This window comes from Solanum dulcamara, chromosome 3 (assembly GCF_947179165.1).
Source record: "Solanum dulcamara chromosome 3, daSolDulc1.2, whole genome shotgun sequence".
Classification (NCBI taxonomy): domain Eukaryota; kingdom Viridiplantae; phylum Streptophyta; class Magnoliopsida; order Solanales; family Solanaceae; genus Solanum; species Solanum dulcamara.
The window spans coordinates 74,800,064-74,869,898 of record NC_077239.1 but is presented as its reverse complement, the minus strand read 5'-3'; the positions used below and the strand labels follow the sequence as shown (position 1 = coordinate 74,869,898).

Genomic DNA, 69,835 nt, shown 5'->3' with positions numbered 1-69,835 from the left:
AAGGCAGGTGAATTCTTAAACCTCAGTTTAAGCTTGTAGATGCTTGTATTTCTGTGTTATGTGTACTGGGGAGTACTGAGAATTGGACTGGGTTATTGACTGTATGATTGGCCTTAAAAATGGAGATGAGGGGTATAAAATGGTGATCTAATGACATGTATTGGTGGAACTGATATGTTGTGATTATGGGTTTATTTTGGACATGTGAAATGACTAGTTTGATGTGAGATAGGAAAAATTATTGTTATTGTCATGTTATTATCGTGAATTATATGAACATGAGTTAATTGCATTGGTTTTGACATATTGTGTTGAGATTGAAAATGATTATGAAATAAAAAGGGTCAGGCCACACGCTCTGTGATAGGTATTAAAGGCCCACTTAGGCGTTTCCAAAGACTTTCACGTCGACTTTCGCCTCTGCTTTCCAAAGCCAAAGGATCGGACCTCTCTTCTCTGCTCCATGATCTCTCCTCTCTTCTAGCAACTTGCTAAGAATCTACACATGGCTGATGGTGGCGCCGGCGAGGAACTGTTGAATGCCGACGACGGAGATCCGACGGTATTCGACCAACGAGACCAATGCCATCTTGTAGAGAATTTTATTACGAATACAACCATGCAAAAATCGCCAACATATACAAAGTCGAGCTCGTCGAATATCAATCCAAAGATTTCCGGCGGCGGGGCGATTTCTGGCACTGGCGGCTCCACCGCGTGTGGTGGCGAAAAGTCAAATTTTTCAATGGGTTTTGTGAGCGACTCATCAATAAGTACACCCATCCTTAAAGCCCCATCAGAATCATCTCCGAGCTCCTCCAATTTGACAATTAGGGTTACATCTCCGCCTGCCGGAGGTGGTGCAGTGGCGGAGCCCCAAATTCAAAATTCGCAATGCCAAGTTGATCAGCAAGATGAGAGGAGCCCAACCATGCAAAAAGCCCCATCAGGTATGGCCCCTAACAATTCGAATTTCAAAATTAGGACTTCCAATGTTACTAGTCCCGAAGACAGTGGTGGTGCCGGAGCTCTGACTGCCGGAAAAACTAATTTCCAATCAAATTGTACTCCCCAGCTTCCAACTAACCCTCAAGAACAAAATTTTCTAAAAAACGACCCCCCCATCATTTCAAATGTCAATTCTAGTGTTGGAATTCTCAAAAATGCCACCGGAATCACTATTCCGGTGAACGCCCAAAACAATTCTCCAACCCAGAACGACCCTCATACCCTTAGAAATAATAAAAACCAAAAATCTCAATTTTTAGGCACCTCAAACTCAAATTCCAAAATTTCAACTTCTACCAATAGACCCGAAAACAGTGATTTAATGTCCGGCGGTGTATTAGTTGAACATGCCACTGCTTCGGACAATCCTAATACCTCCACTGATCCCAAAGGTGCCAACCACCCCACAGTTTCAAAATTTCCTACCATTTCATCCAATTTTGAAAAATTCGACCCGAAAAACACTAAAAATCCGATAGTGTCCTTAACCCCTAGTGCACTACCTCCAAAGACTAAGTCCCCTAACAACCAACCCACAACTACAAACCACCCTCCACCCCCTATAGCAAAGCAATCCATGGCTACAAGACTAAGAGCTAATCAAGTCGAACCTACAACCAAAATCGACCTAACAACTCCAAAAAGGGTGACAAAACAAGGTTGTCCGGCTATCATGTTTAAGAGAGAAGACTACATGATTAAGATGGCTGAATCATGTAAGTATACTCTCATAGGCAAGTTCTATAGTCCAATGCCCAAGATGGAGGTTATAAGAAAGAAGTTCATTACTCAAACTGAACTTCGGGGCAAGGTCAAGATCACCCACTTTAATTCTAGACATATATATATTGATCTTGATAATGAACATGATAGAGCTACTATTTTAGACAGTAAGAGAATGTACATCGACGGTGTGTTCATGAGATTTCAAGTTTGGACCCCTACTTTTGATCCAAACTATGAAACCCCCATTCTCCCAGTTTGGGTCATACTACCGGAGCTCCCTTGGCATTGTTTCCATAAAGAATTTGTTACGCTCTTGCTTGCGGATGTGGGACAAGTGTTGTACTTGGACATGGCCTTCATGCAAAAGACAAGGGGGAGTGTAGCAAAAGCAAAAGTCCAAATGGACATCACTAAGCCTAGAATCCAAAGTGTATGGATTGGATTCGACGAAAACGATGATCCAAATGGAGAAGGAAGATGGCAGGACATCGAATATGAAGATGTGCCCCTTTACTGTACTTACTGCAAACACCAAGGTCATACTCCTCTTGCCTGCCCCGTCAGCAGAAGAGATACAGAACGAAACAAGGCCAAAGGCAAGGAAGAAGAGCCAAAGAAAGATGTGTCGCCAAAAAACACAGGTATGATCTCTACTCCTATTGTCTTAACTAATGCTGTAAGTTTCAGGCAACAGGTACCACTAGCAGAAACCACCACCTCAACTCAAGAAGGAAGCCGCAAGGCTAAAGAGCACTCAACCAATCAAAACAGGAATGAAGTTGCAAACGACCAATGGGAAACCCAAAAGCGAAGAAAATTCAAAGGTAAGACTCAAGCTGTACAAAACACCCAAAAGATACAAAGTAACACTCAACAGGTCTATAAACCCACTCAAGCCAAGACTACAGGTATTGACTCAGTACTCCCAGACCCCAGTCCCCATCTTAATTGTGATATTGTTAGTAAAATGCAAACAGGACAAAGCGGTCGACAACCAGGTATTGACTCAATGCTCCCAATCCCCCATGGCTCCCCGAACAATATTTTAACTGTATTGTCTGATTCTGAAGCTGATGGAGGTGAGGATGGTATTCAGGAGAAGCCAACTAACCTGCAGGATGGGGTGTCCAGAGGGGGGGTTTTGTCTCATGTTTTGCATGAGAATCTTTTGGTTGACCCTAGGAATGACTTTAGAGCCCCTGCTACCACTACAAATATGTTTCAGCATCCTTCTTCCCAGCAAAGTGACAAAATGGACCTTATTAATGCTCAAAGAATGGCTTCCAAACTGACCCCTACTGTGAGTGCAGATGTGGGAGCAAATCAGCCCCCAAATCAACCTCAACAGGTTGTTCAGGTGCATGATTTCAGACCTGCTGGTACTGCTATTGAATTTGGTCAAAATGCAGCTTCAGGTTTGGGAGGTTATTCAGCCCATATGCAGTCTCAAAAACTGCAGGTTTTGGGGCATGCCTCAACTGCAGATTTGGAGGAAAATTTGCAGGTTTTGGGTGCTAGTTCAGCCCCTAGTTTGAAAGAAAAAAATGTGCAAGCTATGGCTCCTACACTTGCATCATTTCAGCACCAAAGGCAAAGCTTTGGTCACATTGAGAGGGCTGAAAATGACCAAGCTACTGGCTGCAGTTTCAGCACAATCCTAAGTGACCAAGTGTCTAGTCCTTGCTCCCACCAAGTGCAAGATTCAAACTCCAAACAACAAGACACTTACAACATTAATGATATGAAATTCTCAGCTACCCCTAGCAACTCTAATCATCATGCTACCTCTAAAACTCTAAGGAGAAAGAGAGCTAGAAAGAAGAAACTAGAAAAGCAACCAGAAGTTGCAGCCTCCACCCCTACAACCACTGTTCATACAAGTGAAAAAGATAACAATGGTGAGGTGGTTTCAACATCTTGCTCACAGTATGTTCTCCTAGATCAGACCACTCCAATAAGAAGTCCAGATTTTGGTTGTGAAGATCCCCTTAATCTTACCCCTTTGAATATTCAGCCAGCTCCTTTTATGCAACCTGAAAATGCCACCAACATCCTATGCACTAACAATGAGGCTCAAACTTCAACTCCTGCTAGTGATGATGAATATGGTGTTATTCATTCGGAGGATGAATATGACCAAGACTTTCAAGGTGAGGTTGAATTTGAGGATGAAGGAGAGACTACTGAACAGTCCATTAAAACAGCTGCTCCATCCAAGACCACTACTATGGTCACGAATGACGAGATGAACCAACTAGCTAGTGAGCAAGGCTTATCACCTAGAGGCATTCATCACAATTCAAAATTTACAACTATTCGTGCTTCTATTAGCAGACCAAACACTAGGCTCCACAACCTTAGATCCCATCAATGATTAACACAATTGTATGGAATGCAAGAGGTATCAATACCAAAGGAGTCATAGATAGACTAAACTCTCTCAAACATATCCATCAAACGTCCATAATTTCCATCCTAGAACCTTTTTCTAACAATGCTCATCTACAAAGCTTTAGAATCAACCTTGGTATGGATGGGTCCGCTTGTAATCCTAATGGCAAGATTTGGATCTTCTGGACTCAAGATGTCGATTGTAAAGTTATTGATGTTGACGACCAACAGATCACTTGCGAGGTGAAACACGTAGAGCATCAAAATGCATTTCTTATGACATTTGTTTATGGAAAATGCAAAGATACTCTTAGAAGGCCGCTCTGGGATAGGCTCCTTCACCACGCTCCCACTAACCTTCCTTGGTGCACAGTTGGAGACTTCAATGTCATTACCTCCACTAATGAGAAACTAGGTGGAATCCCTTATAACATGCGAAAAAGCTTCGAGTTTATCAGCGTTATTGAAGCTTGCGGCCTTACAGATTTAGGGTATCATGGCTCAGACTACACTTGGTGTAATCAACGAGATATGCATAAAAGAATTTGGAAGCGACTCGATAGAGCTATGGTGTCCGATAATTGGTTAGCCGTTATGCCTCACACTTCAATTACCCATCTTCCCTCTACTGGTTCTGACCATAACCCTTTACTAATAGAGATAAATGCTAGGCAGGATTCCGCGATTAAATATTTTAAATTCTTGAATTGTTGGGTGGATAACCCTACTTTTCTCGAAACAGTAGAGTCCTGCTGGAGCAGACCCATGACAGGGAATCCAATGTTGTCCTTCCACCATAAAATGAAAAGACTTTCCTCCACCCTTAGCAAATGGTCGCGAGTGGAATTCGGCGACATTTTTGCCAAGGTTAAGGAATATGAAGAATTGGTGAAAAGTGCCGAAGAAAATCTGATAGTGTCCAATAATGAAGAGAACAGGATGCAATTGCATGCTCTCAACGCCGAATATATCAGATTTCTTAAAATTGAAGAGAACATTCTCAAACAAAAAAGTCAGCTACATTGGTTCAAGGATGGAGATGCTAACACCAAGTATTTCCATGCTCTAATCCGTGGTAGGAGAAGGAGACTGTTCATTCACAAGGTTACCAACAAAGAGGGGGAGTGGATTCAAGGCGACGAACACATTGCTAGAGCAGCATGCGATCATTTTCAGAAAATATTTACAAGCGATGAGTCTCCGATTCCGGAGAACATCTTGAATTACGTTCCTAGAATGATCACAGATGCTCAGAATGAAAACCTTCAAGCCACGCCTACCATAGAGGAGTTGAAACAGGTAGTCTTCTCCATGAATCCTAATTCTGCAGCTGGTCCAGATGGTATGAATGGAAAATTCTTCCAAGCTTGTTGGGAGATTATTTCGGAAGACCTACTAGCAGTGGTTACTTCTTTCTTTGGGGGGTATGCTATGCCTAAGTTCTTTTCTCATGCCTGTTTGATCCTGCTCCCAAAGGTATATCACCCCAACACACTCTCTGACTATAGACCCATTAGTCTCAGTAACTTCACCAATAAGATCATATCAAAACTCATTTGCCTCAGGCTTGCTCCGATTCTCCCCGGTCTTATTTCTCCTAATCAGTCCGGGTTTGTAAAAGGAAGAAGCATCTCCGAAAATATCATGCTAGCACAGGAGATTATCCACGATATCCGAAAGCCTGTTATTGGCGACAACGTGGTTATCAAGTTAGACATGGCCAAAGCATATGATAGAGTCTCCTGGTCCTATACTTGTCTGGTACTGAGAAGGATGGGCTTCGGGGAGACCTTTATTGATATGATTTGGCGAATCATGTCTAACAACTGGTACTCTGTTATCGTTAATGGGTCTAGACATGGTTTTTTCCACTCCACCAGAGGGCTCAAACAGGGTGATCCTCTTTCTCCCGCCTTATTTATTTTGGGAGCGGAGGTGCTGTCAAGAATGTTGAATAGTCTTCATTGTTACCACTTCTACCGTGGTTTTCATATGGAGAAAAGAGGCCCACAGATTAATCATTTGAGTTTTGCGGATGACATTATCATCTTTTCCTCCGGAAGGAGGGAAATTCTTCAAATTATCATGAAGACCTTGACTCTGTATGAAAAGACATCGGGGCAGCTTATAAACAAGAATAAGAGCCACTTCATGATGCATCCCAGTGCGCTCCAAGATAATGTGGAAACGGTGAAACAGGTTACGGGTTTCACTCAGAAGCATAGTCCCATTACCTACTTAGGATGCCCTCTGTACATTGGCAGGCAGAGAGTCATGTACTACACGGACATGGTCTCTAAGGTTGTCAACAGAATTAGAGGGTGGCACTCCAAAATCCTCAGCTACGGCGGTAGAGCTACACTCGTGAAATACGTACTTCAGTCGCTCCCCATTCACCTTCTTTCGGCCATTACTCCCCCCCGTACCACTCTCAAACAGATTGAGAGAGTCACCGCTAATTTTTTCTGGGGGTGGAAGGATAACAAAAAAAAATACCATTGGGCTTCATGGAAAAAACTTTGTTACCCTTATGACGAAGGAGGTATTGGGTTAAGGAGAACTATAGATGTGTGCAAATCTCTCCAGTTAAAGCAATGGTGGATCTTTAGAGCTAAACCAACGTTGTGGGGTGAGTTCCTTAGAGCCAAATACTGTCAGAGAGCCAACCCCATCATAAAAAAATTCCATTCTGGCCAGTCGCTTGTGTGGAAACACATGATGCACAACAAACACATTGCCGAACCTCACATTCAATGGAGGATTCACTCGGGTTCATGTTGTTTTTGGTGGGACGATTGGCTAGGTATCGGACCCTTAGCCAACTATAGGCAGGAGTTGGGAAGAGCAAGCAATGCTAGGGTGGCTGATTTTCTTATAGATGGACAATGGAACATCGATATGCTAAATCAATTGGCACCAGCGCAACTAGTTCCTCTTATCACTTCTTCCACACTTCAACTACAAGGAAACACACCGGACCAGGCCATTTGGAAGCTGAATACCAATGGGAACTTCACATGCTCCTCGGCATGGCAGCTTGTGAGGGAACATAGGACCAAGACACTTTCCGACCATTACACTTGGCACAAAAACATCCCCTTTAAATGCTCTTTTTTGCTGTGGAGGGCTTTTAGAGGCAAGCTGCCAACGGAGGAAAAGATCATTGCATTCGGTCAGGTTTCCACTCCATGCTATTGCTGCCACAGTCCAGGTCCAGACACCATAGAGCACATTTTCAGCACGGGCCACTTCGCTAGGAATATTTGGCGCTACTTCTCTGACTCCCTAGGGATAAAGCATGAAGCCACACCCCTCAAACCTCTTGTTATGAGTTGGTGGCTTCACAAGTACCACACAGAAGCTCACAAACTTATCTTTCACTCCACCCCAATATTTATATGTTGGAATTTGTGGAAGAATAGGTGCGCGAGCAAATACGGGGGAAAGATTTCTAGCCTGGCGAGAGTGAAATTTGCCGTTTTCAAAGACATCTCTAATCTACTTAGAATCGCGTACCCCTATATCCATTGGCCTTCGAACTGGATCCACACTATTTCCTACATAGATAAGTGTGCTCATGAAATGAAGATCACCCAAGTCTCATGGACTAAACCACAACTCGGTTTCGTTAAGCTGAACACTGACGGAAGCGCGTTGGGTAATCCGGGAGCAATTGGGGGGGGTGGCATCTTAAGAGATCATATGGGTAGATTCATCTTCGCCTACGCCATACCGTTAGGGGAGGGAACCAACAATCAAGCCGAACTAGAGGCGGCAGTTTATGGGCTTAAATGGTGCATTCAACAGGGCTTTCAGCACGTTATCCTAGAAGTCGACTCGGAGTTGATCACTAAATGGATCAATCATCAGACGAAACCTCCGTGGAGCCTTCACCGGATAACTCATGACCTTGTTGATATTTCCGAATTATTTGTTTTCTTTTCTTGCAAGCATGTATACAGGGAGGCAAACTTCACTGCGGATGCTCTCTCCAAGCACAGTCACACTCTTACCACTCCAGGCCACTACACCACCCTCCAGCAGCTACCTCGGGGTACACGAGGATACTACATGCTAGATAGAGCCGGCCTACCTAGCTTTAGACGGAGGAAGACCAAAAGGATTAAGAAGCCTCCATGATCTACTACTAGTGTTGCAGCATTGGATTGAGCGCCCAATTGCAATGTTTGTCTCCATGCTATATTTTTAGCCATGTTATTTGATGATCCTCGTTGACGCTAAAATGTATATAGCTTTTATGAGGATTCATCCCCAGTTTTATTTAGATTTTTCCTTTATTTTATGTAAAGGGCGAGTCTCCCTTATTTATGCTTTCCTAGTTTCTGTGTATCGAGAGGAGTCCTCTTCTTTAGGTGCATAGTTTCTAGGTTTCCTTTTCGTGTGTTTGTATCGGGGATGAGTTGGCTGACCTTAGTAGGATGACCGACTTATGAACCACCATAGGATTGGAGGTTAGGTTTATGTCCCCCTCCGTGTATTTTTCTGTTTTATGTATAATAAGGCTTGGGGGTGTGCGGCTCAACCCCTGGCTGTGCACGAGAGGTGGGAGCCTCGTGTAGGGTCTGTTCCCGTAAAAAAAAAAAAAAAAAAAAATGAAACAAAAGGGGTCGGACCACACGCTCCGTGGCAGGTATTATAAAACAAATGGGGTCGGGCCATACGCTCCGTGGCAGGATATGTATATTGAGGGGACGAGCCACACGCTCCGTGGTAGGTTACATGGCAGAAATGTCCCCCATAGGTTCTAGACTATAATTTAGCGGATATGTACCGATAGGATAGACATGCATCATCTCATTGCATTGCATCATATTTTGTTGATATTCGTGAATTCGTGGTTACCCCTTTATTGCTCTGTATATGCTGAACTTGACTTGATATTATTCATTGATGAGACTATTGATGAGTATTCGTGGACTGTATTATTGTTATTATTGTACACGTGTAGAGTTGAGCTGATTTTATGCAGGTTGTAGTTAAGGAGGTTCAGTTGGGAGGACAAAAGTACTTGTATCTATTGAGCTTTGCTTAGTTTTAGTTGTCCACTTGCTGAGTACCGTGTTGTTTGGTACTCACCTCTTGCTTCTACACTTATGTAGGTTGTGAGCCCGAACCTGCTTGATCTCTTAGTGTTTTCTACTACATTCGAGGCTATTATTCCTAGTGTTGAGGTAGTTGTTACATCCATCTAGAGGACACCTCTTACTCTTTTATTATGTTTTAGTCATATTCTAGAGACAAAGACATTGTGACTATATTTTCTTTTGTACTTTGGTAATGTTTTAGTGGCTTGTACACGTGATAATTAATTTTGGGGGAGTTTGAGGTTGTTTTAGATATTTTTGGTTAAGTTAAATTTTAATTTATATCTTTTTCTTCCGCATCTACTTTTCGGTGGGTATTAGGCTGACTTGTCTCGGTGGATAGAGATGAGTGCCATTACACCTATATTATGATCGTGACACCTACGACGATTCATCTGGAATAAAGTCAATAAGAGACAATGAACAATATGACATTGTTTGTTGATCACTTCGGCGTTGTGAGTTTGTCGTAAAAGACAATGAGCACATAAAGGGGTGGTGTATGATAATGGTGGTGTTTGCATTGATTTTTTTTAAAAAAAGAGTTCAGTGATTGCTTTGTGGGTGGGTGGACTGTGTGGCAGTTGTTTTTTAGTTGGTTGGAGCTACCAGTAGTCCGACGATGATCTGTGGTGGTGATTCACGAGAGTTAAATATAAATGATAATTGTAATACAATTCAATTTCATTATTATAAATTGTTAGGAATTCGATTATTGGTATTCCAACAAATATAATTAAAATTATCCTCAAAATTGATGCCCTTTAATTTTTATTCTTCAATACTTTAAGTAAAACTGAAAATATTCTTGCACCGAAATAATAAATAATTCTCATTCGGCATAAATTTATATTTTCTTATCTTAATGTAATACAAGTTATGCATTAATCGGCATAACAAGTTAAGGGGGTGTTTCGATAAGTTTTTTTTTTTAAATAGTTTATAAGATAAAAACTTAAAGCAATAAGTTGGTCATACTCTAATTTTGACATTTAACTCATTTTTATACTTTTTTGTCCTAAAAATGAGTGCTTAAATGTTATATCCCGCATTTTGATATTTTTGGATAATTCGAGAAAAAACGCGGAAAGTTTAATACAAGGCCATATTTTTTTCGTTTAGTACACAAGTTGCTTACGAAAATTATGAAGTGAAAATATCAAGAATGCCTAGGGGCCAAAAGGGAAATTAACAATATGACTCATGAAAATATGGAGGAAGACTAAGGGCAAATTTGGAAATTGGAAAATAAATTTTTTCATGAAGTGCAAAAAAAAAATGGACTTGATCACCACTTGGGCCTAGGTGGCCATCCATAGTGATGGCCAAAGCCCACATGGATTTAAAAAAAAAGAAGAGAAAAAGGCCCAAAAGATGACTTATTAGTCATCTTGTTTTTTTTTTATTTTCTAGAAGCTTCAAGAAAAAAAAAGAGAAAAAGAAGTAGAGAAGTCCAAAGATGACTTAGTAGTCATCTTATTTCCATTCCTAGAACTTTCAAGAAAGTTGGAGAAAGAAAGAAGGGAAAAATTAAGAGAGGAAAAATTGGCATAGCTAGGAATTTCATCCCTTGAAATCTTATTTCAAAAATCATTTCTTCTAGTATTCCAAGCAAGTTGAAGGCCCTAATCAACATAGAGTGATTGTTGGAGCAAGAAGACTATTCATTCTTGCAAGGCACAATTCTAGCCAAGTTGAAGAACTAAGTGGGAAAGGTAAGGTTTCAATCTTCTTTATATGTTATGAATGGTTGGTATATGTTGTAGAGTGAAGAAATGGATGAAAATTCATAAAAATATGCATGTAGTTGTGTGGCAAAATATGGGGGTGGTTTGACAATTTATGGTGAATTGATTCTATTTAGTGTTTTAGTTGTTGTTATTGATTCTATGTTGCCAATAAAAGCTTAAGGATCCTTATAAAGTTGTAGTAGTTGGAGACTTGTTTTAGAAGTTTGTAAATTTAATATAATGTTCTTGCATATATGGAAGCTAATATTGTTAGTATGATGTGGTTAGTGTGTAAATTATTGGGTTGTGGTAATTGAATTTGAAAGAAGGGATTAGATTGTTATTGTTCTTATTGGAATTGGAAGGTCTTGAAAAAGTAGTATATTGATTTGGTATGGTTGTTGGTAAATTGACCGAGTTGATATCTCGGATTGTTGTTGATAAAATTGGCCGAGTTAGATTCTCGGGGATGATGTATTTACAGGGGAAGTGTTGTCAAAATTTCGGTAGACAAAATGTTAGTTTAGAATGAGGTTCTTGGATACCTATAGCTAATGTTGGCATTCATTAATCTTGTTATAGATTTTGGGAAGGCCGAGAGTTAAGTGGGATTGACTAAGGAAGCGGACAAGGTATGTAAGACTTACCCTTTTCTTTCAAGGCATGATCCCGATGTTATGGTTTCATAAGTGCTTCCATATTTTCTTTGTTTTCAAAAGTTAGGTGTCAATGGTCCCAAGGGAATGACTACTTTTTCTATAACCCGTCAATGTTTTCCAAAATGTCTATAGCTTTCCAAGACAAAGGTTTGCAGTATTACAAGCTTTTATGATAGTAATGATAGATATGTTTTACAACGACATTGATGACGTCAGAATGAGAATATGTTATAATAGCTATAATAAGAACTGGTTCATGTCTAAAAGGTTCTTGATATTACTCTCGTCTTGATTTTTAAATAATAGTCTCATCTTATAACAATTGTTCCTTCAAGGTGAGACGAAGCGACCATGATTAATCCATAATATAATCGGAGGTTACCGACCTTCCGTCACTCCGATAAATATGCGACTTTCGTTGGGCTCTCGTGCATGCTGTCTATATGTATATGTATATGTATATGGGGGATATGGGGAGGTGTATATGTGGCGCTATAGACGCATTCCCACCTGATCAGTTGGAGTAATTTTTATCCCGGACGCGGGATGCCCGGATGCGGGACATATGTGGGCGATATGACATGTTCTATTTTCTATGTATATGAAAAAGAAATGTTTTTAAAGGAAAAGACAAGCATGCATGACATCCGGCCTAAAAGGCACTCATATGTACATGTTACTCTCTTATCTCACTTTATGTTCTATGATTCTTATGATATGGTTGTTCATACCTTATGCTCGTTATTATGCTGATTTTCATGCATTACATACTCGGTACATTACTCGTACTGACGTCCCTTCTCGTGGACGCTGCGTTTCATGCCACGCAGGTAGGCAGGCGGACGAGTTCGGTTCTTAGGAGCTTCACTAGCAGTACACCAAGAGCTCCAGTTGTTTCGGAGCTTCATTTTATCGGTACTACTTTTGTGTATATATTTGGGCACGGCAGAAACCGGCCCTCCTTGTGGTCATATGTATCTTGTTTAAAGGCTCGTATACAACTATGTACAGCTACATGTTTTGCAACTTTGTTCGTCGCTGTGTAATATGTTAGCAAAGTCTGTTGACGCATGGTTATAATTATGCTATTAACAATGGTATCTCTCATTCGGCCCACTCAGTAGTAAGAATAGGATACGTGTAGTAGGTGCTCGGAATAACACTTTTGGGTACCCATCGCGGCCCTAGTTGGGTCGTGACATTAAAAACACAAAGGAACATCTGCAAAAATAAAAAATAGTCTAAAAGCCAAAAACTACTTAAAATAAGCTAATCCAAATACCTCTAAGTCTTAAAAGGCTATTTTTGCAGATGTTCCTTCGTGTTTTTAAGCACTCATTTTTAGGACAAAAAAGTATAAGCTAATCCAAATACCTCTAAGTCTTAAAAGGCATAACATAAATCCTACAAAACTGTAAATAATTAGATACTACAATCCATGTCAAATAGCTTATTCTTACAAAATTTATGTTGGACTAGGTAAAAGTTTACTAAACCTTTGTCGAGCAAAATTAGGTCATAAATAAGAATATTTTAGCCTATAATTTTCAATACAAATTTATGAGGCAATTTATGTATTGTTTGCTCAAAAGAAGCGGTCAATATATATATACTAACACTAAGGAGCCATTTGGTGTGAGATATAAGATATTATAATTTTAAAATAAAATGTAGATTTATCTTATTTCACATTTGATTAGAGGTATTAGATAATCCTTAATTTAATTATCCATCATTTTTATTATAGTAATAATATAAGTTATTTCATATATATAATATAATAACTTATCGCAAAATAATTAATTATGAAATAACTTGTTCTCGATCAAACGAGCCTAAAAGATAGACAAAATTAAACCTACATAAAAAAAAAAAAAGAAGGGTATAGTTGGAAGACATTGGGAAGTGAGCTCACACGTTTGAACTACTACTTAAGGGTTCTGTATTTTGCTGTTGTGCGGCTACACTTTATTTTTAGGGTTTTTCAGTCTCTCTTTCTTTTACCTCTTCAAATCTGCGAAGAAAAAAATATTCAAATATGAGGTAAATCTATAACACTCCATCTTCCTATTACGATTCCAACTGACTTCAATTTAATTTTTTTGCTTTTAATTTATATATTTTTAGTAAGATCTCTGCTTATTATTGTCTTTTTTTTGGGATTTTTTGTTGTTGTTGTTGTTGTTGATGTGTTTATCCATTTATGTATAACGGTGATTTGTAATTCATGTAGTCAGTATTGCGCTTTTGGTATCAGTTATCCTCTGTTATTTACTAGGTTTAGGGTAATACGCCTTCTTGTTGATTTTACCTTTGAGCTCACTATTTATTCTTATCTCTAATGAATGGAAACTGCAGATATTTACTCTTATCATCAGTTTTTTGTTTAAAATGATTTTATTTATGGGTAAAAAAGGAGCTAACCCTCTCAACACCTTTTTTCCCAAAAGAAAAAAAAGAGAGATAGAAACGAATATATTATTGAATGGACTGTGAAGTGGTAATCTTATTCATTTGGATGTGCTTGCGATTTGAAGAAGATTCTTAGTTCTCAAGGCGGCAAGTAGTTGCACTATGTTTTTTTTTTTTACGATTTCTTGTAGTTGTACATTTTCAGGACTCATGAGCAATTTTATATGCATGCACACATGGTTTTTAGTGATTAATTCTCCTTTGCTTAGTAGCTAGTTGAAATAGTAACTTTGCTATCTCTATGATAGATAAAAACGAAAGTTGACATGGTAGTTGGATCTATTGAAGTCAAACTAGAAATGTTCTGGTTAGTTTCATGTGAAATATTCTTTCCTGAATGGAGAAGGTGAAAATTATCTTCTCTAGCCAAATATTAAAATGATAGAATGACTTCCTATTTTAGTTCGTAAATTAGCTTGGTGATGTCACATTGTTTATCTGCTTAGAGTATTTCTTTTGTCATCCTCTGTATGTGATTATATTGTGACTCATCTAATTTGTACAACATCTCCTGCATATATATTAAAATTTCCCTCTTTTAGCCAAATAACAACTTTTTCTTGGTTGGCAGTCTCCATCCTGAAGTCAAGTGGGCACAAAGGCCTGATGTGGTGTATGTCACGGTGATGTTACCAGATGCTAAAGATGCAAAAGTAAACTTGGATCCAGAAGGAGTTTTTAACTTTTCTGCTAATGCTGGAGCAGGAGACCGTCTCTATGAGTTGAAGCTTGAGCTTCAGGATAAAGTTAATGTTGAGGTAGGAAGAAGTTATTTGATTTGATTACATCATTGGATTGATTTGAATTTTCTCGTTATTCATTTCATGTTTGTCTGTATTATATTTCCAATTGGGGCAGGTTAGGTAGAACTAGCGTCATGCTGTAAATCATGCTTATAAAAGCCAAATCACAAGTGTAATTGAACCAATTTGAAAGTTAACTTCATAATTTAGTTACAATAAGATTTCACAAGTATGTGATTTAGCAATCATAAAATAATAACAAGGGGATGGTATTTTGTGTGATTTAGGCATAATATATTGGTGAAGAGAACTGGGTAAGATGAACATACAAATTCAAGCCAGCCTTTGATTTAATCACTACAATTGTCTATCCATGTTGTATAGAATTGCATTATAATTTGTAATATCATTCTGAAGGAGAGCAAAATAAGTACGGGCGTGAGAAGTATATTCTGCATTTTGCAAAAAGCAGAGCCGAAATGGTGGACAAAATTATTGCGTGGAGACGGTAAAGCACCACACTATGTGAAAGTAGATTGGGACAAGTGGGTGGATGAAGATGATGAACCTGAAGCTGGTATTATCTCTATCATGCTCTGTCAATCTCTTACGGTAGTTGTTATTGCACATGCAAAAACTAACTTTGTTACTGTTTCAAACATTTTTAGGTCCTGGGGATATGGATATGAATGGAATGGATTTCTCAGTAAGAATTTACTGCATTACTCTATCTTATATGTTGCCTTTTTGATTTGGAATATCTTTTGATCTTTCTCTTCACTGGTGTAATTTGTAGAAATTCGGTGATATGGGTGGAATGGGAGGTGATATGGCTTCAATGATGGGCGGAATGGGCGGAATGGGCGGAATGGGAGGAATGGGCGGAATGGGCGGAATGGGAGGAATGGGCGGAATGGGTGGGATGATGGGTGGAATGGGTGGCATGATGGGTGGAATGGGAGGTGATATGGCTGGAATGATGAGTGGAATGGGGGGTGGTATGGGGGATGACCTTGATGATAGCGATGATGAAGGTAATTTGACAGCTGTGAAGTATGTATAGATTGTTGCTTTTTGTTTATGTTGACGTGTTAGATTTGTATCCTCATGATTACAACTATTATGTATTTTACGCTTCTTTTGGGCTTTCGTTCTGCATAAAAAAGTTTTCCTTTTCTTTTCCTCTCCTCCGTAACGCACAGGGTGGGGAAGATTTTAATAGCAAACCTATTGAAGCATTCTGTGTTTAATCTTGTCTGGGATTTTACAGGATTCTTCGAAATTGATATGGTTGAAATGGATGAGCTTAGCTAAATCCATGTTGTACTAACTGTTTCTGATTGTATTCAATTAGGACTCCAAGTTCTGTTTTTGAAAAAAAATAAATCAGACCTCCAAGTATGTCTATAAATTATAAAATCCCGTTGCAAGATCAACTATCAGATTGACAAGTTTATTTATTGGAGTCTATTTTGGCATAACTGTCTTCAATTCCCCCCTCACTGGCTTTGGCGTGGGGTTTGCGGTGGGGAGAGCAGTTTTTATTGTAGAAAACAAATTTGGGTTAGGTGCAATTATACGACTCGAGTGTTGATCAATGAGAGTAGAATTTTAAGGAGATCACGTAGAATCAGCATTTGTAATAAACAAATGCTTCAAAGAAAAAAGAGAGCACAAATCTTAACTTCTTTTTGAAAGAATAGAGTAGTATACAAAGAGTAACAGTTATATTGTTTTAGTTGATAGGATTTAAGGTACTTGACTTGAGATGTGAAATCGTTGATTTGATGACATTTCACAGACCATTATGATGAGAAATCAAGAACTAGAAAGATTCTAGAACTTGAGAAGTAGATAATAGTGTACGTCTCTTTTGATGTGTTTCTGGATGAAGTTTGACTCCTAGTCTTGCTTCCTTCCAAAAGTTGATGGTAGAGGCAGATAAGTTTGAGATACATGTTGTAGATATGTCAATCAGGATATTTTCCCAAGGAAGTAACGACATACTTTACCATAGACAATTTGTGAAGAGGAGATGCATGTAAGCTCAGTGCGGAGGTTGGCTAGATGGGTTCAGGAGAGGTAGAGGTAGACCGAAGAAGTATTGAAGGGGTAATTAGATAAGATATGACACAGTTTCAGCCTAGTGAGGACATGACCTTAGATAGTAGGTTGTGGAAGACACCTATTAGGGTAGAAGGATAGTAGGTAATAGTGTGTTGTCTTGCTATTAGCTCATATTAGTAGTCGTAGTTTAACTACTGTAGTTTCTTGTCCTTTGATTTCTATTAGTATTTGTTGTTTCTTCTACCTCAATTATTGTATTATTTTGTTGTAGTTTTCGTTTTCTGCTATTTTGTTTTGTTTTTTATTCCTTATACTTTCGTTACTTCTTTTTCGGGATTGCTTTGTATTGTTTGTCTTGAGCCAAGAATTTATCGGAAACAACCTCTCTATTTCTGAGATAGGAGTAAGATCTGCTTACACTCTACCCTCTCTAGACTCCACTATGTATGTTGTTGTGCCATAGGCAATTTGCATTTAAAAGAGTTTCCAACGTGTGTTAATCGTTTGGTTGCTGTCCAAGGTTCATTAATGTTGTGAGATTTCCCCTCCTAGTGTACATTATATAAAAGCTCAATTTTTTTCTCTTCTGCAGAACAAGAAGTGACAAAGACTTCAGCTAAAGCTGCTGAGACGGTAGATGGGGAACCTAAAGAAGACACCAGCAAGGCAGGAGGTGAGGCTGCATAGGTAAGAAGTGTAAGCTCAGCCAGGCTCGAGTGCATAAGTAGATGTTGCTGCAGAGACCAGTTGGCTTGCTTTCAGCAATGCACTATAGTGGCATGGTTATAAGTCGTCCCTTTCAGTTCATGAAAGTAATATAGTTTATCGCGCATGGGAGTTTGTTATGAGGCACATTATTATCATTTTCATCCAAATGAGCTGGAAAACATACCTCTATGCTCAAAATTGTTGACTTTTGTACTAATGTTTTAGTTCAACTTATAATGGTGTTTGCATGACTTGTATCTGTATCTTCCTGACCTGCCTTCTCTCTTTTAGATGGTTCTGCTTAAAATATCCAGTTGTTTCTAGAACTAGTTCAACATTTTAGAGTAGTAAAAATGCTTGATGAATGATCCTGTGTCTCCAATTTTTTTTTTCATTATCCGAAAATATATAACTAGATGGATGAAATCGCCAGTGAACAAGCAGGTTGCTTAATTTTGAATTGGTTTATATATCAGGTTGAAGGGTTGGCATATGAATCCAGTACTTGATGTATCTTCCTGCTTATATAGTTCTATAACTATAATGGTCATAACCGTTAATTTACTTATGGTTGGTTAATGTTTATTTTTTGGTGAAAGTCTTGCAAAGCATTGTTCCAAGTTCTCACCAAAAGGAGTAGAAAGTTTGCAAATCCAATTATTTTGAAGACATCTAATGAAGTAGGGCATAGCCAAACTAGAAGACAAGGTGGAAACTGTGAGTTCACACCATTCAATGAGAGACCACCTAGTTGAACTTAGACTGCAATGATAGTGAATGTGACCTCCGCGCTCCGACCTATTCAAATTAAAATAGAGTATTTATGACTAAGAGAAATGGAATGTCAATTGCAGGGTGAGAGAATTTTCAGGGTAATTATCATAAATCATTTTCATACTTTATGAAATTCAATCGAGGAAATAGGATTGATATGACCAGGAAGAATTCTACGTTAGATAACAAGGAATGTCAAGGAGGACGTGACACAGGCAACATGTTTGTCTGTCCTTCCTGTGATACCTCTCCTTCATTTTTCTTCATTTTATCATTTTATTGTGTCATTCTATTCACTGTACCATAACACTAAACTTAACATTCTATTGCTTACCACAATCCTTCTTTGTATGATAAATAACACCAATTATAATTATAATTATAATGCATATATTATAATATATTTAAGATCTCAAATTTCACACACACTAATTTTTGAAAAAAAAAACTCAAGTCAGAATCAAGGTGCTTGTATTGGGATTGAATCAAAAACCCTAAGCCCTAAATAAATCAACAAAAATAAAATGTCCAAACCCTAAACCCGCCGGAGGTTTTATTTCTTCACTGTTTTTCCTGCTCGAAAGAAGAAGAAAATGGATGGCGCAGAGGAGATGGAGATCGAACAACAACCATTACACAACAATTCTAAGCGATTTGGTATCAAAAACTCTATTCAGACTAACTTCGCCGATGATTACGTTTTCCAAATCGTTCCAAAGTATTTCTCTCCGTTTTTTCTTTCACCTTTTTAATTGATTCTTGTTATTAATAGTAATTTTTGGTCCTAAAATTCTCACTGAATTTATGTGTTTATAGGAATGATTGGACATCAATGGCGGTATCACTCTCAACCAATGCGATTAAATTGTACTCTTTAGCTACTGGACAGTACATTGGGGAATGTAATGGTCATTCTTCGACTATTAATCAAATTTCCTTTTCGGGTGCTTCATCGCCACATGTGCTACATTCCTGCTCTTCTGATGGAACTCTCAGAGCTTGGGATACCAGATCTTTTCAGCAGGTTCCAAAACTTTTATGTGTGTTTATGTTTTTTTTTTCCGGATGTTGTTGTTTTGTTTTTGATTTCAAATAGATGGAATACAGGTTTTATCCGTAAGTGCTGGCCCTTCTCAAGAGATATTCAGTTTCTCCTTAGGTGGAGCTAATCATAATCTGCTTGCTGCCGGGTGTAATTCTCAGGTACGAAGCCTTGTGGATGCAAATTAGCAGTGGTAAATTTAGTAGAATCCTAAGTTTGAGTTCTGAATTTTAGAACCACGACTTCAATTGTTGATAACCGGGTTCTAAACTTAATATTTGTAGCATATTTAATGAATTTCTCAACACAAATACACCGTTTGAACAAAAGCTACTGGGTTTGGCGAACCCATTTACGGACTTCTAGCTCCGCCCTTGTTCGTGGGTGCCCTCTGCATCGACTAAAGCAGCAGCACGTGTGAACTTCGTGTCTCTTAGAATGTGTGTATATATGAGAAATGAATGTTTTAACTATATATATGATTCAAGCTAAGGACAGTGATTGACACCTGCTGGCTGGTGTCCAGATACTATATCCAACCCTGGAAATTAGTTAGTTTGGTCTGTTATAAACTATTCACTGCTTGCTTCAGCCTTCAAGCAAGAATTCAAATTGTTTGAAACTACAAAAATAATTCTACTTTGCCAGATATAATTCCTAAGAATTCTTTTATTATATGAGGGATGTGATTTGGCCTATTCTTTTGACTGAGGCACATGAAATAACTTAGCTCTATTTAGTTGTATGTGATATGTGGAAAATGACATTGCATTGTGGTTATCTTTGTACAGGTTCTCTTTTGGGATTGGAGAACCAAGCGTCAGGTTGCGTGCTTGGAAGAATCTCATACGGAAGATGTTACTCAGGTGTGTTGCTCTACTAGTTTATGGACTCATTTCCCGTGCATTGTTGGTAGTAAACCAGTAAGTTTATTGTGCAAAGTAATGTTCTATAAGTTAATAATAGTTTTTAACTTTTTCATCAGTGCTAGAACAAGTCCACATCCATGTATGTTTGTACAACATTGCAAATTGTTTTTCTAAGAGCTGAATAATCTGAAATTTCTTTCCTAGTAGCATGATAGTAGAGAAAATTTAGTATCGTCAAGTTTTCTGAATTATTATTTAATGCCAGAGGTGCTCTTTGAGTATTTTCTGATTTCTAATAGTATGTATTGTATTCTAATGATGACACAAAAGAATGGTAAAATATAGGCATACTAGGTATTATCTTGCTGTAGATTATTAGCTTGTTTTGAAGTTTGAGTGCGTGAGACTTAATTGTACTTTTAAGTGCTAATTTTCCAACTCTGTTAAAGTAGTTGGATGTTGTGCTGAACCTGCTATGGTTTTCAGTCATCTGATTACTGCTCCTCTACCATTTGCAGATGAGATTGTGGTGTTCATTTCATGTTTCCTTAACTATCTGAGCAAGAGGAGAAAAAAATAATGACTGACCTAGTTGCGATGCAGAGCTTTTTTGATGCTTTTAATCATTACCAAATGCATGCCCTTTCAGAGTCTTTTATCTTCTTTTTTTTGTCGTTTAGAAATACTGCAATATTGTGTCTTGAAGTCTCTTTTATTGCTTGTGGTCACTTTTAGGTGCACTTTATTCCAGGCTATGATGATAGACTCATTTCCGCATCGGTTGATGGATTGATGTGTCTATTCGATACTGGTGGAGATATCAACGATGACGATCAATTGGTATCGGTATGTCAAAAAGAACTTTTGCACTCCTTCATATTTTCTGCTTATTTCATTTAAAAATTATAACTACAAGTACTTTGAGATGGTGCAGTCCACTGAACACTAAGGTGTAAAATTATACACTAGCTGTAGATCGATAGTAGGTCTTTTGTCTTACTATACTGTTATGCTTTTACTGAAATCCATGCTTTTATACCTATAGAGATGTGCCAGACTGCTACTGAAAAATTTCATGATCTCAGTTAACTTGTACTCAAAAGAGTTCGTGTATTTTAGTTGTAAGTTTTCGGAATCTCTTGTTACGACTTACGAGAACACGACCCCCATCCATGCTCAGTATATGACACCTTGTCCTCCTCTCACAATGATTTTGAATTTCCTTTTTTCTTTACTTCTGAAATTGCTAGTTTTGACATCAGTACATTGTATACATTTAGCTATCTTTGAAGCAAAAGCCTAACATATTGCAGTTTTATTGATTAATGAGCGGTATTATCATATTTCTATCTTCCGTTAAGTAGATTTTTGTTCTGTTTGACTGTATGCTGCTTATACCAAGATATATTTACAGGTACTCAATGTGGGAACCTCTATTGGAAAAGTGGGATTTCTTGGGGAGAAGAATCAGAAGCTTTGGTGTTTGACACACATTGAAACTTTGAGGTTTTATAATATTCATATCATCCTAATATGCTCCATTGCTCCATGCTGATTTGTCTTTTATGCTAAACTTTTGGTCCTTTTAGGACAGTTGGTGTATTTTGTATATTGTGCATCTCTGCTTGTTGTAGATATCTCTGAATATGATCTAATAAGCTAATCTGAATATGATCTAAGCTAACTTTTTACTTTTGAGGTTTTACGTCTTTTTCTGGTGGTGCAGTGTCTGGGACTGGAAAGATGAAAGAACTGAAGCCAGTTTTGAGGATGCTAGATCCTTGGCCTCTAAGAGCTGGATGGCAGACAACGTATGTGACTTGTACACCTATTAACTTCTCTATGCAGGGAAACTTATTTATCTGTTCTTGTTAAAAATATAATACATGTATGAGTTCAAAAAGAAGACGAACTACTCCTAGTTTGCAGTTGGCAGTGATCTTTGATACTTGGCAACTGCAATGTCCTGCATTTGGAAGTTTTTGAAAAGAATTTAAGTATTTATGAGATAACTTGGAAAGTCTGTTGTATTCAAGGTGCTGTGCTATTGAAAATAATTTTGAGTTTTGATAGAGTGTAACTGACTACTCCAGCTTGAATTTCACTGTCAGGTTGACTATTTTGTTGATTGCCACTATTCAGTGGAGGAAGACCGTTTCTGGGTGATTGGCGGGACGAATGGTGGTTCCTTAGGCTACTTCCCTGTAAGTTATAAAGAGCCACGAGCTATTGGTCCTCCAGAAGCAGTTTTGTGCGGTGGACACGAAGGCATCATTAGGAGTGTCTTGTCTGGCGTACCAGGTGAGACCATGGATAACCACGGTATCTTTGGTTGGACTGGTGGTGAAGATGGTCGTCTTTGTTGCTGGTTGTCTGATGAGTCTGGTACAAGCCAATCATGGATCTCTACTCTTGCTTTGAAATCTGAGAAGACTCGCAGAAAGGGTAGACATTCTCCGTATTAGCAATTTTTCCTTTGGATGGACGATTATGTTGTATATTAGTTCTTTATATTGTTGTCTTATATCAATGTTGTGTCTTAATTCATTGGTCAGGCTTGCTTCATATAAAATGCCTTCTTTCTTCGACAGTAATTGCCCAGTTACTGTATTTTGATTGTGGACTCTGTCTGTGTAACTTTATTTGCAAATGTAGTTAGAAAAACAGTATGCTCTACTCTAGCAGTTACTTGAGCCTCTTGTTCATAGTTTTAATAGAGAAAAGCTAACAAATAATACCATGAACAGACAACAAGAATGTTTAATTAACCACAAGGCATCATTCTTCCGTCACCCAGAATACTTCTCTCCACCTCTCAAAACAGAAAGAAACACAGTTAATGGAACAAAAAAGAAGTGTCAGCAAAAGAGGTAAATAATAGAAGATTGTTCAAGTAAATAGAAAAAAGCTGTGTAAAAATGGAATGGATGGATGGGGCAAAAGATCCCTTCATGTATTCTCAGTTGATTCCTTGCCATTTAGATAATTCTATTTCCATATACAAAATGCAGTCTCAATCTACAGGTGTCTAATAATTTACAGAAAGAAGTCCCTGCTTCAATTCGGTAGGTGATATTACCAACTGGAGTTTATAAGGTGGTCTCGTCTGCTTCTAATCTTCTATGTACAGTCCTCAGATCAACCAAATGACGCATTGTTGGTCTACCATGTGGACAATTCCACGGAGACTTGAGGCGTGAGAGATTATCAAGTATCTGAAACAATGAATTTTATAAATCCGGTCATAAAGCAAGACAGAGGCAAACAGAAGAATTTTTTGGCCAAAAAAATAAAATAAAATTCCACCTATTTCCCTTCAAAAAGATATATTTTTGCGACATAGCTGATGATCATGCATCCTCAAAATCCATAATAAACAGGCAAATAAATGGGAATACTTTTATTTGATACAGTGCATATTTTCTTTCCACCAATTGGTGGTTGTGCACAAATTCTACATAAAACTAGACAATTGCTGAAGTACAAAGCAGCGAGGATGGTATCTTTTTTTCTTGTAGATGAACATAACCAGAAAGGATGATATCTAAGATACCATGATATGAAGTTATGAACATACATCCAAGAGCATAGTAAAATGAAACAAAAAAATACCTTTTGCATTTCATTTCTCCCAAGTGGATCTCCAATAACAACAGATGATTTGCAAGCACGCGATGCCAACATTGCACGGACTCTAGGAGGACATAATGAATCGGCTGTATCATTCCTATAAGTACCCATTATGGAACATTCTTCCTCACTATCGGCAAGAATGGAAATGAGTTCTTTCACATCTGCAAGAACAATAAAGCAAAATGAAAAAAATGAGTCAAAGTGCCTTAATGCAATAAAACAGTGCAGATGCAAGAGTTAACACAACTTGTCCTCCCTTGCATTCTGTAGATCACATCAGTCCCAATTATGCCAACAGAATGACCAAAGGGAAATTTTGTCCAGTAATGCAAAGCGCATTCCACATTATGAACTTCTCTCTTTAGTTGTTTTTCTGGGATGCTCTTCTTTAGCTATCTTATCACATTCAGATATGAAATCAATATTCTAACTAATTGTAGATGGTCTGTATCAAGGATTGGCAGCTTGTGTGGTCATTTCTGAAGTAGCGCCAAGGATGAAACAATGACCTATGCCCTATGGACCTTCAAGTTCATAGAAATATGGAATGCATCTGAGTGATTACCTGCAATTCCAAAAGTAATATTTTTGCTGAAGGGAACTGCTTTTAGCTTAAAACGATGCCCTGGAGGAGCACACAGATCCTCTTCCAAGAGAAATCCATTTCTCCTGTGAAGCCAAGGACAGAAATGATATTGTCATCAATCTCAGAGAGTACACATGGCACCAAATAATTTTAAGCTAATATGCAAGATGCGAAGATGTTTTTGTAGACTGCATTTGGCAGCTATATTACAAACTAATTTTATTTTGTTGTTGAACTATTTGATTAAGCAGATAAAGAACCTATTTATTTATTTTTCACACTTCTATTTGACTAAACCTTAACAGACTTTCTTTACTCTCTCTCATTCAAAATGTTCTGTTTTCCTTTTTTACCAGTTCCCTTATTTACCATGGAGAGCTTACGAGCTTTCACTTTCTATTGATTTCCAATGTTAAAAACTTAAAGAGGGTGGAATCTGGGAGTTCGGAGAGTAGTTATAGCTCTTGCCTAGGGGAGGTTGATTGCAGGGGGCTAGGGAGGGGGTTGCTAAGGTCTAGAAAACGGGGATTTATCGGTAAGGGTTGAGGAGGGCAGACTAGCTGGGGGTTAGAAAGCTGGTATTAGGGGGCAGCTATCTCATTTCATACTTAATGGCATGATAACAGAAAAAAGAAGTTAAAATCATAATATAGAAAAGGAACCACACCACAGCATAAGGTGCAAAAACTACAGTTCATCCTAAGTCTTCACATTTTATAGACTACTTTGATGAAAGAGTGAAGACAACAGACATCTCAGAAGTGGATTAATATGCGTGAGGGATGCAAAGAATGGGAAGAAAAGATAATCATAACATCAGACAACTAATTATCATAGAAAGTAAAGGACTACTTGACACTGACAACTAATTGATTGGCTTAAGAATCAGTGCAGTCATGGTTTTGACTTTCCAAATAGATTGATAAGGTTAATAAAAACATGCAAAGGTTGAAAATATATCATCTTAACCTCATAAGTTGAACATAACCATACTTCAGACCTTTCAGGAAGAAACAAAACCAAATGATGAAAAGAAATGCCAATAAGAACTCACAAAAAACAAGAACAATAAGGATTCTCAAGCACCTGAAAGTATCATTGTGGATGGAAATAACTATTTCTTCTTCAGGAGATAATTCCAACTTCAAGGGCCTAAATTTAAGAAAGAAAAATAAATAAATTGAAGCCAGGAAATAATTCTTGCTCAATGCAAAAGATAAGTATTATAACTTCATCCCTTCAATTTTCCACGCGTTTGGTTCATTAAATGTGTCTACCTAACAATAGCAGAATGCATAAAAATTCTGCAATGTGTCTACCAAACAATATAGCTCCAATCCACAACAATTCTGCAATGTAATATAGCCTCACACCTTCATAGATAACTGATATTAATTACACTTATATGTAATTTCACCTGCAATGTTCAAACAGACTGCATGACGCTCAATTGATCAACGTATCAATGGAGTATGCCACATAGTGAACTTGCACTACAAATAATAGAGATAGAGTCTTGGGACTTCATTCCAAAATGAAATTGAGAGATATGTACTCAATTTTGAGAGGCCAATTGAAATGCTATATCATTTTTAGATGATATAAAACAGAACCAGTTAGATCTTAAGTTTCCGCCTTCGATAAGCATGGAGAAGGTTGAATCACAAGGACTTTAATTTTGACCTAGCATCTACGTGGGCCAATTTAAGACATACATCAACAAAATCGACCTACTGTTCATACTTTTTCTCTAGCCATTTGGCACCAGGAAGAGAATTATAATAAATCCCTTTGTTTTTCTTGGTTTTAACATCTCATGACTTCCCCACGTAACAGGAGAAAGGTAAAAGCCGAGATAATCACAAAATCATTCAGCACTTGCTGCACCAACTCAAACCGGTAACAACTACTTTAAGGTCAAGTTAGGATTTGACATGAGAAGTGGTTTAGTCATTTCGAGTAAAAGTAGCTCAAATCCCATACAAATCAATAAAGAAACCAAACACATGCTAAAGGCGCAAAAATAAAGTCTTCTCCTAATCCTTGCTTTTAACAATTATGTTACTCCTTTTGCTGTGTAAACAACTTATTTAGAAGGAAAAAGAGAAGGTATTCCCTTTATTCTTTTGATCGAGTAAAGTAACATCTGTATAGATTTACTTAACAAAAACATTTCACTTTCCAGCTACTTTGCATCTATCTTGATACATCATAAACTCAAAAAATCTTAGACAAAACACATAGCAGGAGAATGAAGATCCTCACCGAAGTAAAGGTTGCTGATTCAAGACAGTTGATTGCGACAGGCGCTCAAAATTATACTTCTCATCTGCGGCATGCTGACCAATGCAAATCACATAAGCAACTTTCAAAAACCAAATTCAAATGAAAGATTAGTTTACTACTGACTACAGAGAAATCAGTACACAACAGAAAAGTAATAATACCTGATCAACAATAAAAAGATCTTGATCCAATCTGCCTATAATGAATCCAAGGTTGAATTGCCCAATCACCTGCATAACTAAAATAGAAGTTGAGAATTTTCGAATGCTGATCGAAGGAAATTATTTCCTGGAAAGTAAGTGGAATTCTTACTTATTCTCTAGTGTTTGGTAAATAAGCCGAAAATATTATCGCAAAAGCAATTGTATAAAATTTAGTCACAGCACTATTTATGTTGGCATGGGAGGCTAGGGGTGGTTGGGATAGGAGCTATGGGGTTGTGGGTGGGGTGTTGGAGGGTGTAAGGAGAGGAAAAAAGAGAACATAAAAATTCTGCAGTTAAAATAATCAAAATGCAAGTAGTGACTCCTGTCATGTCATGAATTGGATAGTCTCAAAGAATAGCTGAGAATGAGTACTATCTAGCGTTAAATGAGGAACATGTTCAGACTGCATTTCATAATAAAGAAAAGAAAGAGTTGCATTTAGAAGCAGAGAAGTGGGTTTATAAGGCATTTCTCAAAAAAGAAGAAGAGGGTATAGAAGGTACAATTAAAGTGTACCTTTAAAGAAGTAGATGCTATTATTTATCATACAGAAGTAAGAGGTGGACAAATTAATTTGGGACCAAAGAATGTTAAGAATTTCACTGGGGAGTTTATAAGTGTTGTTGACTGGAAAGAGATAATGAAGCGTCAGAACATTCCCAGTACCACAAGATCCTCAACCGAACCAACTACGGAAGATTTAACAGTAACACTCACATGCAAATAAAAGTATTGGCAAATCAAAATCATAATACAGGTTTGAATATGCATACTAATAAATGGACGAGTTTGGACCTTCATTCTAGTAAAATCTTCTTTCTTGAAAAGTCTCTCCAACTCATTGGTAGCATCAATCAATGCCCTTGCCTTGGCCTCTTCATTCCCTGATTCGGAGAGCTCCAGGGTTGCTGCAGCATAATCCCTTCAGAAACCATTAAAGAACTTTTATTAACTAATTCAAAGACCAAAAGCTCTTTCTGCCAAGCCAATAGAAATTACCATGTAATACCTCTTTGTTTTCATTCTATGAGATGTACGATTAAGGAGTTGCAATCTTGACAGCCTCTGGTTCCTTCTTGATACAAGTTCTTTCACACTAAATTGCAATGTCGAAACAATCTCCGAATTTGATGAAGCCTTAGGAGCATCCAGAGTCAGACTAGGAGGCTGTTCAGAAGAAGAAGCATCCACCATGTTTTCTGACACATCATGGATGTTGTTGCAAGTAGAATCAACAGGCACTGGTTCAGCTACACATAATTCATTCATTTGAACCTCATGCTCCTGAAAATGAAATGGTTCAAACCTAAAAGGACTGACCAAAATAGAACAGAGAGCGAATTGCAAGTTTCTATGGAAACTATCATTCCTTATCAAATTCCACTGAACAACAAAGCAAGGAGAGTAAAACAATTCAGAAAGGTACTCTCTATTAGTTTTCTCTTACCTGCTCAAATCTTCCATTTTGTATACTATTTCCAGGTGGAGATAAATCATTTGTTTGATCAAGTACTCTACCCATTCTTGAGTGCTTCATTTGATGAAGAAATCTATCTATCTTAGAGAACTTGGAAGATCCAGACTCATTAATGGTCACTTCATCACACTTATCAGCCTTAACTGGATTATCTGGAGATCTTAATGATGCGGTATCCTTCAAAGAATTGTCTTCTCCTGATGGATGGACAGTCGATCCATTTCTCAGGAGAGGTACCTCAGATAATGTAGTACTCATATTCTCGTGCTTTCTCTTATTTACCATAACAAATTTGGTGAGTGATGACTGGACAATGCTTGCACGATTGACATAACGTGCATTATCAATACGGCTTTTATCTTTTGAGCATGAGGTGAGTGCATATCTGTCGGTTATAGCAGCAGTCAGACCTCCGACCTCTTGCCGGGAACTTCTGGAACTGATGTTGTCTTTCTTCTTTCCATGGAATCGAAGACTGAAGTCTTTCTCTGTTGACCTGTTTCCATCATTTAGCATCACCTCCGTGACAGACAAATCTTTTGCTTCCTGAGCTTTTTTGAGAAAATGACCATCTTTACGTAGTTCTTCAATGCAGTCACCTTCCTGAGAATCATTGCTGTCCGACAATAATTGCTTGGGTTGAAACTGAAATGCCTCAAGATGGGAAGGAGTGGATGTATGTTTTTCTTCAACCTCTTGGAGACTATTAACAGCATAACTAGCATGATTAGATGAATATATCTTTTCTAAAGCTTCTCTCAAAGAGTGCAATATGAACCCTTCGTCAGACAAAAATATTTTTCTTTTATCAGGAGTTACATTCACATCAAATTCTCTCGGTGAGATAGCAAAATTCATGATTGCAATGGGAAATTGCCGAGAGTTTGCACCTCTATACAACTCATTGACAAGCTTGCCAACTTTTGGCATATCCACGGGCCGTCCATTCACAAAAAAATATTGTCGATCTCCTAAGTTGCGTCCACTACCATAGCCAGACTTGGAAATGAATCCTTCTACAGTGCAACCATTGGACATACATACTTTCAGAGGCTCCAGACAAATAAAGGTACTCATACCAAATACTGTTATAATGTTATCTTTCAGAGATCCACTTCCCTGAGTCTTCAGAACTACAGATTTTGCATTTTTTAGAGCTGAGTTGGTGCAAACTAGTCTGACTCCCTTAGAAATAAGAGCATAGGCCTAGAAGTGTAACCAACAAAAGAAGAGGAAACTAAATAACTTAAACAACAAAAGCATAAAAATACTTCTTCAGCAGGAAGCCATGCCTATACTCTCTTAAAGGTTAAGAACCTTGACAAGAACATATTATAAATCAGTCTAACATGGATGATGTGGTCACCAAAGTAATAGCACAATGCAATTCAGAATCGTCAGAAGCAAAAAGATTTTTTGATGAAGTAAATCTATTTCATTAAAGAGGGAAATCTCCCCTATACAAGAAGTATACCCACAAAAAGTGGAGAGCCTACACAAAAGTATGATTCTCTACATACTGCACTACAATTTGCACCAATCTACAATTTAGATAGGAACCTCATTTTCCTAGGAAGATTTCACCCTCATAGAGTTTGATTTTATAAAGGGGTTCAAATTCACTCAGGTAGGTTTCCAACTTGCTTAAAAGCTTTTCCAATTGAATATAAAATGAATTAGCAGATATTAAAGAATCTCCTAAAAAACACTACAGCACCAACAAAGCATAACTGCTATGAGTGACTATGACATACAAATTCATCTACAACAGTGTCTTTTAGATAATATATTCATTACCGAGATACTTCAAATAGAATCATAAAATGAAAATTTCAATATGGCGAAGAACTTTTTTACCTCTTTCTTTTTTCCTTTTGGAAGCAAAAGTGGTCAACAAATTTCTAAAATTCGAAAACAATTTCCTCCAAAAGGACAAAGAACAAGATAGCTACTGTTACACAAATTGATGCTTGAAGTTTGAACCAACTTGAACTGAATTGGATTATACCATCACGAAGTGCCCTACAGATTTGACGGCACCAGTTGACATTCCCATCTTCAATTCTCAAGTTTCATTACAATGAAACCATCCTAAGAAATAAATAGTCAAACACGAGTAAGATAATACAGATTAAAGGGATCGTACATTCAGCAATGTAATAAGCTTTCCATATTCCTTCCGTATGTTGCGCTGAAACTCTTTACTTCGCACCGGTAAAGTGGAGAACAACTTCTTAACAGTGATCGTGGTACCAACTTGGCGAGCTGTGTTCCTTTCAGCTATTAGAAGGCCCGAATGATCAAATGTCAAGTGTGTCGCAATTTGCTCATTCTTCGTTCTTGTTTCAACTGTCAAATCCCCTAAAGCACAAAGTGAACTCAATGCCTCCCCTCTAAATCCAAAAGTCGCCAATGAATGAAGATCAGGAAAATCTGATAGTTTTGAGGTATGATGTTTTAGCGCCAGTACCTTCAATACCAAAACACACACACCACTTAGTACCAAATTAGACCAATTTACTATGGGCACAACAAGTAGTTAAATTAATCAATAGAAATGAAGAAACACAAACAAACAGTGGAAATTAGCAGCAAGTGAGCTACATCAGAGCAGAAACAACCTCGATTGAAAATAGAGATTAGTCTACACGTGCACGCGCATGTGCACATTAACACATCTATATACACATTGACACATCTTTGATTGAAAATAGAAAGTAGTACAGAAAAAGCCTAAACACCCATTACACATGTATAAGTGTGTGCATCTGTGCATACATATATGGAAAGCTTGCATACACACATACAATATTACTCGCTTTCTAACTTACAACAATCAACAAAAAGACAGTGACGAAAATTTATGGTTGATTTTTTCTTAGATAGTTACTCAACTAATAGTTATTACTTCTCACATGCCCACCATTTTCCTTCGACAAAGAAAATGAGCAGAAAACAGAAAGAAAAAGACCTTGAAATTGTGAGGTGAGATGCCACAACCATTGTCTATGACCTGGAAGGATTCAGCACCATAGTCTTTGAGGGAGACTTCGATGCTAGTGGCTCCGGCGTCCAAGCTATTCTCAACCAATTCCTTGACGGCGGAGGGAAGGTCCAGAATAACTTGACCAGCACAAATTCTATGAACTACGCCCTTGTTTATGGGCTTTATAATCGAGGGTGAAGCTGCTGCTCCTCCTCCGTCCATTTCAATGTCGCTCGATTGTTGAGGCAGTACCGGTACCTGTAAGGTATTACGTCTACTACTTCATGCTGAGAAATTCAAGGATTCATGTGTGCGATTTCAGAGCTTCAACAAGAATGATTCAGTATGATAAAAAGGAAGCAACAAAAACCCTATAATTTCAATTCGATTGCTGTTCAGAAAATCACTTGCTTGCCGCCAAAACAACATGGCTTTTGTTAAGTATAGTATAAAATTGGAGTGCAAGGTAGTCATAATGGTGTCGTGGTGTAGTTGGTTATCACGTCAGTCTAACACACTGAAGGTCTCCGGTTCGAGTCCGGGCGACGCCATACATTTATACTTTTTAAGCTTGGAACCGAGACTTGCACCTTTTTTGGATGGTACCCGTTGTATTGTTAAAAAACTCATTTTATGTAACGATCGATTTATTGTCATCGCTTCATCACCATAATATTTTCTTTTTATTTTGTCTTTACTTATTTTAATAATTCTATTTTATCATTTATCTTACCATTTCATAGTACTTCTACCCGCACCTTACAATTTTATGTAGATTTATTATTCAAATTATGGATACATAACATTATATAATGATGAAGAATGATACAATTTGAAACGTTATATACATTAAAATAATACATATGATATAATACAACATAATACAATACGATACAATATGACACAATACATATCAACCATTCAAACAAATTACAATACGATACAATATGACACAAGATTTTTTTATTTTAATGTTCATTTACTCTACACGCTAGGATATATCTTCACACCTACTTGGACCCTTCCCCTCAAAATTCCTCTACAGAATCAACCAAAGAAAATTTACGTCTGTAGAATAAAACACTTAAAGAGAGATACATGCACTGGCAATTTGCCAATGCAATAATCCTTCGACATTTCCCAGAATTAGAATTGAAAATGATGCATCACCTTTACATTTTTTAAAAATCAAGAGTATTTATTCATTCTTCTTTCGCATTTTATTCGTTCAGCCAGCCGAGGGTCTACTAGAAATAACCTGTCTATTATCTCATAGTAAATACAATTCATTAGAAACAACCTTTCTATTATCTCAAAGTAAAGGCAAAATATGTACACACTCTACACTAACCAAAATCCCACATGTAGGATTGCACTGAGTTTGTTTTTATTGTTGTTTCTTAACCATGCTGATTTGCAGGGACGAGCCAATGTATAAACACAATTAGAAACAATTCTCAAAAGATCACTTCTACGTTGTAATTGATGCGGCAAGTTAAACGTAGCCATTGAAGGAGTGAACCCTTTTTCTCATTTATTTTGCAATCTTCCGTATTTACAACGTCCAACTGCAGACATATTATTGTATCACTGCAAAAAGTTTAACTTTGACCGTGGAAGTAAAAATAATACTCCCTAATATACTACTAATTAATATTAATGTCTCCTCCTTATTTCATTACATTGGCAAAAGAATTAACGTATGCAAAACATTAGAAAACGTGCTACTAAATTGGTAAAGCAAATCAGGCACATAAGCGGAAGTTGACGATCAAAGTTAACCCGCTATGAGTGTACTCTCACTCTTAGCCCCCGTGTCATTTGTTTCCCTAAGACTTTACTGCAATGCAGGCATTCTGATGTCAAAGAGATCTGCTTGTGCCAGCAAAAAATTGGACTAAAGAAATGTTCTTGTCCTAAAAAAAAAGAAGTAAAGAATAACCCCAAAGTTACTCAAAAACTCTGGTAAACTTTTTTATCTGGGAGGCAGAAAAAGGAGGTCAGCGTCCACAATTCATCCAACAAAGTTTCGTTCTCATTCATGTCATCTGCAAACTGCATCATTCACTCTTTTTTGATAGAAATTGTCCATAGGAGGTCAGAATCAGATTGCACTGTTACTGTGTTCTCTTTCACAATATTTGATGTACTGACTAAGCCACCAAATCTCATTTCGGTATTATCTGAATAAAAGTCAAGTAAACATAAATCAGAGTCTAGCAGGAAAACTAGATAATCACAAGTACAACAACATCAACTATGGGTCAAATGGATTCATTGTTCATTTTTGTTGAGGTACCTAAGCAAGCTTCTTGGATTATTCAAAAAATCCTGAAGGTTAGTAGATACTTTGTGGCTGCTGAGATATTGCAGATGCACTACTCAATCAAGCAAATATTTCTGAGACTTACGAGGGTCCACAAAGTAACTTAGATGAAGATGGTGGGTAATAACTTAGGGCTACCTAGATGGATCTTCATACTCCGACTGGCTGCCTTGGGAAGGCTGAACACAAGAGATAGATTATTTAAATGGGGAGTAGGGACAACACAACAACAATGCACACTGTGTGAGCTGGAAAATGAGTCTATAAACCACTTGTTCTTTGCTTGTCCAATATCAACTCAGGTATGTCAAAAACTCTTATTACGGATTGGCATTAACAGAGGCACCATGGGATGAAATGAAGAATTACTTTGGGCTGAAGCATATGCAAAAGGCAGAAGTCACAAAGCTGGGATATACAGGATGATGCTGGCTGCTTGAGTTTATATTTTATGGAGAGAAAGGAATTCAAGGATTTCCCAAAACAAGAAACAGTCCACAACAGTGATGATCAAGCAAGTGATCCAGGAAATCCATATTAAAGCAGGAAAAGTTGCAGATCTTGGAGGATGGTTGGCAGATCATAACTTTTATCCATAGCTGCCTATGACTTGTTATTTTAGGCTCTCGTAGTTAGAATTGACTCTATTTGTTCTTGATGTTAGCTTATGTATTTTGACGGAGTACTTGGGGGGACTCTGTCCAACAAGTACTCCCCCCTTCAGATGGTTCATAAAGCATCACTTTGGTAATGAAATTAAAGTTAGTTACCAAAAAACTGTTAGCATTGGCTATCTGGCGAGAATTATGCCCTCATGTAAATGAACCAATAGCTAAACAGAGATGTCCAAGGCATAAAGCATTAGCCCGTAACAAAATGAAGTAGGTTGCATCTAAACTACACATAAAGCCTTATAAGGAAAGAGTAGATGGAGCTACTCACCCAGATTCCATTGGAGACCCGTAGTACTGGTTCTTCCGGCAACCATTCCAATGGGTATGAGTCCGCAATGTGGACCCTCAACTGAGGAATGTATGTGAATCTTGTGATGATGTGTACTTGGAAGAAGTTGGATTAGGCAATCATCAGAGAGAAGAATAATCCGCATGGAGGGGAAACGGCATATGACATTAATATTTCCCATCTCATGGTCAAACCTTCCCCCAAGTGCTCCAGTGACTAGAATACACAACTGTAATTACACAGAGAAAAAGTTAATCCCACTGAAACTCCATTATGCCATTCTTTCCAGTGATGGAAGCCTATATTCATGTCGCTATGTTGACTTGTAATACTGCATCAGACTTTTAAGCTTCACAATAGTCGCTCTTTTTCCAATGTCAGTAGATGCAGTGATGCACTCAAAATAATAATAAAAAGACAACAAATATATTGTTCCATTTATCTCAAAAAAAATTATATTGCTCCATTTAATACCACTTCACGCTATATAAGTACTGTGCCATACTGTAAAACGTATATCACCAAAACCCAGTGTGTCAACTCCAAAATTTGACATTGCATGATGATCCAGCACCGTTTAGGGCTGTGGTAGAGATGTTGAATAATTGACTTGTTGAATTTGTCAGGACACCTCTACTATATTTTGTAGCAAAATTAATAGAAGTTGGACAAATCATGTTTACAAGTAGTAAGACTTGAATCATGTATGTACTAATGCATATCATGTACTTTTTTCCCATAAAAACCTTACAACATACCCTACAAGCAAGATAAAGATTGTGCATATAATAGTGTCCCTGGTAACTGGCTCCATTTTTATTTCAATGGAATGAGGAGAGAGAAGCAACCAATGTAGCTTATCATCAATACAAATTGAACAATGACAGATAACCAATACATCTGACCCACCACACGATGATTTTTCTAATGAATTGTTCATTTCAAGCATCCATTCTAAAACAAATAATATCTTAATTATTTGGAGAAACTATAACTGCAAAACAATTAGATCACAAATATTCACAAGGAAATGATGGAGATATGGGTTGAGCAACTAGTTAGTGAAGAGATACTTATAACAGATGTAAACTAGAACACCACATATTGATAACGAATGGAAAAAGGTTAAAATTTTCCAGAGCTATGTTGCAAAGCTTAGCTTACAGTTGGATGTTCCAGGCTTAGTAAGTCACGAATATATACAACACATTTATGAAGATCTGTAGTATCTTGATCTTGAGATTCATCAACTATCTTGGTCCCCTGCATGTGGTCAGCAAGCCAATCTTCAAAATATGTTCTTTTGCTAATTGTTAGATTTTCAAAATATGGTTCAAACATGCTTTGTAATGAAATGCACTAACATATTGCACAAGAACAATACCATAGAGAATGATCTTGAGCAGCATGCTAATTATATCCAAGAGTGTGATATCCTATGTATCTAGGGCTGGAAAATGAAATACACATGTAGACAGCTAGTGAAGCATCCTCATAATTTGGGTTCTAACATGATTCAAAATGAGAAAAATGCATATTCACTGTTACCTTTCTCTAAAAAGATACAAGGCCATGGTTTCAACATCAAATTCTTTGAAGGGTGATCCTCCCTGGAGGCAAGCACTTAACCCAAGGTGATGATTCAATTAAAGTAGGATAAATCCTACTAGTCTTAAGGGACAAATTTTGAAATATATGTCAATCAACTAGGCGTCCTATCCAAATTAGTTGAGACCAGCTACATCCAGTGTTGTGAAAAAGTGCCGAAGCGCTCGCTTTAAGCGTGAAGCGAAGCGAGGCGAGGCACTAGCGCTTCTACACCGTGAAGCGAAGCGATTTCAGAAAAGCGTGCGCTTCATGGGAAAAGCGAGAAGCACGCTTCATCTAGAAGCGAGAAAAAAGCTCGCTTTTTTGGAAAAAGCGGCACTAGGATTTTTTTTTAAAAAAAAAATCTGTAAAACTTACCATTAATTGTTCCAAGCTGCTGCGACTTCTTCTTCAACTTCGACAGTTCAACCAGGTTAGTTTTTCTTCTTCTTTTCTTCTCTTTTTATTTCCATTCAGCAGTGCTGCCGTCTGCACAACTGCTGCGATGTTCTTCTCTTCTTCTTTTTCTATTTCTGCGCAACTGCCGTCTGCGAAGAGTTATTTTTTTCAAGTTTTATTCAGCAGTTTGGCCATTTTTTTTTTGAAGATAAAGCATATGCTCTGGGTTTTTTTCACAGTCTGGCTGCTTTATTATTTTTTTTTAATTTTGCTGTAGCTGCTTTTTTAATTTTGTTGCAGCTGCTCTGTTATTGTTTTGACAATTTGAATTGTGTGACTAAATTATTATTCTATTTTTTCTTTGTAGTAAGTTGTATTTTCTTAATGGCACAAAAAAGGGATCCAGCTTGGACATATGGAATTGCCATGGGAAGTAACACAAAAATCAAATATGGTTTTTTGTGATATGACATATAATGGCGGAATTTTTCGTCACAAGAAGCATCTTATTGGTGGTTATAAAGATGTTAAAGTGTGTCCAAAGGTCCCGAATAGTGTGAAAGAAGAAATAAAAGAGTATTTTACGAAAAAAAATGAATTTAAAACTCAAATGAATCTTGAAGCATCCATGGTTTATCTTGTTGATGATGATGAAATGAATGATGAAGTTGAAGTGAATATGCCAATGGGGCCTCCCTCAAAAACAAAAAGAAACCTTCAACTAGTGAAAGTGGGTCATCCACCGCTAGCAATGTCAAAGGTCCTCTTAATCTCTATTTCTCGCAAAAACCAAATGAAAAGAGAAAAGGTGGACCTATTGATCTAGAGGCTTCTAGCAAGATTTTACGGGATCGTGCTGTATCTGCTTTTGCTAGGTGGCTGTAAAATGCAGGATTGCCTTTCAATTGTGTTAACTACACCGAAAGTTTTGGTGAATTCATTGAGGCAGTAGGCCAATATGGCCCTGGAATGAAGCTCCCCACCTATCATGAGGTAAGAGTTCCTTGTTTAAAAAAAGAGGTGGAAAAGACAAATAAAATTGTAGAAGATCATAAGGTTCAATGGAAAACGTATGGTTGTTCCATTATGATGGATAAATGGACAGCAAGGAATGGGAAAATGATCATCAATGTTTTGGTGAATTCTCCAAAAGGAAGTGTGTTCCTTGAATCTCATGATGCTAGTGACTCTTCTACTGATTCTAATAAGATGTTTAACTTATTTGAGAAGACTATCTTGAAAATAGGCAAGGAAAATGTGGTACAAGTTGTGACTGATAATGCAAGTGAGAACAAAAAAACGGGTGACATGTTGAAGGGAGTGTTCCCGCATATTTTCTGGACTCCTTGTGCTGCTCACTGTATCAACTTGATGTTTGGTGACATTTTCAAAGAGGCCCCGTATTCTACAGGTGAACTTGAGTCTTGATATTTAATGTTCTTTTTTAATCTTCATGTTAGTTTTCTTACTTATTAACTATTAAATTTTTTTGAATAGTTTTTGGTAAGGCTGTTAAGATACATTCTTATATCAGTCAAAGGGCACTGTTGTTGAATATGATGAGGAGATACACAAAGCAAAGAAACTTGGTAAAACCTGCTAAGACAAGATTCGCAACAACTTTTTTGACATTGCATAGTTTTTATATGCAAAAGAAAAATCTGAGAACCTTGTTTATGTCCATTGAATGGAATGAAAGTGTCTATGCAAAGGAAACTCTTGGGAAAGAAGTTGCGAGACACATCATTAGTCCATATTTTTGGAATGACACTGTTCAAAACACTTAAGAGTTAGTGGTCCTTTAGTTAATGTACTTTGTATGATAGATGGGGAGAAAAAACCACCAATGGGCTACATTTATGAAGCCATGGATAGGGCAAAAGAAAGTATTGAAAAGGTATTCAATTATGATGAAAGGAAATATATGAATGTTTTCAAAATCATTGATGCAAGGTGGACGGATCAACTTCATCAACCTTTACATGCAGCTGGACATATTTTAAACTCGGGGCTCTATTATAAAAATAATGAGATGAAGACTTTAACTGAAGAAGTGTGGTTGGGATATCATGCATGTGTTGAGAGGATGATCCTAGATAAAACTTTGCAAAACAAAATAGGGGATGAGCTTGGTGTGTACATGAAAGCTGATGGGCTACTTGGAATTGAGTCGGCCATTAGAGCTAGAACCTTAAGGTCACCAGGTGAGCATTTCAACATTTAACTGTTAGAGCTTTAACTTTTAAGTTATTACATATTAACTTTTAAAATAATTCTTCTACAGTTGAATGGTGGATGCAATATGGTCATAATGTCCCAAACTTGCAACAATTTGCTATTAGAGTGCAAAGTTTAACTTGTAGCTCATCCGGTTGCGAGAGAAATTGGAGCGTGTATGAACATGTGAGAACCTATATTACTTTATTACTAAATTAAATGGTATCTTAATTGTCCAAAGTCTTCCCATTAATTGCTTTCTACGAATTCTATGCAGATTCATACTAAAAAGAGAAACAAGCTTGGGTTAAAACGCATGAATGATCTAGTGTTCATCAAATATAATAGAACATTGGTGCGTCGCTACAATGCTAGCAATACCATTGATCCAATTTTGTTGGATAATATTGATGATGCAAATGAATGGTTAACTGGAGCACCCCAAAATCACGAAGATGAAGAAGTATATGAAGGAGAAGGTCTCACTTATGGTGATGTTGCTACGGTAATGGTGTGGAGGAGAATGTTTATGGTTTTAGGGGGAGTACTTTAAGGGGCAAGGAAAAAAAAGTAGCTACAAGTTCAAGTTCAAATAGAAGTAGAACTCTTGTTGATGAGTCCTCCGATGAGGACCAAGTAGAAGTAGAACCTTTGTTGATGGCACTTCAAGAGTTTGAGGTAGCTTGACCGCCTTACCCGTCACGCAATGGAGCCCTGGGTTACCGAAAGCGATCAATCTCTGGTGGGAGGGAGTCTTGTAAAGGGGGAGGATCTTGTTGAAGAATAGGATTTTGCTCTCTTTGTGATTTGGTTATGCATTTGCTTTATATGTTGTTACTTATGAGGATTATTGACTATCTAGTTACTTTTTAATCTAAGTCTTTTGAGTTCTTGATTATTTATCTATGCATATTTTATATTTTATATTTTTATACTAAATAGCGCTTTTTCTGAAAAAAGCATGCGCTTCGCTTCACGCTTCTCGCTTTTGTGAAGCGAGCCCCCGTCGCTTTTTTCCGCTTCTCGCTTCTCAAAACACTAGCTACATCAATCCTCTGTATCCATTCCGCCACACTATTCAGGTTCCATTTAATTTCAACACTAAATAATTTGTCCTTTAAGGCAAACTAGGGTTTCTCTAAAACTAGATGTTCTCTAAATTTTAGACTTAACCCTACACAAATTCCTTTTAAAAATATTCCATTTGAAAAGAAAATTGCTGACAGGACCACCATAAGCAAATTCTAGCTTACCAGGCCTCTATAATAATCAAGAACGTCAGTTCTGATTGAATCCATATCTCCTTTAATAGCATATGGCTTGTACCTGCAATAAGATCATGATTTAGTTTAATTCAATCTATGATAACAGATTATTTTTTTCCAAATATAAAGAAATTATACTTTATCCAAATAAAAAAGATAAAATGTGAATGCTTTTGTATATAGTCAGAATGTGTTTTAGCTCATTTAAAGCTCAATCCTAACATAAAAAGGGAATCCGGTGCACAAAACATCTCGCATTAGCAGGGTACGGAGAAGACCACATCCCGAGGGGTGTGATGAAGACAACCTAACCTAATTTCAAATAGTGACTAAAACTGATTCTTTCCTAATGTACAAATCCAAGTTTTGCTTTCCTTTTGTCCATCTTGGTCCAAGAAAAAAATAAACGAGGCTCGCACATGAAGAAGTGTTGTAAACCTAAATAAATAAGAACTATAATCTCTATGGGTGCATGTCAAGTATAGCAAAAGTAGTGCATTTTTTGGAGAGGCGATTCAAACAGTTTAAACAACAGCAACAACAACAAATTCAGTGAAATCTCACAAAATGGGATCTGGGAAGGGTAGAGTGTATGCAGACCTTACCACTACCTCTTTGAGGTAGAATCACTGTTTCCGAAGAATCTCGGCTCAAGCAAATCAAAGAAGTAATTAAAAGAAAAACATTACTACCGTTGTCTGAAGCAAATCAACGCAATAATTAAATGAAAAACGTGACTAATGGTCATGCCACTTATATTGTACAGTACCAAATCCATGCCAAGAAAACTATTACTATCAAAGACTAATGGTCAACCCTCATGACTAAGAATTTGAAATCGATATCCTTTTTTCACATATTGGGATCAAGTTACCAAGATTTACAAAAAGCTCATACAGTCTTCACTAGCATAGCAAGAAACACTAATTCTTGCTGATATAATTTCCTTGCATGTGGCAAGGGGGTTAGGTGCTCTTTAGGTGTATTGTTTTGATGTTAATGGTAATCTTTACATAGTTACCCAAAAAAATAAAAATTCTGTAAACATATTATATATACAGAGAAAAGAAAACAGAAAGCCATCAAGAAAATGGAAGCACAGATTGTATCATACAGAAAAGAGCAGAGTTAAATTCTAAGATTCGTATATTTCTTCATATAAAGCCACTACCTATAAACAATTTCGTACCATGAAAACATCAAAAGCAAACAGAAAAAAGATGGAGAAAACAATGGAATCAAAAACACTGGAAACACAGAAAGGAAAAGACAAAAGAGTGAAACTATTGATAGGGAAAACGACCCATGAGATCACAATCACGGAACAATGCTAGTCTTTTTTTTCTGCAAAAAAAGTTGTTCCTCCAGTTTAAATCCCAGTTCTATTCCTTTTTTCTTTCAATTTACATAAACATGTCGATAGAATTTGTTCACAAAATAAAATTGAAGAAAACCAGCAAATTAAAGCAATAAGCTACTACAAAACTCATTTAACCATAAAAATTACTCAATAAATTCAAAATCACCTCTTACGAATATCAGAAGGATCCTCATGAGGAAACATGCCGGGCAATTCATCAAACACCCTATTCGCTCCACCATCAGCACAAATATGAACCTGTGCTGTTCTACACAACAACATATAGTGACCATATTCAGGCAAAACACAGAAAAAACTGCAAAAGGTTAGAAGAAAAAAAAAAACGAAGAGCGCACAGCCATTACCGTGCTTCCAAAGCAGAGGAGTGAATCGAGGGAGGCTTTGGTTAAGGATAACGAGAGCGTACGTTAGAACAGGTCCGTCGTCGGTGGGAAGATTTGGTAGGAGGAAAGTAGAAGAATGAGTCGTCAAATTCATCGCTGCTAACTTGCGCGCGCCCCGCTGTTTCTGTTTCTCAAATTAAAGGCGAAAATATATCATGATATGAATTTCATTGGAGTATTAATATTTATAATAATAATAATAATTTCTACTAATAAATAAATAGAAATATTTTTTTTTCAGTTAAATAAATAGTAATACAGATACGAAAACTTCTATTTTGACCCAAAAAAAAAGGAGAAAATTCTGAACCCCTTTCAGAAAAAATGGGACGTAGCCACGTGGGTTAGTTACTCCTAAGTTCACTTTAGGAGCCCGTTTGGATGGGCTTAAAAAAAATAAATTTTATGTATGAAGCGCTTTTAGAATTTTAAAGTGCTGAAAGTTATTTTTATAAATAAGCAGTTGAGTGTTTGGATAAAAGTGCTTAAATGAGGAAAATTATGTGAATTTTAGGGTTAAAAGAATAAAAAGGGTAGTTTGGGAATTTAGTTAAAATATAAGGGATAAAAAAGTAATTTTCATGGTCAAAGAAAATGACTTTAAGCACTTAGAAAAAAAAGTTGGAATCATAACTTTTCATTTTTGACTGACAACTTTCTGGCTTAAAGTTAGCATTAGGCAAACACGTCTAAAAACTGAAAAGGAGCTTTAAGTTGGTTTTGACCAACTTAAAGCCAATCCAAACGGGCTCTAGCTGAATAATACGAAGAGAAAGAGAACTTATTTCTCTCAACAATTAGAGATTGAGAGATTTTTTACGACGACAATCGTTTATTTATGAAGGAAAATTGACTTGATTGCTGACTAAATTTTTCAACTTTTCTTCAAAGAATATTATTTTCTTCCTATTTTATTTTTAACATTAATAATCTATTTTTCAATTTATTGAATTATAAGTGGTGTGTAAAATCAAACAATTAGTATGTAATGAACTCAAATTTAATGATGACACTAAACAATTTCTCAACGCTATTAATAAGGTTAAAGTTCAATAACAAATTCAGAAAGTAAATGCAACAACTCAAAAGCCAAAAGCCTAAACGAAAAGGCAGAAATATTGAAAGAAATAACTAGAATTAACTGAAGAAGGAGAGGAGGAACTCTACTGAGAGAAAGCGGTACGAGAGATACAAACTTTGTCGATCATAATACGCACAAACTATTCTTCTTTCTACCTGTGAGTCCTTTTAAAGTAGTTGCTAATTAGGCCGGAATCTCAAAAGGTTTTTTAGTTCTAAAATTACACACCTATTTGTAAAAATTTTAAAAATCTCTCTTCTGATACATGCTGATATATCGCGATTTGATACATAAGTCCTTTTCATGATACATCGCTTGATACATAAGTCATTTTCATGATACATCCCTAGTTGATACAAACCAGTATCAAAAATCTGAAAAAAAGAGAAAATTCGGATAATTACCAAAAAAATCAAAATAAATTATAATTGAACTTTTTTACGGGATTTAAGTAAAATACCCTAATTCTTTGATTTAGCGAAGGAGACGGAAATTGATTAAAAAAAGTCAACGGATTAGGTCGAAATAAAAGGCATTACTCCAGTTTCAAATTATTTGTTTTATTTAATTTGATATAAAAATTTTAAAAGTAATAATACTTTCTTAATCTTAAATTAAGATATGTATTATAAATATACTTATTGTGTTACGGTGAATGTCTATTTTATTTCTTTCGAGAAAAGTTAAAATCCTAATTAATCTCTAATTCTTGAGAGAAACAAAAAATATTCTCTCTCCTTTTTCCTTATTATTTTATACTAGTAGTTTTTTATAACAATATTTCAAATGTATCAAAATATTTTTTAATCTTATAATTTTAAATATGTCACATGAAAAGTTGAAATTAAAAAATTGTTAAAAAAAAAAAAGCATAGACATTTTTTTACTAAAAAAGAAAATAAGACAAATAAATTCTATTTTTTTATTTACATGTTGATTAATCATTGCTCTCCAGATTTCAATTTGTTTATCTTACTTTCTTTTTTTAGTTTATTTAAAAATCATGTTTCTTTCTTTTGATAATTTTTTAATTTTTATTTTTTAATATTTTACAATCACAAATTTCAAAAAAATAATCTTTATTTTCTTAAATTTCACCCCGAGTTAAAATCAACCAAACAAATTAAAACGGTGAAAGTGATTCAAACAAATATTTGACATTTACATCTTTATTTACATCTTGAAATATACTCAATCTAGTCCATATTAAATAAGATATATAAATTAAAATCGAGAATACAAAATTCCAAAACTGATTTTCGAAGTACAAGAAATTGAAAATTCAATTGCTTGATTAGAAACCATTGGGAATGGGTCAACATTCACACTGGAATGACCAGCACCCCATACCCCTTACGATTCCAGAGGGCATGAATGTAGTTCTTTACGAATATTTAATTATTTGATTTTTGTGCATAATTATTTAAAAAAATTTAATTCAGTGTTTGATATTTGCATTAGAACTTAATTAATTCGTTAATATTTTTGAAGTTTTTTTTAACTGGTAACCTATAATCTCATAGTAAATTAATAAATAATATTTATATCATGCAGTATATAGTCTTTGACTTAGTTTTTTTTTATGACAATAAAAACCTGCAGCCGCTACTTTTTGGGTGCACACAGGGTAAAACCCCCATTCTTATAAAATAGCTCACAAACTACACAGAAGAGGTAACCCGCACTAGGCAAGCCCGGTGGAACGAGCTCGATCCAAAAGACAAATTCTTTGTTTTCGCTGGTAAGGGGTTTCGAACTTGAGACCTCCAACATGGAAGTCCCAAGCCCAAACCCCTTGCTTTGACTTAGTATTTAATTTCATACTTTCATCCCTGATTGTTTCAAACTTTCACCTATTCTACAAGGTGTCACTGTTTGCTTTTGAGCAAGATACAATCTGTCAACTCATCATATGTGCATGGTTCCATTTGTTTTTTAGTGATTTTCAATAAATTCTTTTAGTCTGAAACCTTGACGATTAAACACGATATCATCAGTTTGGGTTAAATGCTTACCTCCAGGGAGGATCAGCCTTCAAAGAATTTGATGTTGAAACCAGGCATTGGTGAATCTTTTCTTTCATGTGTATGATGTGTTAAGGCTTCCTCGTCTCTCTCTTTCCGAGAGTGAGATATTTGCTTACAGTATAGTTGAGCTCTGCAAATCATATTTTCGAAGATATGATTAGGTAAAAACCATATCTTTGCTGACCAAATGCAGGGGGCCAAGATAATTGATGAATCTCATGTATCGGTTATCCATCATTGTTCAATTTGTATTGATGGTAAGCTACATTGGTTGCTTCACTATCCTCATACCATTGAAATAAAAATATAGTTACCAGGTACACCATTATATGCACAATCTTTATTAAAGTCTGGATATAAAGTTGCAAGGTGGAGTAGTAGCCAATAACCCTTTTAATCTCTTCTCTATTCTTGATTGTAGGGTATGTTGTAAGGTGAGAAAGAACATGATATGCATTAGTACATATATCGTAGGTGTATGCCTTATAAAGTGTACTTTAGTAAGTGTATGAAGGATCTAGTAGCTGTAATTTTCTGTCCACTCAAGACATTGCAAGCAAAAATCTTAGAGGCAAGAGAACATTCTAGAAGATGGAACCTTTGCTTTTGATTTAAGGATCATGGGTGGGCTGTAGCTTATGTAAGCATCCACGAAAGGTCTTCTGGTGCATCCATCTAGAACAACCCTCAAAACACATATGTACTAAAGGAGAAGAGTGGGTGGGGTAGAGCAAATACATACAAACAAATTAAACAGCCTACAGAGTGAGTTGCTCTTCTAGGCGGGCAGCTGTGTGACAAAACGCGTATGCTGGAAAAGCTAAAGCAAACCAAAAAGGATTTTTTTTCTTCCAAATCATACTTATGTTTTTTAAAAAAAGCAAATCATAAGAAAACATTATGATTATGAAAGAGAAAAGTCTTACTAAAGAGAGAAGTCTATTAAAGGAGAAAAAGTTATGCAGTGACTAATCCCAGGACCTAAACTGATTCATATAATAATTCGATACTAAAAGGAAAAAAAGCATGTCATGGCTGCACATCAACTAATATTTCAGATTTCATTAGCTATTCAAAGAGAACTTACAAGATAAACTATACTCAATCAAAGAATCATGGGGAAACACAATTTATTCCAGTCTATTACTGCGAGAAAAGGCCCAAAATAGTCCACTATCTTTGGATTAAGGCACAAGAACACCACCAACTAAAGAACTAAACGCTTCTAGTTCCCGAAAATTTCAAGGGATCCAGAGATCTGGAAGATGTACGATTTTCGTACTGATTTTGAACGAAATTCAAAGGAAAAAATCGAAGCAGAGGCATACCGTTGGAGTGATTCGTTTTCAAAAACCTTCTGAGGACTTCCGCTCCGTACAAAATCGCGCGTAAGGCACGCTACCAGCCTACGAAGAGGACGAGGGGGAGTGTGAATTCGAAGCAACGGCGTCGTTTTGGGGTGAGCTACGGTTCCGCTGATGCGTTTGAGAGATACAGAAGTGAGAGAGAGCGTTGCTACAATACGGGAGTGTGGGCCGGGTTACCAGATTTTTCATTATTTCCGCTCATTACCAAAAATTTCAAAAATTCATCCTTTCCATCTGAATACATTAATTCAGTAATTCAAATACATTAATTCACTAATTCGGGTACATTAATTCTAATTCTTAAATTATATATATGTTCAATGTATAATGTTTTAAATGTTATCTATACTTAAAAACCCTAATTTGTTAGTAATTTTTGTATCCAGAACTAAATTAATGTATCCGCATTGCTGAGTTTATTCTAAATTAAAAAAGATAGAAAAAAATGATAATTAACTCTTTACGGTATGGATTACTAAAAAATTTAAATGAAGTTGCACCCTATAATTTACTTTTTCTTACCATGCATTGAAAAACCGCAGTGGATAATTAGTTAGTTTAGATTTTGCACTAGAATTCATTCGGCTTTCAGGTTTTTCATGATCTAAAAATTTATATATAATTGTTTGTTGGATCTACTCCGTTGTGAATTCATGTGATTCAGTTGTCGTATCTACTCCGTTGTGAACTCATGTAATTCAGTTTTCGTCGCTTAGAATAGAGTACAATGCAATTATATTGTTGTGCTTTCGGTGTCTTTAGTAAGTCGATCGATAGATATTGATAGTCCATAAAGTTGCACAATTTGACTTGATTCTATACTAAAAGTGCAAAATTTGACCTACAGATTTCATGCCACTTTAATCTCCTCTTCTTGATTAAACACTGTATATTTTTTCCACCGTTCCGTATATAGCCATGCTCTTGCTCTGCACTTCTTCATAATTCCAAAATTTAAAGTACTTGACATGGGATTTTGTTTGGAGCCGTTTGGGTTTTAAAGCATCCCTTTATATTGCAGTATAATATTTGATAGCATATTTGTAGGGAAATAATTATCATATAATTCTTTATATATTTGGTAGCATATTTGTAGGGAAATAATTATCATATAATTCTTTGTATATTTGGTTGCATATTAAGGAGATATTTAGTTTCCTTATTTCAATATTGTATCACATATATATTCTCTCTTGGGGAATGAATAAAGGGCGGTCAAGATTGTACAATTCTTTTCATGGTATCTAAGCCAATTTTTTTTATCGTAAATTTTCATGGTTGGTGACGTCGTACCTCCTCCACCACCACTCAAAATTGAGTCTCATTCTCCCTATTTTCTCGGTCCTCGAGATCGATCCGGGGACTATACCACGCCTACTCGTTTCAAGGGCGACAATTTTGATCATCCTGTATGCTCACATTGTAAGAAGATAGGACATGTGACTGAAAAATGTTGGTCGCTTTTAGTGTGTTCTCATTGCAAGAAGCGTGGTCATGATGTTAGTAAATGTTATGACATCGTTGGTTATCTCGAAGGGTGGACTGAAAAGAGTGGAAGGCTGTCTTCCGCTGGTCAAGGTCGTGGCTTGCTGCGTGCAACTGCCACGCCCGACAACACCTCCACATCTTCACCCGTGGCAAATTGTGTAACAACCGCATTAAATACCGCTGCTATGGGTCAGCACTTTACTTCCGATTAATAGAAGGCTATTACGAAATTTTTTGGTAATGCTATAATTTCAGAAAATCACTTGAATGGTAAGTTTGACGTTTCTTCTTGGATTATTGACACCGATGCTACTCATCATGTTACTGGTGAGAAATCTTGGTTGTTTGATGTTCATACTGTTGATTGTCCTGTTGATTTGCCTAATGGTGAAAATATGTTTGCTTCTTTGAAAGGTTTCGTTCGACTGTCAGATAAAATTACTTTACATCATGTCCTTTATATGCCTTATTTACGTTGCAACTTACTCTCCGTCCCCCAACTTACTGATAATTTACGCACTATTGTCTCTTTTAATTCTTATATGTGTGCTATTCAGGACCCACTGAAGTAGCTGATTGGAATGAGAGTTAGGAGGGACGGACTATACTATTTTAGCAAATCGGACGTGGTGCAACATGTGTCTACTGTTATGGTAGCGTCAGCATTGAAATTGTGACATCGACGATTGGGGCATCCTTCCGAGAGAGTAGTTAAGTTGCTTCCTCATGTTAGTAGTGATAAGAGTAGTTTAGCAAAGGATTGTGAAGTGTGTTTCCGTGCTAAGCATCCTAGAGATAAATTTCCTTTAAGTGATAATAAAGCATCTAGAATATTTGAGAAAATACATTGTGATTTGTGGGGTTCATATCGACATGTTTCGTTGTGTGGAGCTCGTTATTTTCTAACAATTGTTGATGATTTTTCCCAAGCTATTTGGATCTACTTTTTGGTTGATAAAAGAGAAGTGTTTCAGATGTTTATGGATTTTGTTGCTATGGTTGATCGACAATTTAATCAAATAATTAAAGTTGTACAATGTGATAATGGTACCAAATTTAATTGTTTGATCGATTATTTTTCCGCCACTGGTATTTCAAACCTCTTGTGTGGGTACTCCGCAACAGAATGGGAGAGTAGAAAAAAAGCATAAACATGTGTTGAATGTTGCGAGAGCTCTAAGATTTCAGGCCAATTTACCTATTTTTTCTGGGGTGAATGTGTTCTTGCTGCATCTCATCTCATAAATCGTACCCCCACACCCAATTTACAAAATAAATCACCTTTCAAAATTTTATTCAATAAACCTCCTTCTTTCGATGCTATTCGTACCTTTGGATGTTTGTGCTTTGCTCATAATAAAAAAAACTCACAGTGATAAATTTGCTAGTTAAGCAGAAAGTGTTTCTTTGTGGGATATCCGTTTAGTAAGAAGGGGTGGTAGTTGTTTGATTTTGATACGAAGGAATTCTTTGTCTCTCGTGATGTGAAGTTCGTGGAGGATGTGTTTTCTTTTGCTTGTTCAGATGATGTTCATATTTCGTCTAATTTTTTTGATATGGTACTAAAATCGATGGTGATTTTATGATGTACAGAAATGACTTAGGGGGCGAAGTTGATAGTTCGGAGACTGCCGAGCAGCAGCTGCAAGCAACAGTCTAACCAGCGCCTGCTGGCAGCTAGGACGAGTTGTAGCCAACGGCCACTGCCCGACTGCTGGCAGAAGGGGGGGCAACAACACCATACTCCAGCCACAGATATGGAAGATGGCTTGGTACGTGGTTTTTAGGAGAAATTTTCCTCTATTTTGCTTCGTGATCATGTGACATACTCAGTTTTTGCTAATAGTCCGTCTCCTACTATTTCGGTTAACAATCAATTCTCAGGTACTCCTTATCCTTTGGCACACTATATTAATTGTGATAATTTCTCTGTAAATTATCGTAAGTTTCTTGTAGCTATTATTTCGGGTAAGAATCCTAAGACCTTCAAAGAAGCCATGAAACACGAAGGTTGAAGACATTCAATGAAGAAAGAGATATGTGCATTAGAAGACAATGGTACATGGACTTTGGAACATCTTCCTCCGGGTAAGAAAATACTTGGTAATCAATGGGTGTACAAAATCAAGATTTTGTCAAATGGAGATGTGGAACGGCTCAAATCATGCTTGGTTGTGTTGGGAAATCATTAACAAATAGGGATTGACTACAATGAAACTTTTGCTCTGGTCGGCAAGATGACTACTGTTCGAGCCTTCCTAGCCATTGCAGCATCCAAAAATTAGGAACTTCACCAAATAAATATTCATAACGCCTTTTTACATAGTGACTTTGATGAGGAGGTGTTTATGAAGCTCCCTCCCGGGTTTGAAATTTCAGATTCTACGTTGTTGTGTCATTTGCGCAAATCGATGTATGGGTTGAAACAAGCCCCTAGATGTTGGTTTGCAAAATTGGTGACTGCTTTGATAGGGTACGATTTCCTACAATCTTATTCTGATTATTCTCTTTTTACATTTACTAGAGGGAATATTCAGTTTAATATATTGATTTATGTTGATGATCTTATTGTTTCTGGGAATGATTCTACTGCACTTGCAACTTTCAAAGCCTATTTGAGTGATTGTTTCAAAATGAAAGACCTTAGGTCTCTCAAATATTTTTTGGGTACTGAAGTAGCTCGTAGTTCATTAGGGTTGTTTTTGTGTCAACGCAAGTATACTCTTGATATTGTCTCTAAAGCAGGGTTGTTAGGTGCAAAGCCAAGTGGGTTCCCTATTGAGTAAAATCATAAACTTATTTTTGCAAATGGAGATTTGTTGTTGGATTTGGAGGTCTATCGTAGATTAGTCGGGCTTTTGATTTATTTAGGGGTCACTCGATCAGACTTGACATACTCTATTCATATTTTGTCTCAATTCATGCAAGAACCCCGAGTTGAACATTAGGAAGCGGCCTTACGAGTGGTCCGTTATTTGAAAGGCACCCCAGGACAGGGTATTTTGTTACGTGCCGATAGTGAGTTGACTTTGCAGGGATGGTGTGATTCTGATTGGGAGGCTTGTCCGCTTACTCGTCGTTCGTTGATAGGTTGGCTAGTATTTCTAGGTCAATCTCCCATCTCTTGGAAGACAAAGAAGCATCACATAGTTTCTAGATCTTCTGCAGAAGCTGAATATAGATTCATGGCTGCGGTCACTTGTGAGTTGAAGTGGCTGAAATGTCTGATGTTGAGTTTAGGTATATAACATCCCAAGGTGATCAAATTGTTTTGTGATAGTCAGTCCACTTTGCACATTGCAAACAATTCGGTTTTCCATGAACGAACAAAGCACATTAAGGTAGATTGTCACTTTTTTCGTGATGCAATTAATAAAGGTTTGATCTCTGTGTCGCATGTTTCAACATCTTCACAATTGGCAGACATTTTTACCAAAGCTCTCGGCAAAACTCAGTTTGACTTCTTGCTTTCCAATTTGGGCATTTTTGATTGTCATGCTCCAACTTGAGGGGGGGTATTGCAGTATAATATTTGGTAGCATATTTGTAGGAAAATAATTACCATATAATTATTTATATATTTGGTGGCATATTTATAAGAAAATAATTATCATATAATTCTTTATATATTTGGTAGCATATTAAGAAGATATTTAATTTCCTTATTTCAATATTGTATCACATATATATTTTCTTTTGGGGAATGAATAAAGAGCACTCAAGATTGTAACTTTACGATAATGTAGCGTTTCATTTTTCTTGTATAAGTAGTTGGCAAGAGGAATTTGGAAGTTAAAATATTTATCTCTTCAATTAATTTTTCTTTGTATAGGTAGTTGGCAAGAGGAAGTTAGAAGTTAGAATAGGTGTCTCTTCAAAAGAGGCATCTGTTGTGTGTATTTGCAGGTTTTTTAATAAAAAGATAATAGAGGTATTTTAACTAAATTAGATGTTTTTAGTTAAGGATATTTTAGTACAACAATATATCCACAAGTGGAGTGTAGGGAGAATAGAATCTACGCAGACTTTATTACTATCTCATAGAGACAGAGAGGTTGTTTCCGAAAGATCCTTGGCTCAAAAGAATCAGCTCCAAGTAAGACAAAAAAACAATATATATAGTATAATGGGAAAAACGAAAAGCGATACAAAATTTACAAGATAAAAACAATAACAATGGCAAAGTAATGTGATATATAGTCAAAAGACAATATAACAACACAACTATAATGGCACGCCTAGATCTATGATCAACCCTAAATCGACATAAGGCAAGACACCATTCTATCCCTACTAGCCTTCTACCCTAATCTGTGACCTCCACTATTTTCTATCTAAGGTTTGAAGGTATTTTAGCAATTTAACATTTAAATTGTGAAGTTTACTTTTAAGATAAGACATATCTATTTATATCTATATTTATTGTATATGTATATGTATATTAGTAATATAATGATTTTCAGTTACACATTTAAGATTTTTACGATCCTTAACCAAAAAGTCTTCAATTTGTTATTAATACACAAACCCCCACGTTTATTATATATTGAAGAACTCAAAAGCTGTAACATTTTATTGAATTTGTTTAACATTTTTCTTCCTAATTTACTACATCTCGTGCTTCACTTATCTATGAAGGTAAATATAAGTTTTTCAAAATCCCCCATCATGATAGTTCCCCTTCCTATAGTTCACAACAATCTTCTAATTTTTCTACTTCTTGATTATTTTTTTACCCTTTGTTATCTTGAATTTAATAGATATCCTCATGTTGTTTTTTTGTTCAGTGAAAAGAAGATCTAGCAAGTAGAAGTTTTAATAACAATAGATAGTGTTATGTGTTCTATTTGTTGATAACAACACTTATTGGCAGAAATATTGATTGAAGAATTTTCAATATTTCTACTACTTATCAAGGTACCATTTATTCAATTTTACCTATTCATATATTTCTAAGGTCATTTGAATATGTCAGATCATTTCATTTAAAAAAAATTAAGCTTTCTCTGTTTGTATGTTCTAATTAAGTATAATTAATCAATGTAAGCTTCAAATGGTAAGAAATAATGGAGATGAGGATGATCAAGAAAGGGTGAGAAATTATGCAATGAATATGTCAATTTTAAAGTTATATATATATATATATATATATATATATATATATATATATATATATATATATATATATATATGAAGAGTTCTTACATTTTACAAATAAATAAAGATAATAAATAATAATTGTATCTATTATTTTTGTATTTATAATTTTGTCTATTGTTCAATTTTTTATCGGATGTCCCTTCGATCAACATTTCTTTAAATAAAAGAAGTGAGAAGAATTTTTATCAAAATGGATTACGAAAATACCCCTTTAACTCTTAATTTATTTTCTTGAAATCATTTAAAATATTTACCTTTTCATTTAATATTTGTTTTGGGATTCAATGAATTTTGACTATACAGTTGTATGGTGAATTAACACTCCTAATTGCAGCTTGATTACACCTTTAAATGTTTTAATTTTTTCAAGTACAGTATTATATCGTGCTTCACTTATCTACCAAGGTAAAGAAAAGTTTTTCAAAATCCCCCATCATAATAGTTTCCCTTCCTTTGTTATCTTGAATTTAATTGATTTCCTTATGTTCTTTTTGTTCAGTGAAAAGAAGATCTAGCAAGTATAAGTTTGATTGAAGACTTTTCAAGATTTTGTCTACTTATCAAGGTACCATTTATTCAATTTTACTTATTTATATTTACTAATTTATAAAAAGAGGAAAAGGATAAATAGATTAAATTAACACCATTGAAAAATGAGTGTAAAAATTAAAGTGAGAACATAACTCCTGTGCTTTTGAGTAAAATTTACTTATGTAATACCAATTTATGTATATACTTTGAATAACATTTACATTTTGAAATTGGATTGTGTATATGGATAACCAAACTTTGAAATCAAGTGAAAAACTATTAGGTGTGTCTTTCATTTGGTCATTGATTTATTCACGTGACTCTCTATTCTTTCCTTTTTTTAAAAAAAAAATTTGAATTTATTTTTAATACCTTATTACAAAAAAGTACAAATCTATCTATTTTTTATATAAAATCATGAAAATCTTATAAATGTTGTTTGAACTTTTTATTATTTATCAAAAGACTTTATAATAGATAAAATCGTCATTTACTATTTTTCTCAAATTAATAATTAATTATCTTTATAATATTTAAAATTAAAGAGTCTTAAAATATATGGTAAGAGAAAAATATAATATAAGAGATATATATTAGGAAAATTAATAATGAAAGAATCCTAAAATATATGGTAAGAAAAAAAATATTTGAGAAAAATATAAGATAAGATGTATTAGAAAAATTAATAATGAAGGAATCCTAAAATATAATATAAGAGGTATATTAGGAAAATTAATAATGAAAGAATCCTAAAATATACTATAAGAGGTATATTAGGAAAATTAATAATGAAAGAATCTTAAAAGATATGGTAAGAAAAAAAGATATTTGAGAAAAATATAAGATAAAATTGTATTAGGAAAATTAATAAGGAATCCTAAAATATAATATTGACACTTTTAAACCATAGGAGAGTTATGGTTCTTCTCCAAAATCTTAAAATTCTTTGTATCTATTGATATTTCTTGTGAGTATTGTCTTTTCTCTCTCCTTTATGATATATATTATCGTTTGAATTTTTCCCTCTATATCTTGTTGTGAATTTTTTTGTAATTATACATGTAATTATGTCTATTTATTTGTCAATCTTTTTTGGTTACTATCCATCCATTTCAACTGTACTTCTTTGAGTTCTTCCTTTTAATATTATTATATGATTTAAAAAGTTTGTACTAATTGATATGGATATATATACATGTCCAGAAACTAAATTCAAACGTAACATTTCACTTTCTTTGTTTTGTATGTTCTATGTATAATATAGGCTTCAAATGGTGAGAAATGGAGATCAAAAAAGGGAAGGCGCGCAAAGGGAATCAACAGAGAATGCATTCAAGGACGAATATGTGCCCCCGTGGGAGAAACAAATAACATTGAGGGCAATGGTGACCGGATTGATCCTAAGTATCGTCTTCAACTTCATCGTTTGTAAACTCAATCTCACAACAGGTGTTATACCTTCTCTCAATGTGGCAGCTGGACTCTTAGGGTTCGCGGGGGTTAGATCATGGACAGTTGTTATTGACAAGTTTGGCAAGTTGAAACAGCCTTTTACTAGGCAGGAGAATACTGTTATACAGACGTGTGTCGTTGCTTCTTCTGGCATTGCTTTTAGCAGTGGAACAGCAAGTTATATGTTGGGAATGAGTCCATTTATAGCATCTCAAGCAGATGCAGGAAATACTCCGAATAATACTAAGAAGCTTGCTGTTAGTTGGATGTTTCCTTATCTTTTTGTTGTTAGCTTTGCTGGTCTATTTTCAATTGTAGCACTAAGAAAGATGATGATAATGAAGTACAAGTTGACATATCCAAGTGGAACTGCAACTGCATATCTTATCAATTGTTTTCACACTCCGAAAGGAGCTAAGCTCGCGAAGAAACAAGTTGGTTCATTGTTCAAATCGTTTGGATTCAGCTTTATATTTGGGGCTGTTCAGTGGATATTTGCACGGGATGAAGGGTGTGGATTTGGTAGCTTGCATACATTTGGTTCCCAAGCATATGAAAAAAAGTTCTATTTTGATTTCTCGTCAACGTATGTTGGAGTTGGTATGCTTTGCCCCTACATGGTGAACATATCATTGCTAATTGGTGCTATAGTATCATGGGGTATAATGTGGCCAATGATTGAAGCAAAGCAAGGGGATTGGTACTCTGCTCAGTTATCCGCGACAAGTCTTCATGGTATCCAAGGATACAGAGTATTTATTGCAATTGCCATGATGCTTGGTGATGGTATTTTCCATTTTGCCTACATGTTGGTGGTCACAATCTTAAGTTTCACAAAGAGGAAGAGTCCTCAGAAAGAAGAAGAAGACGATGATGACAATAAGATACAAAACGACTACTTCTTGAAAGATCAGATTCCCAACTGGGCAGCTATTGGAGGATACGCTTGTATTGTAGTCGTATCTATCATTGTGGTACCCATTATCTTCTGCTCACTCAAATGGTATCACGTTTTGGTTGCCTATTTATTTGCTCCTATTTTGGCCTTCTGCAATTCTTATGGAGCCGGCCTCACTGATTGGTCCCTTGCATCAAATTACGGAAAAATTGCAATCCTTACATTTAGTTATTGGGTTGGTTTGGAGAATGGTGGTGTGATTGCTGGACTTGCTTCATGTGGTTTGATGATGAGCATAGTAGACACAGCTGCTGGTTTGATGGGAGATTTCAAGACTGGTTACTTAACCCTTGCATCCCCGCGTTCCATGTTCTTTAGCCAACTTATTGGAACTGCCATGGGTTGTGTCATAACCCCTCTAGTCTTCTGGATTTTCAACACTGCCTATCCGTTAGGTGATCCAAAAGGTTCATACCCTGCACCATATGCTCTCATGTATCGTGGAATCGCCCTACTTGGTGTCGAAGGTTTTGGAAGTCTACCCAAACATTGCCTCAACCTCTCTATTTGGTTCTTTCTAATTGCTATTCTCATCAACCTAGTGACTCAGTTGCTGAAGAAATTTGAGACCAAGTATGGAATTTATCGATTCATTCCGAGTCCAATGTGCATGGCCATACCATTTTACCTTGGAGGGTACTTTGCCATTGACATGTGTCTAGGGTCATTGATCCTATTCGGTTGGCAAATGTATAACAAGCAAAAGGCAAAAGATTTTGGACCTGCAGTGGCTTCCGGTTTAATATGTGGTGACTCCTTGTGGGGAATTCCAGCATCTGTTCTTGCTCTAGCTAGTGTGAAAGCTCCATTTTGCATGAAATCTTAGTCACATAATGCTGATGGAAAATTAAGTAGTTGGAACTACCCTATGGTCAATATGCTTTCATGTGAATTCAAGTCATTTAATTGGGAAAAGTGCACTTTTTTCTCTTGAAATGCAAGTATTACATGGCAAAAAGGAATAATATGCTTCTTCCTATCCTTATTCTGCATCATTTACAAGTTAAAGCAAATGCAATTTAGCTTGATTGTTAGCGAAAAGTGCATTTTATACTGCACATATAGTTATTGTGTCAAGATAGGTAGAGCCGTAGAGGTAAATGCCATAATTTGAGCGTTACTTCTCTAGGATGTAGTCTGGAAACCGTGGTGTCCGAGCCAACTTTTGCATAACTCTGCACACCATCACCTAGTGGTTTACCACAACTGAAATTTGAATATGAGAGCTCATGATGCTCAACCCACTTTATTAACCACTAAGCCATACCTACTCATCTTTAACCTCTTTTTCACCGTTTTTTTCATGAAGTAACGTTATCTGCTAGCTTCCAATGGACTCTCTCTGTAGATGGACAACTTATGATTTTGTTTCCTTTTACATCATATGACTAGCAAAATGGTGCACGCTCTTAGATAGCGTTTTCCTTTCATCAGTTAGCTAATACTAATCAATCAATTGCATTGCAGACATTACAAACCAAAATGGTTTAGATTCATGTGTTCATCAAATATTGAGTTTCATATGGCTAGATATTTGGTTATATATACGATCTGACTCGTAGATACATTTTTCATTAATCTGGTAGAGGTAGTTTTCGAAAGACCTTGAGGCTAACAAAAGAAAAACGTATACTTGACATGTTATTAATCCCAAACTTGACTTCGTGAACAAGGTCATCCAACTTCAGGTAAATTTACTTGCGTGTGTTAACAACAATAGGTAAATTTACTGTTGTGCAAGGGATTGAGGTGGTGCCCGTGCTCAACGAAGTCAAAATACTATCCAATGATAACCTAAAAAGATTCAATAGAACAAGGCCTTCTCCATCAAAAGAAATCAAACTACACAAAACTCAAATATAGAAGAAGAATATGAGATAATGCTTGAATATGAGATGATGCTTTTCTTAAATTACTCAACTCATATGTACAGAGAAAGAGACCTACAAATGAGAAAATTGGGTGAGACGAGATTTGAGGGACTTAAAAGGACTTGCAATTGAAGAAACTCCTATCAACTAAGTATGATACACAAGGGGGTCAGGGCCAAGGCCAATTGGACTTTGGGGAACCTGGAATGGATTATCCACGCATGCCGGTCATGCTGCTATCTCAGGTTGCAGAACAGGAAAATTAATGAACCAATGCTTGCTATATAGCTATATCTCCTCTACATGAAGTAACTGAGGGATGTTTTCTTTCTTGATCCACCTTCTCCATATAAATCATTCCACTGGAGAAGCTCATTCATATTTGAAGATTCCGATGATACACTGGCACATACCTGCATGTGTTCACACACAAAGAAAGTCATAAATGTATGCAAAGCACACGATACCAAACTATTCTCCACAGCAAAGAAAGATGATAAAGCTAGGAAACCATACAAGGGCTCTAAAGAGTAGTAGTACTTCCCTTTTTTACGCACAGTAACAAGTAGTAGTGATTTCATTTTGCATAAATTGGTACAAAACCATCAAGCTTCCTGGTATGTTAAATTGACAAAAGTTGATAAGAATATGCTATCAACATCCAACATCACCTATGCAGCAAGGTATTTCTCAGAAGAAGAACATGATATTTTGATTGAGATTATCAAATTAGCTGCTATTATGGAGGTATCAAGTGTGACGGTCATTTGATCGCATTATCTTAACTTTTCTTCTTCATTACAGATAAGGGTCTTCTGGAGCGTGCAAGCATAATAACAAGGATAAGACGAGATGAGTGTAGGTTTATGCAAGGAGACCCTCTAGAATTGACCAAAACGAGGCACCAGAATAATATTAGTTGCTTAAAGAATGACACTTGAGCTCACAAGTCCAAGTACCAAAGTTCCTCGGATCCCCAACATGGCTTTACCCAATGGACATCCTCTTAATCACTCTTATCCACACTATTAGCGGGCATTGCACTGTTACAAAGATGGTGATGCTGTATAAGGGCCAAAGCAATTAGCTGATAAAACTAGGACGCAAGGTATATAACCAGGCTATATACCATTAAAAACCCACTATTGTAAAAGAGAAGAGTATTGGAATTTATCTCTATATTTTGCTTGTCAGATTAAGGGCCAGACAGTGCAGGTACAAGGTCCCTATACTAACGGCTGACTAGGAGATGCTAGCGTAATAAAGAATCTTTAGACTTGCAACCCAGGAAAGAAGCCACAAGAAAGAGAGAATTATCTCAGTTGGAGGAGCTATTGATCTTTCAAGATGAATTCAGGCTACCTCATTGAAACCACAAAAATATTGTGGTGGACTCTAGTGCAATCACATGAACCGAATTCTGTTTTAACTACTTCACCAGTAGCATGTAATAAGACGTGAGAGCCAACAACATTCACCCAGTGAATATGATTTACCCTTAATTTTATGACGACAGCTCCCAAACCCCAAATCTGTATCTCCCACCAATAAATATATACTCCCTCCAGCCCATTTTATGTGGCATTGTCTGACTTTGCACGGTGTTTAAGAAAAAAAGGAAGATTTTTCAAACTTGTGGTCTAAAACAATCCTTTGATATTTGTGTGGTTGTAAATCCTTTCATTAAGGGTAAAGAGGAATTTTAAAGTTACAATATTTCTAATTATAGTAAGGTGACATTCTTTTTGGGACGTACTAAAAAGGAAAGGGTGTCACATAAAATGGACAGAGGGAGTAAATAAAATAAAACTAATCACTTGAGTACATATCTATAAACTAATCACTTGAGTACATCTCTATCTGGCAGTGACGATCTGCAACAGGTTGACATTCGAAAGGATCCATGAGAAAGTCCCAAAGTCAACTTGGCAGTAAATAAAGCTACCAACCTTTCTCCTGAACCCCAAGTAAATTTCGCAAAGAAAATAGAATGCAACACATAAAAATCAGCTTAACAAACCGCAGTATGTGCTATTGTACCTGCTCATGTGCATGCTTAAAATCATCCATGTTAAGAGGACGAATGTCTGCACTACTATGCAATGCCGGTGTTGGCCTTTTCTCTGCAATTGCCAATGTTTTCTCCTGAAATCATGCCCCAAAAGTAAAAAAAAAAAGAAACATAATCAATAGATTAGAAGATTAAAGTGTAAAGACACCTCGCAGATGATGATGACTCAATAACTTCAAACATCATGAAATGAAACAAACATCATGAAGCATAACTAAACGACTTCCAAACAAAATTAGCGATAGTTGTATTTTTTGTATGTCATGGGTCCATGTCACCAATTCAACCAAAGGTTGAAAGGTTACAGAATTATAAGGAACAACAAGACTGAACTCAGTCGACTGACCTTCTTCTCCTTCTCCAAAATTTCTCTAATAGGGCAATGCGCAGCGCTCACACATAAATTCTGTTATAGGAAATTCAAAGTGGCAATAAGTATGATATAAAACATGGAATATAAATGCACTTATTTTGAGGGAAGGATTACAAAAACTAATGCATTAATATTGATCCAGACCTTCAAATCACTCCCTGAATACCCTTCCGTCATATTAGCAATAGCTTCTACATCCACATTTGGGGCTAATTCTTCCTTCGCCAATATAACTCCCAATATTTTCTCCCTATTTGAAGAATCTGGCAAGTTTACCATTAACCTGCATCAAAGGTACACTTACGGCATCATTACCCATAAATCACTAAGACATCATGATCAATCAATCAGTTACATAAATCACAAGGAAATAATTTAATTTAAGTTTACCTCCGAGGAAGCCTCCTAATAACTGCTTCATCAAGGTCGAAGGGTCTATTTGTTGCAGCAAGTACAAGAACTCGTTCCTTGTCTTTCGTACGCAAACCATCCCAATTAACCATGAATTCATTCTTCATTTTCCGCATAGCTTCATGCTCTCCAGGATTTTCTCGTCTTCCCAACATACTGTCCACCTAGTAGACATGAAGAAGTGGAGGGAAAAGAAAAATATAAACAAGAATGACATAAAGAAGAAAACTTAATTACTTTGTAGGGATGTGAATGGGAAAGTCAAACTGTCATCTATTTAGGAAACAAATTTGGTGCAGTGATGGATGAATTGCGCAGAAAATGTCACCAACCTCGTCAACGAAAACAACACTAGGAGCTATTTTACTAGCTAACGTGAAGACTGCTTTGACATACTTCTCCCCTTCACCGAACCACTGCCAAGAAAAAGTTGTCAACCATTTTAAGGAGGACAAGTCAGAAAAGAAATGGCAGAAACCACATATCAGTAGTACCTTGGATGTAATGCTTGACATTGATATGTTGATAAAGTTTGCACCAGCCTCAGTAGCAACAGCTTTTGCAAGCATTGTTTTACCGGTACCTGGAGGTCCAAAGAGCAATATTCCCTTGCAAGGCTGCAGATAGCATCTTATTCAGAAACATAACTGTATACTTGATGACCAAGGTTTAATAACCTAAACCTCACAAAACCAAACCAAAAAAGAAAAAAGAAAAAAGAAAACACACAGATGGGGAAATGAAGATGCCAATGGACTTCAACATAAAGCAAACTCCTTTTACCTTGGTCAGCTGTCCTTTACAAAACAATTCTGGCCGCTGAAGAGGCAGCATCACCAGTTCTTTTAGAGTATCCTTGACAGTTTCCAAGGCCCCAATGTCATTAAAAGTAACACCAATATCACTAGGCGGAATTACGTCCCCAAGTAGTTTCTTCTCGAACTCATTTTCAGTAACCACATCCTGAAAATCAAGCATCCATCTCAATTCAGGCAATTCAGAACGAGAAGCACCTTCAAAATAAGTAAATTTGCACAGTTGAGAAAAAAAATTAGAGCCTTCACCTTGAGGGATTTCTTTAAACTCTTGGTTTCACCCTGAATGCCTTGAAACATATTGAGCCCATAAGCAATGCTGCGAATAAAAAGACATTTCAGTGACATGTAAACTAACCGAAAAGAACCTTCGGCCCAAGACAATTGAACCAAGAGAACATTTATTCTACATGTTACAACATTATGGACTAGAGAATGAAAATTAAATTTGACCTTTCGCTGGAGATAACTAGCTTCGGCTCTTTCATAGAAGACTCAGATTCATGCATAAAGTGATGACTCAAAGCCCAGCCGATTATCTTTTCAACACCTTGACAACCACATCAATAAACATGACAGACTATTATGATTAATTAAAGGATTTCAAATCTAGAAGGCCTAAAACTACGAGAAATTACTTACTTTCATTTGTCAGTGCTTGATCTTTTATGCATAGAGTTTCAAGGTCATCGCAATTAATTCTGATTCGATTCAAAACCTGAAATCAATCATACAGTTAGAACATCTCAACAAATCAATTCATTGAGGATACAATTTCTTGTAAACATTATTCTTATGCTTTACAGCTTTAGCTCCACGAGTGGTCGAACAAAATTAACTGCCTCTTCACACAAGGGATGCACTGATGAGAAGGTGGTTTTAGCCTTTCAGGTGAATCCAGGACAAGACAGTAAGAAAATGAAAATCGAAGTGCTAAAGAAATGTCCATGGTGTTGCTATGTAAGTAATTAGAATTTCACAGAAGACAGAATATTTCATATAGTCCTACATAATCCACAACTGGAGAACATAGAAGGGATCTAAAATAAAAGTTTTTTTTCTCCTTAGAATATCTATATAGCACTCACATTGCGAATGCTTGCTATGTTTGACTGAGATTTCATAGTTTCCATATCCCGATCTAATTTTTGCTTCCAGTCGGATAATAAGGTTTCGTCCTGCCACAAGACCTATATTAAATGCTTGCATCAAAATTAATACAGTTGGCAGTCTAAACATAAACTGAAAGTTACCTGAGGGATCTGTATGGTAACTTTGTTGGGAAACAGTCGCGTGAGCTGCTTCATTGTCTTGGGGGTTTCTTTGCTTCTATCATGCAACCTACCAAAATTATCCTGGAAAGAAATGACATTGAATGCAGTAAATATCAACCATTTTACAGGTGCATGTACTTCTCGAATGCAATTAGACGTTTACCTAGAAACTTCAAGGAGACACGAATAATAACAATAACTTGTAGAGAAAATATTATTAGCAACGACGACTCCTCCAACCATCCCCCAAAACAATTGATTTTTCACTTTATTGTAAAGAAATTCAATTTCTTTGTTCATATATTTGCCATGCAAGCTTATAATTATTAGTCTTGAACTAAACAATTGATATTTCACTTTATTGTAAAGAAATTCAATTTCTTTGTTCATATATTTGCCATTCAAGCTTATAATTATTAGTCTTGAACTAAACTATATATATGTATTTTTTTCTCCCTTCGCGTTTTTTTCCGTGAAAACTCATGCTTTATTTGCGCTAAATTCCCCTACTGACCTTAAGAGCTTTTTTGTGCTTCTTGCTTTTGATAACACTGGGTGGTAGTAGCTTTGGTGATTGAAAGATAAAGATATATGAGTAAGAGTAGAAAGGTATGTCTGGTATAAGATAGGTAAGAACAGAAATATTTGTGCCGTATAAGAAGAAAGAATAAGGATATGGATCAAATGGGTGTCAGGTGGGTTGGTAAGGTCTGTACTGATTACAAAAACCCAATCTATTCCTGCCCATACCCAACCAAATCCACAAATTTGATATCACTATGCCTGAGAATTTCATATAATGTAGGAAAGAGTTTTGAGTTGTATGCTCAACCATGAAAATGTGTGAGAGTAATACTTTTAGGAACTTAATGTCAGCCATAGGGAAATAAAAAGGGCAGCCCGGTGCACTAAAGCTCCCGCTATGCGCGGGGTCCGGGGAAGGGCCTGACCACAAGGGTCTATTGTACGCAGCCTTGCCTTGCATTTCTGCCAGAGGCTGTTTCCAAGGCTTGAACCCGTGACCTCCTGGTCAATAGAAGATAAATTTGAATTTTGTGACTTGTCACAAAAATACTTTCAAATAAATATACGAAACCATTTGCTAGTGTAGACACGTCATATATATGTATCCACATATGTGTGTTAAAACTTCTTTTTGATGGCAATTGGTGTGTGGAGTACTTGAAAGACAGAGACACGGATGGGTAAAAGTAGTTTGGGTAATTGAGAAATGTGATAAATGGATAGGAATCGGTCCCGAGGGCTTTGGTCTAGTGGTAAGATCGTGCAATGGGTGATATGTAATTAGGTGCATGTTATGGGATCGATCTCAGCCGCAGACAAAAGTCTGGTATTTAAGTGGAGAGTAGAGCGGTAGGCCCATTATTACCGAGTTTCGAGCCATGCGCTAGCTGGCCTTTGGGATTTCACGGTTATCAAAAATATATATGTATTAGAGTAGAGAAGAATGTATTGTATAAGAACAAAGTATGAGGAATGGGTTTTTGTAGGTTAAAGCTGACACCCATATTTTTAAAACCCAATTGACACCCAATCCTTTGACAACTCCTACACCTCAGCATATTGAGGAAAAAGAGTCTATTTTGCTTTGTATGCTCTTCAATTATGCAATTCGTAAATGACCAAATGTAAAGGCTTGGAGACTCCGTAGTGTCAGTCATGGGTAATAACAAAATAAAGAAAATACATATTAGGCAATTAGCAAATTGACAACCTCCCCTAAGACGTGCAGTTATAGTACCTTACATCCTCGTAGTTCTTAGGTACAACAATGACAACAAGAAATGGCAAATCAAAAACAAAAGGAAAAGGAAGAGAAAGCATTGCATACTGGGAAGGCAAGGTCAAGCAATGCTGTTTGGTTACTTCCAAATTTTGTAAATAGCAAGCCACCAGGATGCGACTGTAAAAGATAAAGTAAGGCTATCAGCATCACAAGTCAAATTTTTATCACGAAGGAATGCAAAATAACTATGCCTTTGCATACTTTCTCCTTTCGGCTGTCCGACTGGGCATGGGAAGCTATAGCAACAACATTCTCTGGCAAATGCTCAAGCTTAATCTTGAAAGCAGCATAGGCCTCAGGATTACCCACCATAGACTTCTCGATGTCTTTGATGAACAGAACTAGAGGGCTACTTTTACTTTCTTTTGAAGCAACCTACATAGGTAAAAAATATAAATAAACTAACCCCGCTGGGCTCAAAAATGGCATAGTATCATGGAGAGGAATATTAGGAAATACCTCAAAGAGTTCACTGATAGCAAGTTTATCAATTTCATCAGTGCTTGAGCTATCAAGACGGAGTAAGTCAGCTGTGGAAAAGAAAAGATCAGGTCACCAAAAAGGCATGCTCTGTTATTCGATATAGCTGAGACAGGCAACCAAAATAAACAATGGAACTTTCTGATATAAACGAGGCAGCACAGAAATACCAGAACAAAAGAACCCATGATCTTCATCGCACAAACCACCAAGATCATTACCATCTGGAATTGATCTATCAAATCTGACACCAATTTTAGAGGACCCATTTCCCTCAAATGCAAGAACCACTCTGCCCCTGTAACCATATGTTGGACCCCTGCAAAATCATGCATGTTCAGTGATTTTTAAAATAAAGGAGTGACTGACTGACATATCTCAATAGAAACAGCATTTTGTGCACACAAAAATAACAAGAAAATTAACTAAACAAGAAGTCAATCCTGAAGTGCTTATTTTTTTAAAGGTGTTTGGCCAAACTTGAGTGTAAATAAGTGTTTCTGGGGAGTAGCACAAGTTTTCCAGAAGCTAAAAAGATAGTTTTTCCCCAAAAGTATTTTTTTGAAAAGCTCTTTTGAGAAGAATACACTTAGAGCCCGTTTGGATAGGCTTAAAAAAAGTAACTTTTATGTATAAAGTGCTTTTAGAACTTTGAAGTGCTGAAAGTTATTTTTATAAATAAGCAGTTGAGTGTTTGGATAAAAGTGCTTATGATGTGAATTTTAGGGTTAAAAGAATAAAAAAAGGTAGTTTGAGAATTTAGTTAAAATATAAAGGATATAAAAGTAATTTCCATGGTCAAAGAAAATGACTTTAAGCACTTTGGAAAAAAAAGTTAGAAATCCTAACTTTTCATTTCTGACTGACTTTAAGAACTTTATGGCTTAAAGTCAGCATTAGGCAAACACGTCCAAAAGCTAAAAAGGGGCTTTAAGTTGGTTTTAACCAACTTAAAGCCAATCCAAACGGGCTCTTAGAATCACTTTTAAAAAGCTTGGCCGAACACTAACTGTTTCTCAAAAGTGATTTTTAAATTTATTTGACGAACACAAACTGCTTCTCACCAAAAGTACTTTTTGAAAAGCACTTTTCAAAACAAGCTGATTTTAGAAGCTTGGCCAAACATGCTATAACTTAAGTTACTAAACAAGTCAATCCACACCCAATGACAAATAGCAAAGGTATAGCTCTCATTCTAAAGGACTACTGGATAATACTAGAGACTGAAATCTAAATAGTGAACCTTCGAACATTGAAGTAAAATGGTTACTTTATTATCATTCTCTCGTCATACAAAAGTTAACACTGTCCTCTTTAGAACTGGTAATACATTGATCACAAGAATAAGTAGCCTTCGTAGGAAAGTAACACAATTGATCAACATTAGTAACAAAAGAGAATAATAATCAATTCGTAATTTAAACCACATATAAACATAACCACAATGGAATCTCTATCCATGAACATCTACTATGCCAGAATATCTAGGCAAAACTTATGTTGGGCCCGGATCTTTTGGAAGCTTTCGGATCTAGTAAGATGATAACAGGGAAGTGCATTAGGAGTTATTATTAAATATTTTCTACAACAAGTGGACTTTTTGACAAAAAGTTGGCCCATTCAAGAAAAACGGTTCCATGAAACTTTTGAAGTTATTACAGATTCTACATGGTAGTAACTTCAGAGAGTGGACTATAGGAGATCTTTTATATGCATATAAGACCACTTAATTCATTCAACTAAAAAGAGTATTAGCGCTATTAAACAACCACTAACTCAATTACAAAATTGACTAATATTCCAACTGATTCGTAAAAAAGATCCATATCATGAATTCAAGTAAACAGCCATTGTAAAACACTAAGCGACTTAGCAAGCAACTTATATGGAGACATGCAAATTGTATTTGTCTAAGTTCGTTACAAGTATCAAATAATACTCGGGCAGATTATAGAAGTCAACAATTCCATTCATATATGAGGATTTTAGCTAGAAGTCAGACTTAAACAGCAAGTGTTCAGAACTGATTCAAAATGCATCATCAATAACACTGGAGTCTGGAAATGAATTAACAGAACTTATTGCAGTTACCTTAAAGGTGCTTGCAATGGAGAAAAGCCTGATGTTAAAGATCCAACATACTTCACTCTATCACCTGTCAAAATGACAGGTTTAGCATCAAACACAAAACTGCCACCTCAAAAGGATATTTTCTAACCCGAAATATATATAATGAAGTGATGCTTCCTATCTTTATCAGAGAGAGAGGAAGAGAAAATCTAAACGAGTTCTCACTATTAAAGCAACGATTACCTTTCTTGAAAGTGTAGGTTTTTGACGACGCAGTTGATGCCTCCTGCTTGGGCTGAGCATGAGAACTTAAAATTGAACCACCAGTTATATCAGCCTCAACACTTGAAGCTGGCTTCTTATTAAGATGCAGTGCTGCCGCTTGCGCAGCACGTTTAGCAAATACACTAGCTCTCTCTGGTTTTGAACTTACTTTGACAGGCTCGACATCTTTGGCAATTGAACCCTACATAATATTAATGAAAAAGCAAATGAATTGCAGGATAATGAAAATTCAATCACATTAACCTGTTCTTACACCAATAATAACAGAAATATTCAGAGTGCCCATCCCTCCCATTTCACTTAACACTGCACAATAACTCTCAGGTGGGTAGCTGTTAAGTTGATAAAATACTCTTCAAAAAGTCTGACCACCATCCATATGATTATTGGAAAAATTTTGCAAAACTTTAGATTGCATTACCCTGAGCCAGCCGTCAAGCACTTCCCCATGTACTTCTAATCTGGCTTGCAGTGGGTAGTGTGGATGTTCAGCGTTGATTTACAGGAGCATACTAACAAAATCCTTAAAGAACTAAGGAAAATTGTTGATTTACACGAGCAAAGTTGCAGCCAAAGTTTCTGTCCCATTCTCTAATTCCCCATTGAAATGACCCTATTGTGCTCGAGGTCGAGGCTCAAACCAAAATGCTTTCCTTTCTTTCCCCCCCTTACCCAAAGCTGCTATTTCCTGATTTTCAAGCCATTTTACATATATTATGTCAGTAAATCTAGATGAAATGGACCTTAATACATGTAGTAGTTGATCTCCTAATGGTTGTACTAGAAAATAGAAACATTTGGCTGTTATGCAAAGGAGCTCATGGTCTATAATAATTTCAAATAGAAGTTTTCTTTTTTCAACCCCAATAAACAAACTTTCCTATTTCCATTTATTACTATGAAAAGAATTGGAAAACCAGAAATGGCCTGTGATCCAAACAGTCTTAGCTTGCTCCATATTTATCGTATAGCTTTCAACGACATTTCCACTTTTCATGAAATGAGGTGGTATGAAATAAGATAAACCAATACAAAGGGGCATCTTGGGTGTTCCAAGTGGTAAAAAAGTATCAGCCCCTCAATGAGGAGTAGACACATATGATCAAAGTAAGAAGACACTTACACCAGGCAGCAAGAGAGAATCAACTATCAGTAGCTTAGCACCAAAGTATTTAGCAAGTGCTTTGGCCAATGTCTCCTGATAAATTTCTGAACCTGTGAGCAGTAAGTCAAAATGTGATTTTTAGGGCAGGATTGCACTCAACAAAACTAGATAAAGTGATTTCAATGGGGCGGTAGTTACCTGCTGGACCTGACAGCAAGATCCTAGGGCACACTGTGGGGAGATCTGATGTATATTTTGCAAACTCGTTACACTTCATGTGTATATAAGTGGAAGCAATCAGAACATTCTTTGTGTTTTCACTGTCAGAGAAAAAAAGTACAGAAATCAATGAAACAAATTTCAGAAATACACGAGTGCCAACTTCAACTTGGACAAACTTAATGTTGCAGCGAGAAGTAATGGAGACAGAAATGAAAGCACTATCAACGAGAAAATTGGGGGGGGGGGGGGGATAAAGATAAATATTTACCATAAATAATATGGAAAATTGTCAAATGTGACATCAATAGTGTTGAAATCAACTACTCCTTGCTGTAAGGCATTTTTAAATGTTTGGCGCCTAGTTAAAGCAGAAGTTGGAGGATCAAAATCCTTGAATAGTTCTCGGAAATTCCTTTGCTCCTCGAAAATTTTGGAAATGCTACCACTCAAATCAAACTCAGAAGCAGAAGATCCAGCAAGCACTTGAAGGAGAGGTCGCACCTTACCAATCTCTGCATCAACTGAATCTAGTGCAACATTATCAAGATTCAAGTTACCATTTTCAACGCCAGGAGATATTACATCATTCTTTTCATCCACCAAAACACCAGGTTCATCATTACCATCAGAAGCATCCTTCATATCAGTATCTAAATCATCTTTCTCTGTCAGACCATTGGCAGCGGGTAGTATTGGCACCTCTGAACCTTGTTTTACATCCTTACCATTTTGAGATGATGGTGGAAGAAGGGACAAGTCTTTCCGAAGATTTGACAAAGATGCCAGGGTCGATGCAACTGCTACAGTGGAGGGATCCCCGGACCTTGCCTCAAGATGCAGTCCCTTGATTGATCCACTATGAGCTTCCAATATGCTAACAGGATGAGCCAAACTTGTAGCAGATAAGTCGTTATCAAAGATCTAAAATATAAGTCAAGGAAATGCTGGTAATTCTAGTTCTACCATCCAAAATGGATTTCACATTTTTTACACGTGTA

At 36.4% G+C, this 69,835-nt stretch overlaps 7 protein-coding genes and 1 non-coding gene across 13 annotated transcripts in view; 5 read left to right on the top strand and 3 right to left on the bottom strand.

The window, feature by feature from the left end:
• Positions 1-13,553: 13,553 nt before the first annotated feature.
• Positions 13,554-17,974, top strand: LOC129882931 (uncharacterized protein Os08g0359500). Its single transcript, XM_055957439.1, has 6 exons — positions 13,554-13,662; positions 14,663-14,849; positions 15,252-15,411; positions 15,503-15,540; positions 15,631-15,868; positions 17,494-17,974. The coding sequence occupies exons 1-6, from the start codon at positions 13,658-13,660 to the stop codon at positions 17,586-17,588; spliced, it is 723 nt and encodes a 240-aa protein (XP_055813414.1). The 5' UTR covers positions 13,554-13,657; the 3' UTR covers positions 17,589-17,974.
• A 603-nt stretch (positions 17,975-18,577) lies between these two features.
• On the top strand, positions 18,578-22,918 carry LOC129882930 (WD repeat-containing protein GTS1). Its single transcript, XM_055957438.1, has 8 exons — positions 18,578-19,101; positions 19,200-19,407; positions 19,491-19,586; positions 20,217-20,291; positions 21,030-21,140; positions 21,709-21,800; positions 22,021-22,105; positions 22,406-22,918. The coding sequence occupies exons 1-8, from the start codon at positions 18,977-18,979 to the stop codon at positions 22,757-22,759; spliced, it is 1,146 nt and encodes a 381-aa protein (XP_055813413.1). The 5' UTR covers positions 18,578-18,976; the 3' UTR covers positions 22,760-22,918.
• Positions 22,919-23,188: 270 nt separating this feature from the next.
• LOC129882929 (DNA mismatch repair protein PMS1) lies at positions 23,189-31,859 on the bottom strand. Of its 2 annotated transcripts, XM_055957436.1 has the most exons (11): positions 31,454-31,851; positions 30,629-30,952; positions 28,453-29,688; positions 28,015-28,289; positions 27,801-27,927; positions 26,961-27,029; positions 26,779-26,852; positions 25,600-25,665; positions 24,493-24,596; positions 23,907-24,088; positions 23,189-23,509 (listed from the first exon to the last, which is right to left on the bottom strand). In XM_055957436.1, the coding sequence occupies exons 1-11, from the start codon at positions 31,688-31,690 to the stop codon at positions 23,384-23,386; spliced, it is 2,820 nt and encodes a 939-aa protein (XP_055813411.1). In that variant the 5' UTR covers positions 31,691-31,851; the 3' UTR covers positions 23,189-23,383. The 2 variants fall into 2 exon arrangements, with proteins under 2 accessions (XP_055813411.1, XP_055813412.1); XM_055957437.1 differs by lacking the exons at positions 23,189-23,509; positions 23,907-24,088; positions 24,493-24,596; positions 25,600-25,665 and having other exon boundaries at positions 26,792-26,878; positions 31,454-31,859.
• An 86-nt stretch (positions 31,860-31,945) lies between these two features.
• TRNAV-AAC (transfer RNA valine (anticodon AAC)) lies at positions 31,946-32,019 on the top strand. Its single transcript has one exon. It is a non-coding gene; the product is annotated as a tRNA-Val (tRNA).
• Positions 32,020-32,976: 957 nt separating this feature from the next.
• On the bottom strand, positions 32,977-46,597 carry LOC129882928 (thiamine pyrophosphokinase 2). 4 transcript variants are annotated; one of them, XM_055957433.1, is made up of 9 exons: positions 46,426-46,597; positions 45,086-45,227; positions 43,157-43,444; positions 41,951-42,113; positions 41,752-41,848; positions 40,214-40,286; positions 35,922-36,020; positions 34,737-34,986; positions 32,977-33,651 (listed from the first exon to the last, which is right to left on the bottom strand). In XM_055957433.1, the coding sequence occupies exons 4-9, from the start codon at positions 42,081-42,083 to the stop codon at positions 33,533-33,535; spliced, it is 771 nt and encodes a 256-aa protein (XP_055813408.1). In that variant the 5' UTR covers positions 42,084-42,113; positions 43,157-43,444; positions 45,086-45,227; positions 46,426-46,597; the 3' UTR covers positions 32,977-33,532. The 4 variants fall into 4 exon arrangements, with proteins under 4 accessions (XP_055813408.1, XP_055813406.1, XP_055813409.1 ...); XM_055957431.1 differs by lacking the exon at positions 43,157-43,444; XM_055957434.1 differs by lacking the exons at positions 43,157-43,444; positions 45,086-45,227.
• On the top strand, positions 37,650-40,192 carry LOC129882927 (uncharacterized). Of its 2 annotated transcripts, XR_008765847.1 has the most exons (5): positions 37,650-38,154; positions 38,241-38,947; positions 39,028-39,146; positions 39,238-39,638; positions 39,730-40,192. XR_008765847.1 is itself a non-coding variant. In XM_055957430.1 (4 exons), the coding sequence occupies exons 2-4, from the start codon at positions 38,563-38,565 to the stop codon at positions 39,511-39,513; spliced, it is 780 nt and encodes a 259-aa protein (XP_055813405.1). In that variant the 5' UTR covers positions 37,650-38,154; positions 38,241-38,562; the 3' UTR covers positions 39,514-40,192. The 2 variants fall into 2 exon arrangements, 1 of the variants encoding a protein (XP_055813405.1); XM_055957430.1 differs by having other exon boundaries at positions 39,238-40,192.
• A 7,013-nt stretch (positions 46,598-53,610) lies between the features above and the next one.
• LOC129881789 (probable metal-nicotianamine transporter YSL7) lies at positions 53,611-56,966 on the top strand. The gene is made up of 2 exons (XM_055955899.1): positions 53,611-53,677; positions 54,908-56,966. Exon 2 carries the CDS (start codon positions 54,915-54,917, stop codon positions 56,877-56,879), a length of 1,965 nt encoding a protein of 654 aa, XP_055811874.1. The 5' UTR covers positions 53,611-53,677; positions 54,908-54,914; the 3' UTR covers positions 56,880-56,966.
• A 945-nt stretch (positions 56,967-57,911) lies between these two features.
• Positions 57,912-69,835, bottom strand: part of LOC129882926 (uncharacterized) — a 19,651-nt gene continuing 7,727 nt past the window's right edge. The window contains exons 6-27 of the mRNA XM_055957429.1: positions 69,106-69,758; positions 68,814-68,935; positions 68,634-68,725; positions 67,469-67,691; positions 67,247-67,310; positions 65,326-65,474; positions 65,135-65,205; positions 64,877-65,050; positions 64,721-64,792; positions 62,848-62,949; positions 62,683-62,772; positions 62,237-62,312; positions 62,048-62,144; positions 61,844-61,913; positions 61,563-61,742; positions 61,274-61,396; positions 61,112-61,195; positions 60,759-60,943; positions 60,513-60,651; positions 60,342-60,401; positions 59,965-60,069; positions 57,912-58,337 (exon numbers count right to left, since the gene is read on the bottom strand). Of these exons, the coding sequence (XP_055813404.1) occupies positions 58,224-58,337; positions 59,965-60,069; positions 60,342-60,401; positions 60,513-60,651; positions 60,759-60,943; positions 61,112-61,195; positions 61,274-61,396; positions 61,563-61,742; positions 61,844-61,913; positions 62,048-62,144; positions 62,237-62,312; positions 62,683-62,772; positions 62,848-62,949; positions 64,721-64,792; positions 64,877-65,050; positions 65,135-65,205; positions 65,326-65,474; positions 67,247-67,310; positions 67,469-67,691; positions 68,634-68,725; positions 68,814-68,935; positions 69,106-69,758 (3,045 nt within the window). The 3' untranslated portion in view covers positions 57,912-58,223. The remainder of the gene's footprint in view (positions 58,338-59,964; positions 60,070-60,341; positions 60,402-60,512; positions 60,652-60,758; positions 60,944-61,111; positions 61,196-61,273; positions 61,397-61,562; positions 61,743-61,843; positions 61,914-62,047; positions 62,145-62,236; positions 62,313-62,682; positions 62,773-62,847; positions 62,950-64,720; positions 64,793-64,876; positions 65,051-65,134; positions 65,206-65,325; positions 65,475-67,246; positions 67,311-67,468; positions 67,692-68,633; positions 68,726-68,813; positions 68,936-69,105; positions 69,759-69,835) is intronic.

Bases quoted from the DNA above. Each gene is read 5' to 3' on its own strand.
- LOC129882931 (XM_055957439.1), top strand. The intron at 15,412-15,502 runs GTATTATCTCTA...AAACATTTTTAG, and splicing joins AGATGATGAACCTGAAGCTG to GTCCTGGGGATATGGATATG. The intron at 15,541-15,630 runs GTAAGAATTTAC...TGTAATTTGTAG, and splicing joins TGAATGGAATGGATTTCTCA to AAATTCGGTGATATGGGTGG.
- LOC129882930 (XM_055957438.1), top strand. From the start codon at position 18,977: ATGGATGGCGCAGAGGAGATGGAGATCGAACAACAACCATTACACAAC. The intron at 19,408-19,490 runs GTTCCAAAACTT...GATGGAATACAG, and splicing joins ATACCAGATCTTTTCAGCAG to GTTTTATCCGTAAGTGCTGG. The intron at 21,141-21,708 runs GTATGTCAAAAA...ATATATTTACAG, and splicing joins ATGACGATCAATTGGTATCG to GTACTCAATGTGGGAACCTC.
- LOC129882929 (XM_055957436.1), bottom strand. From the start codon at position 31,690: ATGGACGGAGGAGGAGCAGCAGCTTCACCCTCGATTATAAAGCCCATA. The intron at 27,928-28,014 runs GTATTACATGGT...TGGTTTCTGAAG, and splicing joins CATAGAATGAAAACAAAGAG to GGATTATGCTGCAGCAACCC. The intron at 23,510-23,906 runs GTATTTTTTTGT...TCATTGTTTCAG, and splicing joins GGAGAAATGAAATGCAAAAG to ATACTTGATAATCTCTCACG.
- LOC129882927 (XM_055957430.1), top strand. From the start codon at position 38,563: ATGATAGATGGGGAGAAAAAACCACCAATGGGCTACATTTATGAAGCC. The intron at 38,948-39,027 runs GTGAGCATTTCA...ATTCTTCTACAG, and splicing joins TAGAACCTTAAGGTCACCAG to TTGAATGGTGGATGCAATAT. The intron at 39,147-39,237 runs GTGAGAACCTAT...AATTCTATGCAG, and splicing joins ATTGGAGCGTGTATGAACAT to ATTCATACTAAAAAGAGAAA.
- LOC129882928 (XM_055957433.1), bottom strand. From the start codon at position 42,083: ATGAATTTGACGACTCATTCTTCTACTTTCCTCCTACCAAATCTTCCC. The intron at 41,849-41,950 runs GTAATGGCTGTG...TGTGTAGAACAG, and splicing joins TCCTCTGCTTTGGAAGCACG to CACAGGTTCATATTTGTGCT. The intron at 36,021-40,213 runs GTAAGCTAGAAT...GACCACATGCAG, and splicing joins TTGATTATTATAGAGGCCTG to GGGACCAAGATAGTTGATGA.
- LOC129881789 (XM_055955899.1), top strand. From the start codon at position 54,915: ATGGTGAGAAATGGAGATCAAAAAAGGGAAGGCGCGCAAAGGGAATCA.